The 72089-nt window shown below is 41.4% G+C and overlaps 4 protein-coding genes across 6 annotated transcripts in view; 1 reads left to right on the forward strand and 3 right to left on the reverse strand.

The window, feature by feature from the left end:
- The window catches only part of LOC117519151 (UDP-N-acetylglucosamine/UDP-glucose/GDP-mannose transporter-like), a 79279-nt gene extending 77525 nt beyond the window's left edge, over positions 1–1754 (reverse strand). For 2 of the 3 annotated variants that reach the window (XM_034180463.1, XM_034180462.1), the window contains exons 1-3: positions 1396–1754; positions 1160–1193; positions 996–1082 (exon numbers count right to left, since the gene is read on the reverse strand). In XM_034180463.1, the coding sequence (XP_034036354.1) occupies positions 996–1082; positions 1160–1193; positions 1396–1505 (231 nt within the window). In that variant the 5' untranslated portion in view covers positions 1506–1754. The remainder of the gene's footprint in view (positions 1–995; positions 1083–1159; positions 1194–1395) is intronic. The other variant, XM_034180464.1, reaches the window with a different exon arrangement.
- Positions 1755–8509: 6755 nt separating this feature from the next.
- Positions 8510–10577, forward strand: aqp12 (aquaporin 12). Its single transcript, XM_034180468.1, has 3 exons — positions 8510–9717; positions 10168–10284; positions 10360–10577. The coding sequence occupies exons 1-3, from the start codon at positions 9123–9125 to the stop codon at positions 10473–10475; spliced, it is 828 nt and encodes a 275-aa protein (XP_034036359.1). The 5' UTR covers positions 8510–9122; the 3' UTR covers positions 10476–10577.
- Positions 10578–10955: 378 nt separating this feature from the next.
- rpp21 (ribonuclease P 21 subunit) lies at positions 10956–23129 on the reverse strand. Its single transcript, XM_034180473.1, has 5 exons — positions 22964–23129; positions 22768–22868; positions 22538–22620; positions 12798–12932; positions 10956–12086 (listed from the first exon to the last, which is right to left on the reverse strand). The coding sequence occupies exons 1-5, from the start codon at positions 23018–23020 to the stop codon at positions 11950–11952; spliced, it is 513 nt and encodes a 170-aa protein (XP_034036364.1). The 5' UTR covers positions 23021–23129; the 3' UTR covers positions 10956–11949.
- Positions 23130–27163: 4034 nt separating this feature from the next.
- Positions 27164–58594, reverse strand: pak2b (p21 protein (Cdc42/Rac)-activated kinase 2b). Its single transcript, XM_034180458.1, has 15 exons — positions 58222–58594; positions 54060–54423; positions 46439–46539; positions 46126–46276; positions 41495–41526; positions 41280–41393; positions 38796–38928; positions 38608–38671; positions 35611–35659; positions 32184–32296; positions 31874–31991; positions 31683–31782; positions 30839–31035; positions 28115–28252; positions 27164–28004 (listed from the first exon to the last, which is right to left on the reverse strand). Exons 2-15 carry the CDS (start codon positions 54247–54249, stop codon positions 27918–27920), a joined length of 1587 nt encoding a protein of 528 aa, XP_034036349.1. The 5' UTR covers positions 54250–54423; positions 58222–58594; the 3' UTR covers positions 27164–27917.
- Between the last annotated feature and the right edge of the window lie 13495 nt (positions 58595–72089).

Here is a 72089-nt window from a genome sequence, read left to right on the forward strand (position 1 = left end):
GCCGAGATGAGTTTCCTCCGCAGGGTGGCTGGGCGCTCCCTTAGAGATAGGGTGAGGAGCTCGGTCACTCGGGAGGAGCTCGGAGTCGAGCCGCTGCTCCTCCACGTCGAAAGGAGTCAGTTGAGGTGGCTTGGGCATCTTTTCCGGATGCCCCCTGGACGCCTCACTGGAGAGGTGTTCCGGGCACATCCCACTGGGAGGAGGCCCCGGGGAAGACCCAGGACACGCTGGAGGGACTACATCTCTCGGCTGGCTTGGGAACACCTTAGGGTTCCCCCGGAGGAGCTGGGGGAGGTGTGTGTGGATCGGGAGGTCTGGGCGGCTTTGCTTGAGCTGCTGCCCCCGCGACCCGACTCCGGATAAAGCGGAAGAAAATGGATGGATGGACTTAATGGACACTTTAGCAGGGGTGGTGGCCAAGCGGTTAGTGAGCTTGGTTTCGGTGCAGAAGGTTCCCGCTTCAAACCCCACCCCTGCCAACATTTCTCTGCGTAATGGGGAGTTGCACCAGGAAGGGCATCTGGCATAAAACTTGTGCCAAATCAACATGCAGATACACCTCGGATCTGCTGTAGCGACCCTGAATGAACACTTGAATTGTAATCGTGTAGTGCAAATTGTATGTAATCTAAACGTTTAAGTTCTGAGAACAATTGACTTCTAAGTTTATGAACTCAAAAATTTTGTGGCAATTGATAGCCTCAAAATTTCTGAGTTCTGCTAACTTGTTTGGATTTACAATATAGCAACTCCTTGCCAAATTTCACTCAGTGCAGTAAACAGTTCCCAGTGATATGATCAAGATTGCAACAAAAAAGTGAACTTGTCCATTAAAAAGCCCTGAATGACTGACATTTTGTTGACTGACAAATCAAAATCTCAATCAAACTTGTGTCAAAGGGACTCGTCCTTCGAACTCTACTGGAAGAGCTTGAAGTAGCCAGAATGACTTTTCTTCTTCCACTCGAGAAAAAAAAAAAGACAGCTTGCATTACCTTGCGAGGAATGCTCTCCTCGAAGTCTGGGAAGCTGATCACCCTGGCAGCCTTGCCCACCCACAGCACAACCACCGTGGCCAACATCTACACACATTTACAACATTAACACGTTTTGGACAAGTGGTGCGTTTGGATACATCGCGAAAAGGTTGGTCACTTACTTGTCCAATTCCCACACATACTGAAGACGGGAACCTGCAACCAACAAGAGAGATAACTTCAACATACAGCATGCGAACAGCGCCTTTAGAGCTGAATTTATATTAAATACTGGCGGCCTTTAAGCTACATTAGTACCCTCGTATGAGGACTGTAGTCCCAAAGTTACCGCTATTCTGGCTCCAGCGAACATAACTTTGCTAGCTTAGCTATCGCGGCGTCAGCTATATCGTTATACCTGTAATTAGTGAGGACACTTTTGTTAACCACGACGATGAAAAACGAGGTGAGTCCATAAAACCCAGCAGCGAACAGCTTGACGAACACTGTCACGGGTCGGTCCGCCATCCCCGACAACTTCTCATTCCCGTGTGTGTGTCGGCTCTTCCACTGCCGCCATCATCATCATCATCATCATCATCGCCCCGCTGCTGCTCACACCCACTGCTGATGCTTCTGAACGAATCTTAAAGTGAACGAGAAGATCCGAATCTTCTGTGCCAGCGATTCCCTCTTTGGCTTCCCACTTAAACACTACTAGTCATAGAGATTAGAATGACAAGAACGTACAGAAGCTCGTTCACGCGATGTTTTCGTCCGCCATTTTCGCAGGGGTTACCTAGCAACCAAAAGTAAATGCTGTCACGTCATGTACTTTATCAGCCACAATTTTAAGTGTCTTTGGGATATTTGCCAAGACACACACAGAAAACGAAACTGCAAAAAAAAAAAAAAAAAAAAAAAATCACACAGTAATTTAAAAACAGTATGAGAGTCACAATTTGTGACTTATTTCCGTCGTGGGCCCATAGACAGTGGCAGCGCCAGGAAATTTTTGTTGGGGGGGGGCTGGGGTAAAAGTTGGAGGGGCTCCACAAAATGTCATCAAAATGAACAATATATAGTAAATTGCTTTATAAATACCAAGGTATATGTTTTAGTCACCCGTGCTGCCCTAAAATGTGGTATCAATGCACATACACATCAATTAGAATGATTGCAAGTTCAGTAAACTTGCACATAGGTATACAAACTGAATTCATTGATTCATTGGTGCTCAAAACAATGCATGGAATCAACCTTACACAAGTCGTCTATAGCAAAGATTTATTGCCAATTTAACACCGAGGTTATGGCCAAACAATGATATACAGCTTCTGTATATTCTGTGTTAGTGCGCAGCTGCGGCCAACATGCTCCATGAATTCCTGCGCAAAAAGTAATTCCCAGATAATTGTGATATATTCCTGTGAGATAATAAATATATCTCATCTAAATCAATTCTGAAATTTACCAGTAATAAAATTATAAAGATGAGTGAACTGCAGTTGAGATCCACAAATATGGCAATCGCTATTCACATTATTGCAAAATTATTGAGGGGGCTGAGGGGGAGCTTAGCTCATTATTGGGGGGCTTAAGCCCCCCCTAAGCCCTCTCTTGGTGCCGCCACTGCCCATAGAAGAAAATGCTGAGGGAGGGAAAAGAATAAATAAATAAAATTATACATAGAATAATAACAGCCTTGAAGGCGACATTCATTCAATGAAATATTACATTTCAATTCATTTTCATTTATATAGCGCCACATCGCAACAAAGTTGCCTCAAGGGACTTCACATAAGTAAGGTCTAACCTTATCAGCAAGCACACAGGTGACAATAGTAAGGAAAACTGTCTGGTGATAATGAGAAAGAAACCTCAAGCAGACCAGACTCAAAGAGGTGCCACACTGCTTAGGCCATTCTAACAGTTACAAGGTTTTTGCAAAGTTTTACAAAGCTGAAGAAAAAGAAAACAGGAACTCAAACAACACAACATAAAAGAAAAGAAAGATGCATTTGATGAGAAGTCCACTGAGGCGTTTGCACCACAGGCATTAAACAATGTAAGACCAGCATTATTTAAAAATGAGATGTAAACACTATAATACAGGAAATAAAGTTAAAAACTAAAAGTAAGTCTCCAATAAAAGTCTTTAAAAACATGTAAAAATGTGTTTTTGGTGCAGAGGAGATCGGACCCGGCGCCACTAGGGAGCGTTTGGGGGCGACGCCCCCTCACGTCATCCACCCCGCCCCCTCGGACGCATGGCGTCAGATGCGTCGCTTCGGAAGCGGCAAGGGGGCGGAGATTGCCACGTCACACTCTGGCCGTTTCCTCAACCTGTAAAAAGTTCAGCGATCGCCGTCTTGAATTTGGGTCGCCTGAACCACAAAAAAGCTTTAAAAAAAAAAAAACACAGCAGTAGAACGATTCTCCAATCACCCTGCTGGGAGAAGCTTTTTTCAGCTACTTTTCGGAGTGACGCCGACCGAGGGAGGACTGACGACTTGGTGGGATATCGATCGAACCGCGACAGCGGGCCGACCCGCACCGAGAAGCCGGCCTTCAGGCATCATCACTGCGCAGAGCGAGGCAGGCAGCCGAGGTGATGGAGCAAACCCACTCAGTCCGAAATCTCCCACTTTTTGGATATATGCGAAGTCCCAGTTTGCCCAACGGAGTTTAGTTCTGCAGCTTTATCGAGGTGAGAATAATGTAAAAATAAAACGTGACGTTTACTGAACTGCTGTGAAGGTTTAATGATCAGCTAACGTTAGCTTAGCCTTTTAGCACAGTTGATCTGAGTGAACGCTTTAATTTCTAAATGGTTCAGTCTTTTTTATTTTTACCAAATAAAGCTACAGCTTTTTTCAGACACCACAAAAGCTCAACTTTAAATAACACACTCACATTGCCTCTATTGGGAAACGGACTGTTTCAAGTTTGGTGCACATAAACAATGTCAAATGTATATGTGTTGTTCTGATGTGTGCCATTATTACGGTAAACAAGTAATAATTGTAGAGCAATTGCTGTTGTATGCGGAATGTGAGTGCGGACATCTCGTTGTTGTAATGACAATGATAATAAAAGCTATCTATTTTTTCGGGCGTTTTTTCCATCGTTTTTTTTTCCCTTTTTTTTCCTTTTTTATATATAAACTGTTTAATGTTGAAATATTTTTATTTGTCCCAATCAGGAACATTTGCTGTGCAGACAACCAAACTTCCATTGATGAGCTGAACACCACGAAGTCCAGTCGAAAGAAAACATCTCTGCTCTTCAAAATAGGACAAAAGTGTCTTCAGCAAAACCACCAGAGTTCAAAGCTGCAGAAGAGACCTTCATCTGGTTCCAAGAATCCAGCATAACATTACTTGCTTCTAAATGAAAGGCTCTTTGAACAGCAACTATTTTATTATTTTTTAAAAAGCTGTTTCATTTTATATTTTGACAACAAATGAACAGATCATTAAAAATGTCCACGAAATCAAAGTCAAAAGACATTTGCAGATAGTTCTCCACTTATTGTTCTCAAATTGATATTTTAGAAATGACTCTGTCCTGATAACAACATTAAAGGCAATTACATATTTTGGCGAAATTACAAGTTGAAATGACTAGTAAAAAAAAAAATCATCATGAGGTTTATGTCATAGAAATCCTACTTTACAGTCACACTGCAGTCATTGTTAAATTATTTCCTGTTGCATTTATAATAAACATTTGTATTTATTTAAAGTTTATTTCTGGTTGAAATGAGATATAAATAATCTACCAGACTTAAAAAAAATAAATAATTCCATGTTATTTTGTCTAAAAATAAATGTCCTTATGTTAAACAAGAAATTATCTAATCTGAAATAACAGGTGGTTCTAATTTACAGATGAAAGGGTTCTAAAGAACCATTTATTGATTTAGCTATTTTAATTACAAGTGTTCTAAACCTTTTTTAACAGTAATAAGAAATTCTGAGATAACAAACAACAAAAAAAAACATTTTGAAGGCTTTTTCTTCAGAAAACTGCTCCATAAATGAGCAGTCCTGTGACATGTATGTTTTGCACAGATCAGCACCAATCCATTTTGTAGAGATCAGTGGTTTCTACACCGATCCGTTTTGTAGAGATCAGTGGTTTCTGCCACTCGTCTTCTGTGTTTTGGCCCGACGCGTTGTTCCTATTGGACAACGCAAAGGTACATCACAGCTCAGCATCGAAAGTTGGATTGGATTGAACTTTGACCGCGTCAACATGCCGACAAGCGATAATGCGCGCTCCCGTCAGAAGCGTCGGTTTAGCTCGGCTTTTGATGCAACACATCTAAAAAGCAATGCGTCTCATTGAAAATAATGCTTTTTAGACCGATTTTTGACGCATCTGACGTATTCATTGTGAAAGGCCCTTGAGGGTTGCGCTTGTCATTGGGGTAGAGGGCAAGGATCCTGAGTCCACTGAGGTAGGCTAGCATCCAGTTTCCACACAGAATTTTATGTTAAGATATGGACTTTTTTGGTAAGATAAAAGTTATGTATTGTTGTAAATATATCTACATGAAAGGTTTATCTTTGACCCGTTGTGCGACTGTCATGCCCAATTGCGCTGTGTTTGCGCTTGTGATGGAGGGCTGTATGTGGGGTTAATCTACTGTCGTTTCTCAGATCAGTTGTTGGTTTGGTTTTGTGGTATGCAGGAGATCACTTGACCGAGGGTCTATACGTTCAAATAATAATAATAATAAAAAAAAAAATCACTCTTTACTCTTAGTCAGTCTCTTACAATGGTGTAGCCTAAATACACGAGCCTTCCAGGAGCGCACCCATTTCATTACACACCCTCAGAGGCACGTCCCCTCCGGTGCGCACTTTTTTTGGGGGGGGGGGGGGGCGACTCCGCCCCCTGTGATAAACTCATCGCCCCCTTAATATTTTTTTTTTCTGGCGCCGGGCCTGGAGGAGTTCGACATAATAGACACTTTTCATTGATTGGATGGCTGGCTGACCCCCTCTCCTGACTTTTGTGGCAAGTATGTTGTTTTGTTTACATTGTGTGATGTTATTCATTCCCTCTTGCAAGATGGCAGATCTATTGTGACTGGCTGCTTCAATGCCTTTGATGGATTCCGTATGTATAGCAGTTTTGATTGGGGCATAATAAATAAGAATACCTTTTACTGAGAATTGATGTATTTTGTGCCTTGCTTTCTGGCACAGTTTGTTCTTCACAAGTGCGGTACAGCATCTGCAGGACATCAGATCCAGCACCGATCCATCTGTGTCATGCTCCATTTAACCTCCACTTGTGAACAAGACTCCAACAAACACAAACTCCTCCACTTGGGGCAGTAAGTCTCCCCCAACCCAGAGGGGAGAATACACCCTATTTCGACAGAGGTCTAAGATTTAGAGGTCTTGATACTCATCACACTTGTCCTCAAACCTGTCCAGTGCACATCAGGTGTCACTGTCTGATGAAGCAAACAGCACCACATCATTTGCAATGTAATTCTGAGGCCACCAAACTGGACACCCTCCAATTCCTGGCTGTCCTTGAAATCCTGACCATGAAAATCATGAACCGATTTGGTGACAAGGTGCAGCCCTGGTGGAGTCCCACACTCACCACAAACAGGTCTGAAGCAATGCTGAGAAAGTGGACTCAGCTTCTACTTTGTTCATGTAGAGACTAGACTGCAACGGTCCCAGTACTCCATACTCCCACAGGACATCTGCCATCATTACAGACAGCTTAATAAATAAACAAAAAACAAAACATCACATCAGTCGCACTTATAACCCTAGTGGCAGCCAACATAAAATATTCGAAGTCCTGAGCCGCACTCACATTGTCCGCCAGCAACAGCCACGCATTCCATGTCAACCTGGCGTGTTTGCCCTCTGTCTTTCGCTTGTAGTTACACATTTCTCATGTGCTTCAAAAAGAGGAAAATAAATATTGAATACGTTGTGTATGGTAACGAAAGTCTACCTCAACATTATTATGACTTCAATATATTGAGTTTAACGGGTCACTTCAGTGTACGCTCTTTCTACCAAAGCAGTTAGTCCTGCAGGTCTTCACCGCAGCCATCAGACAGAAAGTATTATTCTTGGTGATGAGGAATAGTATCACAATGCCATTTTCTTAATTTGTTTCATCATGAACATATTGGGGCAAGGTGAGCCCTGGCTCAGCTTACTCCTGTCTGACCTTCCTGAGCATCCTACACATAACCTATGCATCCATTGTGTGAAAGGCTGTGACGAGCGTGGAGAGCCATACCTCGGCTGATGGTTATCAGATATCCATAGCATATCTATGCTGCATATGGAAGAAACATACACTTACCTGTTTCATACTTTTTTTTACTTTTATGGCTACAGTGAATCCAGAAAGTCTTCACAGCACTCCGTTTTCCACATTTTATATTACAGCCTCCAAAATGGATGAAATCCCCCCCAACAAAAACATTCTACACCTAATACCCCATGATGACAAAATTTTTTTAGATTTTTGCAAATTTGTTAAAAAAACCACTAAGAAGTCACATCTACGCAAGTATTCACAGCCTTTGCCATGAAGCTCAAAATTGAGCTCAGGTTCCTGTTTCCACTGATCATCCTTGAGATGTTTTTACAGTTTCATTGGAGCCCACCTGGGGTTGATTGGACATGATTTGGAAAGGCACACACCTGTCAAAATATAAAGTCCCACAGTTGACAGTGCACATCGGAGCACAAACCAAGCACGAAGTCAATGGAATTGTATGTAGACCTCCGAGTCAGGATTGTCTCAAGGCGCAAATCTGGGGAAGGGTACAGAAACATTTCTGCTTTGAAGGTTCCAGTGAGCACAGTGGCCCTCATCATCCATAAATGTAATAAGTGTGGATGCATCAGGACTCGTCCTAGAGCTGGCTGTCCGTCTAAACTGCACAATTGAGGGAGAAGGACCTTAGTCAGGGAGGTGACCAAGAACCCGACGGTCACTCTGTCAGAGCTCCAGCATTCCTCTGCGGAAAGAGAATATACCAAAAAGACAACCATCCCTGCAGCCATCCACCAATCAGGCCTGTATGGCAGAGTGATCAGACAGCAGCCACTCCTTAGTAAAAGATACATGGCAGCCCACCTGGAGTTTGCCCAAAGGCATCTGAAGGACTCTCGGACCATGAGAAACAAAGTTATCTGGTCTGATGAGACGAAGACTGAACTCTTTGGCGTGAATGTCAGGCATCATTGTTTGGAGGAAGCCAGGCACCATCCATGCAGTGAAGCATGGTGGTGGCAGCAGCATCATGCTGTGGGGATGTTTTTCAGTGGCAGGAACTGGGAGACTAGTCAGGATGGAGGGAAAGATGAATGCTACAACGTACAGAGACATCCTGAATGAAAACCTGCTCCAGAGCGCTCTTGACCTCAGACTGGGGCGACGGTTCATCTTTCAGCAAGACAGTGACTAAGCACACAGCCACAGCTTTGGGACAACTCTGTGAATGTCCTCGAGTGGCCCAGCCAGAGCCAGATGGAGAGATTTGAAAATGGCTGTGCACCGACACTCCCCATCCAACCTGATAGAGCTTGAGAAATGCTTATGGAGGTGGGTTTATGAACAAAGGATGTACAAATGACAGAAGATGAAATACTGCATTGTGCATGTGTGACATCTTTTAAAAACACTACTACAGCTGCTGCTGACTAAGCAGTCCAAGATGACTTCACAGTGAAATGCTAAATTTAATGCTGGTAACAGATTCACTTTTACTTAAATCAACACTGCAGTTGTTTAACAAAAGCACCTGGTTATTAAATGATTAAAAATGACTACCATCTTAACATGGTCTCCTCGCACAAATATGCCTTTATTTGAAAAATTATTCTCAATCCTTTTAGTTATCACCTTAAACACTACAGATATAACACTTTCGGCAGTGCTTTTATGTAATTTTTTGCAGTTGTTGGGTGAAAGCCCATTTTGTGACCTGACCTTGACTTGTGTGTATTCTGGCAGGTGGTGGTGGGGCAAAACTCTGACGTGTCTCTGCATCTGCCACGTTGTCCAACACTCAGCACATTTCTGGCTTGAGACATTCAAGCATTCATTTCTCATCAATAACAGCAGGAACATCTGATCGGGGCCATGTCTGGACTGAACGCCTCTCTTGGATACTTCCTGGCAGTTGTGATTTTTGCAGCCTTAGCCCAAATTTTCCTTAAAAAATGGTCACGCTTCAGCTTTGTTTTGGATTTTGCATCTGCTTTCATGCTGGTGGCATGCTGGTTGGAAGTGCAGACAATCGTAGAGGTGGGAGAGTGGGCTGGGGGACTGGGAGCAGATGTGACCGTAACCATCCTTTTTGTGGTGCTGCTGACCCAAGGGGTGATCTGTGGCAGTGGCTCAGGGAACCCAGCTGTGGCTCTTCTTAAATTTCTTCAGCTGCAGGTCTCCATCTTTAAAACGCTATTTGCTATTGCAGCTCAGCTTCTTGGGGCCCATGTGGCTATTCTTGTGGCTGAGCACTACTGGAGACTGGAGCTGACAGACATGCACATGATCAAAAACCTGATGTCGCAAGACTGCAGCACATCTTTACTGGTCTCTTTGCCTCAGGGTTTTTTTACCGAGTGTTTCTGCAGTCTTGTATTCCACCTCATCCTCCTAAGCCTTCAACATAGATCTGCTCTGATCCGGGTGCCTGTTATTGCTGTGCTTCTCACTTTCCTGTCCCATGCAGGTAAGCTCCAGCTGAGTTCTTCCTTAATAAATTTTGTATCAAGTTAAAGCTCAATTCCAAGCCAAACCCTCCCAAGTACAAGAAATTCAGCTACAAATGAAAAACTGTTGCACTGGTTTAATATTTTGCGTGCTTCTTCATTCTTGACAAAGCAAGCATTTCCCGGAGCGTGAGTCACATTTATTTTTGAATCATATACTTCACAAGAATTCAAGAAAAAATATTTTTTCAACAATCTGGAAAGACTATTCAGTCCCACACTAGCCTAAGGAATGTAAATATCTTTAATGTTGGAATTCCAGTTTAAAATATACCAAACAGTGAGTTTTGTATATTGCTACACCCCTATTTTTGACATAAACTGCTTAAAAAAAAAGTCAACAGAAAAGTTACAAAAAAAGTTAACGTTAATAAAATAAATAAAGCACAACAACTGTTTTAATTTTCCAGCTAAAGGCTACACTTCAGCATACTTGAATCCATCACTGGCTTATGGCCTCACCTTCTTCTGTTCTGGATTCACATTCACACAGTATGCAATAGTCTACTGGCTGGGGCCTCTGACAGGTATTATTAACTGTACTTCCACACACTGCGCATCAATGTATAACATTGTACTTACAATGAATTGATCTTTTCTAGGCATGACTGTGGCACTTTTCCTGTATATGGGCCACATTCCAAGGATTTTTGCCAAGAACCTGCTATATTCTTCTAAGACACGATTCAGGGTGCCCAAAGGAGACAAGAAAATGTGAAATTATGTGATGTTTTTAAAATTCATCCTTTAAAGAATTACCTGACATAAAACACAACTAATGAAAACATTCATAGAAGGTGATAAGGTAATGAATAAAAAGAAACTGAATTTGTATTGTTTTGAATAAAATCATAAGTATGACTGGAGTTTATCTTTTACTATCAAATCACTTTGGTGAAATTCTGAACCAATTCAGATTATCACATAGATGTAAAGACTAATGCAATGACTTTTAATAAAGACATTTATACAACACGTTTTGACATTTATTGTCGGTGATACAAACGAGCAGCAGTGGCCATGGTGGCCAGCAGTATGAGTCTTTGGAAATTAATAACTTTAACCGCACCTGCTCCTAATTTTCATTATCCATCCAGCTTCCACAAAATGTTCAGCAGGTGGGAGACAGCTCTAAGGGATATTACATAAGTCAAAGTTGCTTTTTGATAGATCGGGTGCATTAAAGTCACCACATTAATCAGTTTTTCTTCATTATATTGTTTTAATTGAAGACGTTCAAGATGACAGCACTGTTTTATCCATTTACTCATTCATTTAATGCATTTTACAGGGTATATCACAAAGACTAGGAAAATGTGGAAAAACAATTTTTATGTCTTTTTTACATATAGTTCAGGCAAATACAGATCCAAGTCCCACAGTTCTGTCTGTACATGTTGGAATTCTCCTGCTTTAAGCCAAGTACAAATATGAAAGAGTGGAAAACTTATGTGACATATGTTAAAGAAGTCCATATGTAAACCAGTTTATTCTGACACACCCACACAGTCTGGTATACTAAGGATTTTTTAGTTAACTGCCTACTGTGACCCCCTTACTCATAAGAAGTTTGGCCATCACAGTAATACACAGTTACGAGGAAACCTGAAAATCTTTGTGTGTGACAACTCAGACACAAGTGTCTGAGTTACTTTTGGCTACAAATTCCAGTATCAGTTTTTCAGACACCTGGAGACCTATGATCGCGTGCTGAAAGTATAATGTGCCTGCGGTTTAAAAAAAATAAAGGCGTAAGACTTGATGGTCATTTTGAAGCTGTTTGTGTGCCATCACTCATCTATCATCAGTCTTTCAGTCACTGCTGATAAAGTTCTATTCATGTCCACTGTGGATCTTTCCCCAAGAGTGATTCAATGCTTGACATCTGGACTTTCTGGGCTTTTCTTACCAGCTTCATTTTCACATATCAATAGTTGGCTGAGGCGCTGTGGGGAAAATACCTGGGAATGTGTTAGGAGATAATGCAATTAGCACAATTTGGTTTTTAACCAGCAAAGTTTTATAGCAGCCAGCTAATGTCACACAAGTCCTTTCTGATTATCTACCCATTTATTTGTCGAAATTGTCAATTAGAACAAAAAAACTCACACGGTTGTAGAAAAGTGTCCATTTTGAAACTTCAAGTAATAAATGTACAGCATTACCCATGTAAGAGAAAATGATGAAAAATGTTAAGTCTGCACATTTGCAGACACAGGAGGGGGTTGCTGCTGTTCCTGACGCTCTGCAGCAGTGTCTTTGGATTCAGAGGTCGGTGACCCGGTATGCTCTCTGTGTTTTGGCTGCTCTTTCAGAGAAGAACCTCGGTCTGTGAGTGATAAAGAATCACATTAAAGGGTACCGCCAGGTTTCAGCCTACTTCATGTAATTTGTGTTTGTTTCAGTGGGAGTGGAAAACTCAGGACTTGTTACCATTTCCAATACTGGCAGACTTGTCAGCCCAAATACATACATACCAGTATTTTAAAATATATATTTAAAATATGGGGGTGCCAGCAATCCTGACAAGGACTGTATCCTCTTAACTATAATGTTTAACAATTGGAGTTAAGAGACTGAAGTGTGGTGTGTTTGTGCAGAGCCATTTTCATAAGCAGGATAAAATAAGAAAAGGAGCTGCATGCAGGTGAAGAGATGTGTATATATTTTTATAGTGTAGGCAAGCACCAAACTGTCAGCATGTGGTGAAGCTGCGAGAGGACCTTAATGGACCACAACAGGTCAATAAATTCTGAATCTCTGTACATAAAAGCAGTATTCCTAGTGTACGCATGGGTTGCACAGACAAACTAAAATGGAAAGGTTTGTCTACACTCAAGATAATGTGAAAAATGAGAAGAATTTCAATGCAATTACAATCAACCATTAAGACACCAAATTGGCACAGTTCTAAAAAAAAATAAAGTTGCTGTAATGCAGGCATTACATTTGTAGAAATGTCATCATTCAACTTTACACCAAAAATATTTCAATGATAATGAATTTATACAAGTTGTAACTGAGTGTTGACCATTGTTACCTGGCTGGTTATTGTGCTGTAGCTGTGCCTCAGGCCGGTCCCCCCACAAACAATGATCCGGATTATTCAGGAGCATCTTGGTCTGCCCACAGCTGAGGCATCTCACCACAGTAAAGCGAGTCTTGCTGTTTTTTCCTCATTAGACAAAGACAACCAAAATAAGACTTATTCAAACAAATCTCAATAGAAACATTTTATGTCTCAACATAATCAACAAAAAGCTGACTTGCATAATGTCCTGGCAAGATGTTGGAATTCTAGAAATAATGTAGTTTTAATTTGGTACGCTGTATGTTTTTAAAAAAGTATTTTAATCACAAAATAGCCATTGAAATAAAGGTCTTTTAATATTTTTGTGAAAGAAACAATACTTTTATTTGTTGAAAGATAGACTGCACCACTCAACAAGGTGAATAAGAGTAGAATGGTAGCTTCCACTATATTTGTGTTGTAATTCAACACTAGACCGACTCTTTAAATTTCAGTGTTTTTTACATAACAGCCTGAAATATAGTGTGAAAGATGACAATTTTTGAAGAAATTAAAGAGAGCATTGGTACGGTCACTGTGCATCTCCCTTACCACGGGGATGAGGGTGCTCTGTTGTCCACGGATGAGATTGGCAAATTCGATTTTCAGAGGAAAATAAGCCAGGGTTTGGTGGCCGCAGGCCCTGGCTGGTCCAGGGCGGAGCCAAAGCATTTTTGCTGTTTTAAAACATGTAAATTGCACTAAAATGATATTAAAAACTACTATAAATGCCAGGTGTTCATATCTATAATTCAAACTGTAAACCCTTACTAAGACCATCTACTGTACATGTGTATTTTTGTGACCAAAATATTTTTTCAGAACTAGACTTACTTGATTTTCAGCATGGCACACTTGTCAACAAACATACATGTAAGGGCGGGAGAAAGGAAAGGGCGGGAGAAATGCATATATAACCTTAGCGCTGATTGGTCATAAGCTTTGTAATAACCAATGAAAACGTGCGTAAATAATAGCTTCGACTGCACTTCGATACCGTCTCGGTTTTTATGATTTGTTGGAGGGAAAACTACCGAATATTGGAAGTTGAAAGACTACACAGTTACCTCCCTTACACTACATGCTCATTGTGTACCTACTTCATACTGGTCACTGATCAGCACAGCATTACTTCCGCGTTCGGCTGACTGATGGACTGATCGAACTTGCTGCGTCGGCGATAACAAACAAAGACCACTCAGTGTTCTGAATAGACGACAATTTTATTAAACAAAAGGTACTCCTGGCATTAATGTTTTTTTGTTTTTTTTGCATTCTTACCCCGCCCCCCTAAAATTTTCTCAACGGATTTGGACATTTCACAAAATCGACCCCCGGGACTGTCAAATCCACGGATCCGCGGAAAAATCTCATCCCTGGTTGTCTTTTCCCCTCGCTGTGGGGCCCTCCATGGCCACATTGCAGTTTGGGGGCTATGTAGCACTGATGCAACTTCTCATGATCATACACATTATCAAACGTCTCCCGTTATTTCACACTCTGCACATACTGTATTTTCAGGACTATAAGTCACAGACTTTTTGCTAGTTTGACAGATCCTGCAACTTGTATATGGAGGGAGACACAAATTACAACCATAAATTCTCTTTACACTTGAAATGAGAAACACACCATTAAACAGCCTTTTCACTTAAAAAAAAAAAAAAAAAACAGAGGGGGAAACTTCCGAACAGGGTTTGATTATTTTCTGCATGCATTTAAAACAGTTGGGTCACACAAAGTGTTCTTTAAATGAGCGATCATGGTGGCGTTACTATTTTGAGCATTTCCTCATGTTGGGCTCCAGATAAAACACAATTAGCAGCAGCCATGCTCACTTCAAACTAATAAATGGGAATATCAAAACAACAAAGAGCACTGTCTAATGACACAAAAAACGGCGTCATAACAATAGAGGAAAAGACGTGCTTGGCTGTGTGTGTGTGTGTTCGCATGCACAAAGGATCAAATGTTCCTGTCTGTTCTGTGCGCTGACGTTCTTTTCCACAGCAGAGTAACAATGCGAACAGGAAACAGACAAATGTGCTGCGAGCCCATTTAAAACTGAACTTACCGTAAGTTTGCGTTGGATCGCTCTGTCACTATGGGAAATGTTCCACGTAGAAAGTAATTCACAAGAGGTAAGCACAGGACTCAAAAAGGCTGTGTGATAATCCAATATTAAATGAGGAAAGAGGAAAAGTCCCAAACAGTTGACTCCACTCTGACTGGAGAGAGACTTAAATAAAACAGTCTGTCCTCTGATCACAAAACAGGGGTTTTGTGAACGTCAAAATGGGGTCCCAGCAGGTCCGTAACAAGGAAGATACATGAAAAGATCCCCATGCCCGTCTAGAGGGAAAAACCACCCGTGAAGCCGCCTGCCAGTGTGTGCCTTCAGCCAGCGGGAGCGAGGGAAGCTGACGGGGTGACTGCTCCTACAGCCACGGATGTGGGCATAGATGTATTTTATAAATTAAAAACGGGACCAATGCTAGCGCATTAACATGTCTATGGCATTTTCAATGTTAAAGTTAGCATTAAGCTGTTCACATCTCAGCACATTTGTGTGCATTTGTTTTCTGTATAATAATTAATAGCTCAGCATTTGTTGTCATAAAAGAGTCAAAGTTATTACAAATTGTAATATTTTTGAATTTATTTTTGTTTATATATTAATAACAACAACAGTAATAACAACTAATAATGCTACAAGATAGCGAAATAGACAGCGACAAAAATAGCGAAAGAGACAAAAAGAACCTGATTAAAAACAACAGAAAATATAAAACCAACTAACAATGAACATAGATAGAGAGACAGATAGACATAGAAATAAATAACTGTTTCATGTGAACACCTAGTGACTCATACAGTGGTGGGCAAAGATAACCAAAAAATTAACTTCAATAACAGATAATCAGATAACTGAAAAGTTAGCTTCGATAAAGATAAAACGATAAACCACCCAAAAATGTATCGGAACTTACAGATAACTGATAACCGACAAATTCCAGTATCGTCTCCGGTATAGTTGCAACTACTAACAAGCTGATTTTGAGTTTTAACACTGCAATCGCTTTTGGAAGCATCAAAAGTGACAACAGACCCAAACAATGAATCAGCACTTTTGTCTTTCAGCATCCTGCCCCCTGCTGGAAGCTCCAGTTTACTACATGGCTTCCAGCAGACGCAACTGAGAGGAGACAGAAAGCTCAACTCTACTCAATCACAGTACTGCCATCAGGCTGAGGTCTTGAAAAATAAAGCAGTGATGAGTTATGGTTTGGTGTATAAATAAAATTAATACTGATAGAATAACTCCATTAATGTCAATTCTGTCATTTGTGCAAAGTTAAGCTATAACATATATCTTTTAATGTTGAATAATGCACTAATTCTGAAGTTCTGTAAAAAACACAATGTGAGGTGTGTCGCTTTTGTAAAATATGCCATTTTTTATTTGTTAAAAAAAAAGGCATTAAAAAAAGCCAAGTTGTAATTGGATAAGCGTCTGATATAACCGGTGTAAAAATAAATAGAACACTGCCAACTACTGGTGCCAGTGTGAGTTTTGACCTTTTTCAGCTGATTTTTCATTCGTGTCAGAATTTTTTGGATCGCACCGAGTTTCAGGTTAATTGCGCGTCCTGCATCATTTAGTATACATGGAGTAACGAGCTGCTTTTAACATTTCACGACCACCTCCTGATCGCCGATCGTATGGTCAGATGAAAATCAAACCTGTTTTTGTGCCTGTGCAAACACCGCAGACCTGTCTTGTAATGTTTTTGTTTCGTTTTTTTTTTTTTTAAACTTTGATGTCAAGAGTTTTTGTAAATTAAGTTTGAAAAAAAGCTTCTGTTTACATTTTGCTTCTGGAAACACGAGTCCGACGTGTGGTTTTTGAACGTACAATGTGTGTGAGAACATAAATCGGGCGCTCTGAACTTTTACACCATGTGGTTTTCTGGTACAGTGTCTGCCCAGCTTCAGTCTGAGCACTGCCATGAACACTACTGGCCAGTAGATGGCAGCAGAGACCTTGAAAACTTGCCAAAACAAAATTCCAGATAATCTGTGTTGCTACTTGCTATGTTTAAGATGCGTGGAATTTAATAAAAGCAAACACAAAAACATCTATAAACCCAGAGAATATATTCACAAGAGTTTTAGACACTAGAGTTTAACGCAGTTGTCCTGATCAGAGTGTCTCAAATGCATTCTCCTGTCGTGAACGTACTGAGATTACCCTAACACCCATAATGCACCTGGACAAAGCATGCCCACACTAAAACCTTAAAAATTGGCGCATAATTTTAAAACTAAAACATATATATGATATTTTCACATTATAAAACTTCAGAAGTTATGTTAATTTAAATAACGTTTCCGAAATAAGTTTGGTTAAAATATGAACCATAAGTTAAAAATGTATGCCTCTGGATGACTTGGGTGATATTGGCCGCGTATCAGTATGGGGTTAAAAGAAATGTTTGTTTTTTTTGTGACCAGTTCTCCTTTGCTTGCAGATGATAGAGCGGTTTCTTCTAGAAGCAGCTCTCCTTTGTTTGCAGAGGGTAGAACTACACATCTGTTCACCTTTGTTTACCACGTTAACGATCTAAAAATTATCGGACAAAAATTTATCGGAAGATAATTAGTCCGATAATGGTTTTATCCGAAAAGATAATCCAATAATGAAAACTTTATCTTTGATCGATTATCAAAAGTGTGCCCACCACTGCTCTTACACCTCCACTTCATCCCTGTTTTATTTAAGTTTAATGATAATTTGTTTTAGTCAAACCATATTTTCAATTTGTTAATTTCTGCCAAGCTAGTAAGGGCATCCTAGTAAGGGCAGAATACTACTGGAATGAATTTGAATAAGGAAAGTTGGGTTTTTTTCTCACCAAAATGGATGCTGCACTCACTGCACTTATTGTCTGGAATAGTCCCAGATTGCATTTCAGAGCTTCTAGAATTCAATTCTAGAGTTTCTGCGGGTGGTGTTGGGGGTAACTTTGGGTTTCATTGTTTTGTTTTCACCATTTTCATCCCTGAATATGTCAATCATGAGTCACTTTTGTGCAGATTAAAGTCACTAACTGGGACTCTTGTCTTGTTGCGAGAAAGAAACGAGAATAGTCCTTCGTTCTGTTCAAACAGCTCCAAACGCTGCGCGGCTCTCTGCTGAGTCAAGTTAGAATGATAGAGTCCAGTCGGAATTAATAAATTCAAAGTGAAACGCCGTTTATATCAATTGACACCTCTTTCCAAATGTTGTAATACAAACAAACTGCAATCCATCAAAATGTTTTTTTCTTCCCAAATTGAGATGTCCTGCGCTGATGTGCAGCAGCCGGCTGAGCTCAGAGGTATGGAGAGACATTCATGCCAAAATGTCTGAAAGGAAATGCTTTTGACAAAAAATACAGATTTTGTTTATTTTTATTTATGGCCAGAGATCAAGGATCCAGTGACCAATTTCATATTTATTTATTTTAAGACTCAATAAAATGTTGACATAGAAAGCCTGTAAAGCCTACTTTTAGTACACAGAAAATTAACAAGAGGTATCAATAAGGGAACCGGATCGATAAGCAGAATGGACAATGGCATCAATAGATGAAATCTTATCAATACCCATCCCTATGCAAGACTAGTCAGGATTGAAGGAAAGATAAATGCAGCAATGTACAGACACATCCTGGATGAAAATATGCTCTGCAGCACTCTTGACCTCAGACTGGGGCAACACATCATCTTTCAGCAGGACAATGACCCTAAGCACACAGCCAAGATATCAAAGGAGTGGGTTCAGGACAACTCTGTAAATGTCCTCGAGTGGCCCATCCAGAGGCCAGACCTGAATCTGACTGAACATCTCTGGAGAGATCTGAAAATGGCTGTGCACCAATGCAAGCCAACAGTGCTAACCACTAAGCCCCAATGCTGCCTTTCAAGCACATACCATAGTGTTATTGAGTTGTGTTCACGAGAATGGGTGCACAAAGACAAATACAAAGATCACAACTTAATCCCAAACTCTATACACAATGGTGAAAATAAATAAATGAACACACTAATTTAATGCAATGTGGTGCTTGGGCAGCATGATGACCAAGTGGCTGGTGCACATATTTCCATCGCTTTTAAAACAGAAGGCCTCCGGTTGAAGACCACCTGTGCCCATTCTCCACGTGGAGTTCCGTCAAGAAGGGCATCTGACGACAAAAAAAATCTGTGCTAAATCAGCATGCAGATCTGGTGTGGTGATGATTCCAAGACAGAAGCCGAAATAACTATGGTTTCTCTCTACTGACCTACAGTGAGGAAAATAAGTATTTGAACATCCTGCAATTTTGCAAATTCTCCCACTTAGAAATTATGGAGGGGTCTGAAATTTTAATCTTAGGTGCATGTCCACTGTGAGAGACAATCTAAAAAAAAAAAAAAATCCGGAAATCACAATGTATGATTTTTTTAATACTTTTTTTGTATGTTACTGCTGCAAATAAGTATTTGAACATCTGCCAATCAGCAAGAATTCTGGCTCTCACAGACCTGTTAATTTTTCTTTAAGAAGCCCTCTTATTCTGCACTCTTTACCTGTGTTAATTGCACCTGTTTGAACTTGTTACCTGTATAAAAGACACCTGTTCACATACTCAATCACACTCCAACCTGTTCACCATAGCTAAGACCAAAGAGCTGTCTAAGGACACCAGGGACAAAGCTGTAGACCTGCACAAGGCTGGGATGGACTACAGGACAACAGGCAAGCAGCTTGGTAGAAGACAACAACTGTTATGATTATTTATTAGAAAGTGGAAGAAACGCAAGATGACTGTCACTCTCCCTCAGTCTGGGATTCCATGCAAGATCTCACTTTGTGGGGTAAGGATGATTCTGAAAAAGCTCAAAACTACAAGGGGGACCTGGTCGGGGACCTGGTCAATGACCTGAAGAGAGCTGGGACCACAGTCACAAAGACATTTGATTTGATTGTTTATTTAGTCCCCATGGGGGCAATTCAGGTGCAGTCAGTAGTAAAAATTGCATTCATAAAAACACAACATACAAATTCATAAAAACACAGCAGAATAAATATACAAAACAAAAACCAAGAAATAAGGTGCAAGTCAGTGTAGAATTAAGTGCAACAGTGAGTCCTTAGGTGTTATTTAGGAGAGCAATGGCTGTGGGAATAAAAGAGTTTTTTTAGACTGTTGGTTCTGCATCTGGGCATTACCAGGCGTCTGCCCGAGGGCAGAAACTTAAATTGTGAGTGCAGAGGGGGTTTAAAACCCTGCAGGGCAGCAAGGTCCCCCTGCTCAAGCCAGCACATGTCCAGGCCCGTTTGAAGTTCACCAGTGACCATCTGGATGATCCAGAGGAGGCATGGGAGAAGGTCATGTGATCAGATGAGACCAGAATAGAGCTTTTTGGAATCAACTCCACTTACCATGTTTAGAGGATGAGAACAACCCCAAGAAAACCATCCCAACTGTGAAGCATGGGGGTGGAAACATCGTACTCTGGGGGTGCTCTTCTGCAAAGGGGACAGGACGACTGCACTGTATTGAAGGGAGGATGGAAGGGGTCTCTCACAGTGGACATGCACCTAAGATGAAAATTTCAGACCCCTCCATGATTTCTAAGTGGGAGAACTTGCAAAATCGCAGGGTGTTCAAATACTTATTTTCCTCACTGTATGTGGATGACATTTTCAATGCAAATATTACAAGATCAGTCATCAATATATTTATCTTAATTTTGCTTACATTTAGGGAACCGTTTGTCAGCAACGGACACCTGCACTTGTCTATATTATATAGTTTGTTTGTTTTGTTTTTTTACTTTTTATTTTTAACTTAGTGTTTTGTATGTTATCCGTTTCTTCTTATTTGCTACTTGTCTTTAGTGTCTTATAAACAGCACTGAATCTGAGAGTTTCAACCTCAACTTTGTTGTACTTGTGCAATGATAGAAATATTCTGATTCTGACCTGTTTCCTTTGTTCACTTGCCTTTTTGCTGACATACTCAGGGACAGGACACACTGCTGTGTGTATGCCTGATCCACTCAGACAGTAGTTCTTGATTATTAGTTGACTGGGAGACCAGTTAGGAAGACCAGGTTTGTGTGTTTCTCCATGTAGAACTGGAGTTCCTTCACAAAGGGCACTAGTGTAAAATGTATTCCCCATTAAAAAAAAAACAACAAAACAGCTTATCATCTTTGACATCAGAAAATAAAATGATGAGGGAGGGCGGATGTTTTTTTTTTTTCTTTCTTAGAAACAAGAGAACAAACAATGCAGTAAAATTTTGAGGCTGGGAAATAAAACTTCCCCTTTAAGGGAAATTAAACTTCCTCTAAAGGGGCAGTTTTATTTAGAACTATAACAAAACCAGCCTCACAGGTCTGCAATACCATTTGACTAAAATCCACAAAAAAAACAAAAAAAAAAAAAACTCATGAGCCAGACCAAGCTACAGGGTGCGAGTGCTTTTTGGCACTAATGAGTCACCACAGAAAAAGCAAGCGAGGAAAAAAAACAAAAACAAAACAAAAAAATTACCCTGCAACCATTGTACTTAGCATATAAGCTACCGCCATACCACATGCATACTGGGTGTAAATAACGCTCATGGTCACCTCGTGGGGAAACGGTCAATACGTACCATGGCTTCAGGTTCTCGGCCTTTTCTGCAATCTGTATTATTGAAAAGCGGCATCGACCTCGCGTCTGTGGTTGAGTGTGACTACTGACCCGGTGACCGGGCAGCCACAGTTGAAGTTTCTACTTTCCTGGCCAGGCATGTGGTCTCGCGAGAAAAAGGATTATCGTGCAGATGGCCGGGCTGAACGGCTGGGCTGAGCGGCTGGGTATTTCTTCATGGGACTTTCAGGAAGTGTTCATTAGGTTTACAGCTCAAGCTGATTAAATATGATTTTTGGAAAAAATTCTGACATTTAGTCAGAGTTATGGCAGCCATTTTGACAAACACGTTTGACCTGAGCCCTCCACTGGCAAGACAGTGCTGCTACCAGGTGAATGAAGTAGGAAAGATGATGAGTGCAAGATGACACGAGTTGTCAGTACTGCCCCCACCATACACTGACCACTAGTTGCTGATGAGGCACAAGTCATCACCAAAAGCAGACTCGCGGACTGCTGGCAATACGTATCATCAGCCGGGGAATACTGAGGTCAGGGCGAATATTGATCAAACTTGTTGACCCGACCAGTGGTCGGGCGAAAAGACTATTTGCGCCATATTCAACAGATGATTGGGCGAACAGACATCTTGCCACGCCTTGTGTACTCGGCCGCCAGGCGAACAGACTTGGCCTCTGTGGTTGACAATGACAACAAGCGTTAAGTTCCAGGTCCAGCTCAGTAAACTTCAGCCGTCTTCGGCCAAAGCACACTTGCCACCTAGCGGACATGTCGGTTCTTGCACCAGCTGTATCACCATCAATAAAATTTGGCAAAATAAAATAATATATATAAAAAACTGATGCGGGCTGATTTCGGCATGCAGGCGGGATGATAAATTGGTGGGTTATTTAATTGTTGTTTTTAATGGGGCCTTAGGCTTTTTACAATGTCTGGAGTGTCATTAATGAGGACAGAGGACATTCCGTCTCAGATAAATTCAAGTGGTTACAGCATTACTGTTTGGAAGTTGACTTACTCCGTTGTCTTGATGTAGCAGTTATTCCAGGGATGAGCAGACAGCAGCATTTCTTACATAATGTTCTCTTCACTGATGGGTCTCTGAAATATAATTAACCATCATCAGATAGTGACAGTTATTTTGCCCTAAAAACATGTACATTAACCTCGTGGTTTCCAGAACGTGAGGGCACAGACCCCAAACCCTGTGCAACACATAAGCACATCAATAAAACAAAGTTAACTTACTGTCTAAGTACTAAACGTCTTGCAATGGTCTTCTGGGTAAAGCAGTAGAAACGAGCAAGTTCTACATTCTGCGGGTTTTGGGATAAAACACAATGTGCAGCCTGGATAAAAGGAAAAACACATTAAATCAAAACTAGCAGCTAGCTAGCATATAGTCATATGTTTGAAGCATTTAGCCAAATGAGTTTTATGCTACCTGGTATAAGTAGTTCAGTCTTTGATATGCCTCCTTGTCTTTCAGGTTTATAGCCATTTCCCAACAAAGTCATAGAAAGCTATGGATTTATTCCGTTGTAGAAATTAACTTTCTAGACGTGGCGTTAAGGGGCTCGAAGCATTCACAGCTCGACACAAGTTTCAACCTTCTGAAGCAGAAGTACAACGATCCTTTGAAGCTCGCTTCACCCTTAAAGTTAACAGCCGCGCGGAAAAATAAACGATGATAAAAATAAATAAATAAATAAATATGTAAATAAAGCTTTTCTTATCAGAAGTACGTGTTCTTCCTACATTTTCATGTAATACTTATATTTCTCTTTTTTAAAAAAGTTTTATATCTCGCTCTTCATTAACCTGTGGGAACAATATATGGAGGAATAAAAGTGCCAAAATTAAATAGATAAACGTCATTAAATAATTACTTTTTGACCATGAAAAAATTAAATAGTGAAATAGTTATTTATGTATTTAATTCCATTTTTAAATAATTAATGGCACATTTAAGTAATTGGTGGCACATTAATTAATGGCACATTTAAGTAATTATTATTTAACGATGTATTATTTATTTAATTTAGGCACTTTTACTCCTCCAATTTAAATTAATTTATGACATTTAAGTAATTATTGTCTAATTTTAATGAATTAATGACACATTTAAGTAGTTATTTAATGAGGTATTAATTTATGTAACTTTGGCACTTTTATTCCTCCATAATAGTGTACCACTCCCATCAATGTAAAAAGGGTGGTAGGTTCCCATGGTCACATCCAGCACATTGGTTCAAATTCAATATCCAGAAATTTAGTGGGTACTTAAATGTAGTGCTAAAGAGTTTGATCATTATTCAGTGCTTGTGTTTTACCAACATACACTAAACTACAGGGCATTTTATTAATTGTGTTGCGTGCTGTTGTGTCTCTAATAGGCTTCTTTTTGCATATTTTCTGATGAGATTTTTTAAATCAAAGTAGTCTTATTTCAGATATGTTTGACCTCACTGCCGTGGATCTCTTGAGGCTATGCTCAGTGTAGGAGGAGAAGAAAACCTCTGATAGGCCTCCTATCTACCCAATTACAGCTGGGTGGACAGAGACAATGCATATGAAGAGTCAAGAAATGTGATCAGAATTCAAACTCATTGCATACGGAAGAATACATTCATTCATTCATCTTCTACTGCTTAGTCCAATTAAGGGTCGTGGGGGGGCTGGAGCCTATCCCAGCAGTCATAGAGCGCAAGGCGGGGTACCCCAGGACAGGACGCTAGATCAGCGTGAAGTTAGACAGTAGACAGTTCATTATTCAGACAGTAATTCACGATGAAGCAGTTCTGGTTGTATTATGAGCAAAAAATGTTTTTAAAATGGAAATAAACCTGCCCTGTTGAATTCTACCTTTAAAAAAAATCCAAAAATAAAGCAATGATTTGGTTTTGATGCTTAAACCAAAAATATGACGACAGAATATGGAACGTGTAAACAGACATATACTCATTTATTAGGCTTGTGCTTTGAATTCAATCTATCAACTCCTTACACCTCACTCTAGACACAACTTTAGTTAAAAAAAAAAGTGCTGCAAAAACAATTATGAAGAGAACTGACAGTTACACATCAAAAAACTAGAAATAAAAGAATGACAAAACAATTTAAAAATTAAAAAATAGTCAAGATGACAACTACTGTACAAATAATATTTCGAAAATTCTGATTTTCTGCACTGAATAACTGTCCACATTTAAGAGATCTGTCTTAACACCACGTATTTCCTGTTTAGGGGGAATTACTACAGGCAGATCCATGGTTGTGCGATGGGGTCTCCGGTATCCCCCATTGTGGCCAATCTGTACATGGAGCGAGTGGAGAAGACAGCCTTGACGTCTTTCACGGGCATCCCTCCCAGTCACTGGTTCAGATATGTCGATGACACATGGGTTAAATTAAGCAACAGGAGGTTGAGGACTTTACAGAACACATCAACTCGGTGGACTCCAATATCAAGTTCACACGTGAAGATGCCAGAAACAACCATTTAGCCTTCTTGGACTGTGATGTTACAATTGGAGAGAACAGGCAGCTCCAGACAGGGGTTTACAGAAAACCAACGCACACTGACCAATATCTGTTCTTTGACTCAAACTACCCCCTTGAACACAAGTTTGGGGTGATCAGGACTCTTCAACACAGAGCCCTACAGGTGCCCACAACTGCAGAGGGAAGGGCTAAAGAACAACTTGTCCAGAAAGCCCTCACAGTATGTGGGTACCCACCATGGTCCCTGGACAAAGTGCAGAAGTCTCAGAGAACAAAGAGACCAGATAGACAGGAGACAGAGACAAGGAGTGTCTGAAGTAGGGGAAAACTACAGAGGACCTTCAGACGGAACAAAATCCCAGTTTACTTTAAACCGGTTAACACCTTGAGACAGAAATTAGTTCACCCTAAGGACAGGATCCCTAATTACAAACAGAGCAATGTGGCGTATTCTATCAGATGTCAGGAAAACTGTAACGAACACTATATAGGTGAGACTAAGCAACCTTTACACAAAAGGCTATACCCGCACCGCAGAGAGGGCGCCAGTGGACCTCAGTCTGCAGTTCATCTCCACCTTAAAGACACTAACCACACATTTGAGGACAAGGAGGTTAAAATCTTAGCCAGAGAGAAGAAATGGTTTGAGAGAGGGGTCAAGGAGGCATTCTATGTGAAACAGTTGAAACCCAGCCTTAACCGGGGAGGGGGTCTGAGACACGTTTTGTCCCGTTTACAATGGGGTACTCAGGTCAAAGCAGTTTCAGTCTTTTGTTCATGGTTATGAGTCATTCACTTCATCAGGAGAGTCGTCAAGGGAGCCGGCAGGAGAGGCGTCCATCCCATCATTAGGAGGGACAGCTGCCCTGTCATTTGGAGGGTGCTACTAGAGCACAATAGGTGCTAATTAGAGCTATTGTTTAGTCACTGGCTTATAGCAGTCTGCCTCTCGGTAGGAGGGGTCTGGTATAGGTTCAAAACTCTAGCTTTTGTGGCTTCTGTTTATTCTTCTCTACTAGAGTCAAGACAGAAGTCAGACTACCAGAGCAAGAATTTTAGCTGAGGAAGCTTCTGCGATCTGAAGCTAAACGTCCTCGCGTCAAGCAACCCAGTCCAGTCGAAGATTCAAGCTTCTCTACTATGTCCACATTTAAGCAGTAATAGCTTTTACATGGGCAAGTGCATTTTGGCGCCACAGGTTGGTGGACATGGGGCAACTCGACAGATCTGGGCAGGTGGCGCCAAAATGGACTTGCCCATGTAAAAGCTATTACAGCTAAAGTGTGGACAGCTATTCAGATTTTGTACAGTGATTCAATTTCCAGACAGTAGTTCGTCATATCATTAAATACAGTGAAACTGAGGGGTGGGATGGGGTGAAATGGAGGTTGGTGGGCATGGGGCAAGGGCACTCGACATATCTGGGCAAGTGGCGCCAAAATTCACTTGCCCATGTAAAAGCTATTACTGCTTAAGTGTGGACAGTTATTCAGTTATTTTTAAATTGTTGTCATTTTATTTCTAGTTTTTTTGATGTGTAACCGTCAGTTCTCTTCATAATTGTTTTTGCAGCACTTTTTTTTTTTTTTAACTAAAGTTGTGACTACAGTGAGGTGTAAGGAGTTGATAGATTGAATTCAAAGCACAAGTATATGTCTGTTTACGCTTTCCATATTCTGTCATATTTTTGGTTTAAGCATCAAAACCAAATCATTGTTTTAGTTTGGATTTTTTAAAGGTAGAATTCAACAGGGCATGTTTATTTCCATTTTAAAAACATGTTTTGCTCATAATACAACCAGAACTGCTTCATCGCGAATGTCCTTTACTTTGAGACCAAGCATTCAACACCGTAAAAACTATTCCATTTATTAAATCTATTAGCTCAACCAATAATTTTCAGCTATGTAAGAACCCCACAATCATGGAACTGTGCTAAATCAAGTGGTAGTTCAGAAAAATTCAGATCAAGAGAAACTTTGACTTCAGTAACATTAATCCTGAAGAAAAGTTTTGTTAGGCAGGGGTTGGAGGTAGGGAGGCACAACTAATCTCAAATGTCTGACACGAAACCTAGATATGCCCCTCAAGATGTACATACATACACATGGAAAAACAAAAATTCCAGAACACCACGGAGGACAGTTCAACAAACAATACTCACTTTTAATAACAACAATGGAGAAGAAAGTATAAACCCTGTTGATCTAACATTTTAATTTGCCTGTAAGGTGCACCTCTGGTGTCAGCAGAAACGATAGAGGGGGGAGAAATGCCACAGTAGATCTGTCAGATGTGGCATTCAAACATAGACAAAAATCAAGAATAGTCTCATAATGACAAATGCACTGAGTTGTTTCCTATAAAATCAGTAAGAGAAATGTTCATAAAATTCAGGCATAAAAAGCATGTTCACTGAATGAGACTTACACAACAAACGGGACAGAGATGAAATTCAAGTATCAAAATAAGACACAGAAGAGCTGCAAAGGTAATTACAAAAGTAGCAAAAAAAAAAAAAAAAGACAAACAACAACAGGTAACATTTACCTTATGTTTAAGGCAGTTGATTTAAAAAAAAAAACTAAATGGAACATGGCAGCTGCCTTGTTCCGAGTTAAATATAAGCCTAGTCCTAACTGTTGTACAAAATAACTGCCTGACTGAAATCTCTGACTTGTCTTCTGCCATTTGATGGGAGTAAAAAGTTCTTAAGGACTGCGGTGGGGTTGTGCTCTATATTTTTTGGTCTTCACAGTGAGGTTTGTCAGGGCTTCAAAGGCTGGTGCGTCAAGAGTGGCAGGTCAGTCTCAGCCTATTGTCTGGCAGAAAATCTGAATGGTTGGCACATGGCTGTGCACAGCATGGGAAAGTGAAGTAGCTGGTTTCACCAGCTAACGGCTGCTCTTCATGGCCTCCTTGGCTGCCAGGATGAGAGGTGTGAGACTGGAGAGCGGCTTTGCCAGCTTTAGGAAAGGATGCTGCAAGGCAAAGTGAGAAGGTCAACATACAAAGAGAGAAAGCTGAAGAAAACAAAAACCAAGACGGCATAAAAGACCACCAATGACAGAGGACAAAACAAAATTTTCACCTGGAGGAGTTCTTTGCCCCCGCCTCTTTTCTCTACATCCATTTCCAGGCAACGGTTAAGGAAATCTCGGAAGACTGGAGACAGCTTCTCTGGGTTCTGCAGCTCAGGTGTGCCGTTTGTAGCAATCAGGTATAATGCCTGTTAAAGTGGAAGTGAGGGGGGGGGGGGGGGGGGAACAACAGCTGTGAGGTCTAAATTTAAGCCCCAGTCACATTCAGGAACTGATTTTATACGTTCGTGTTTATTTTTGTCCAACCTAAGAAATCTCCCCATCCACAAAATGCACACCTTGTCAGCTGATGCCTGCCATTTCTGTCTGGAATTTTTGGCATGTTCAAAACTTTAAGTGGATGTCAGGCGGAGAAATTTGCTGCTGCCTGCGCAATTTATTTTTTTTTTTGCCGTTCTGTCCTCTGCATGTCATTTATTTTTCTTGCTGTTTTCCGACTGTTCATTCTGGTATTGTAATTGGTCAAAAGTCCAGCAAGCAGAGAAAGGACCGACACAGTAAGAGCAGCTCCATGTCTGTAAGAAACAGACCTCTCTCTGTGTCTCTTTCTGAGGTGATACTGATCGAATCAGAAAACATAACTTCATGCTTTCAGAGCACCAAACTCTGCTCAAATGCAGCATATTTGTCTGTAAACCGGGAAAATATTTCTGTCCAGTGCAGAACTCTGTAGAAGTGTGATGTCATCTGACCATTAGCACCCTAACTCTACAGGAGACTGACCAACAGACAAAATATTTAAATATGTAACTAATCCTTTTACTCTGTCCATCATTAGTGTGACTGGGGCTTTAGAAAGTAACTCAACTGTAGGTGAAACCTGACTGACACCAATGCAAGCACCACAGACTAGTGACTCCCAACCTTTTTCATCAGAGCCCCATAGTTGAGCCTAAGAAAGGCTGAGCTGAATTTTTAACTTTTTGATAGCCTCAGAACTGACAAAACCTCATGCAACCCCCTTGCCCCTGCCCCCAAGGGGGGTTTGGACCCCAGGTTGGAAATCAGGGCCACTGACCATACCAAGGACCACTGAGGTCATGCTTCTTAGACAGTATATTTTGACTTTTGAAACATGTTTGTCTTAAAAATTCAAGGCAACCCAGCAGGACTTAAAACCAGCTCAATTCTTCAAAGTCTTACAGCCAGCTTGATGATGTTTCTTAATAATAGTGGACTTCTTTGTGCTGCCTTACCATGAACCTGTGAGGATGAGGCAATAAGCAAACACACCATACAGTTTCCCTAATCACAGCCACTAAAGCATGATGTTCCTTCAAAGACGTCTTTGGCGGCTTTCTTCACGGATTAGCATCATGGATGTTCTGCTGTAGCTGTTTCATACCGCCCAATTTATTTTTAATGACTGACTTAATGGACCAAATATATTTTTAATGACTGACTTAATGGAACAAGAACACTGACTTTAAAATATAACTTTTCAACTTTAGAAATTTTCTTGCATCAGTCTTCTGACTTGTGCTTTTCAAAATAATATTCGTGGAGTTGCCTGGAGGGTTATTTTGTCTTTGTGGTCTAAGTATTGCCACCATACTGACTCACCACAAATTGGTCCAGTTCAGTCAGACATCAGGTACTTGCACAATAACTTGATGAAGCCATTAGGTGAACACAGTGGCTCTTTGACACTCACTCTCTCTCTCCTATTTTATATACAGTGGTCCCTTGCTATAACGCGGTTCACCTTTCGCGGCCTCGCAGTTTCGCAGATTTTTTTAGTCCAGTTTTGCATGCTTTTTTTTTTTTTTAACAGCGCATTGTGTTCTGCGTCCTCATCAAGCAGGCCGCACACATAAACATAAAGCCATATTCATTGGTGAACAACCTGATAACTGATAATATCTCCTTTAAATATGGAAATGAAAAAACACCTGTAAAACTATAAAATCTCATCAATTTGCACGTACTTTGGAAAAACCAAACTTTTCTCTTTTTTTAACCTTTTTTTTTAATTAATTGAACCAGTCACTTTCAAGTTGTTCCACTTGTGTCAAACAAACAAAACAAACAAAATGGGATATGAGTGCTTGTTATCGGTTTTTCCATTTTTGATTTGAGCCAAAAATCAGAAATAGGAAAATGAGCCGTTACTCTTTTTTTTGTTGTTGTTGTTGTTGTTTGGGCTTTAGAAATGAATACTGAAATACAAAAACAAAAAAAATGACACACTGATTGCTGTACTTCAAATTTAAATGAGGTGAAAATTACACAACACTGAGTGAAAATGAACTTTTCCACACTGCTCAAGACAAACGTGAGTGCAAATAAATAAATAAAATCTGCAAGCAATATCAGACTGAAGGCCGTGGTATCTACACTTAAGTACCCTTTGATAACACACATTCATTAATTTTCTATACTCACTTGTTCCAGTTATGGGTCACAGGGTACTGAAGCCTATCCCAGGAGTCACTGGGTGTGAGGCAGGGTACACCCAGGACAGACTGCCAGTCTACGGCAGGGTTGATACATGGAGACAGAAATACATTCTAGGACCAGGTGGGAAGTGATCCCAGGACGCTGTGACGCAACAATGCTAACCACTAAGCCACTGTGCTGTCCTTTTGCACATCAGTATTCTAATTTATCATGTAAATTATTGATGCATTTTCTAACAGTTTATTGAATACCAAAGGTTTTCTCTCTATCAAGTAGCTCTACCAACAGTAAAAATGAAAATACACTTGACTCACTCGTAGTGGGTTCTCATTCAGATAGGGAGGTTCCCCTTCAACCATTTCAATGGCCATAATACCCAGTGACCAAATGTCAACTTTAGGCCCGTAGGCCTTTCTGGTCACCACCTCTGGAGCCATCCAGTAAGGCGTGCCGACCATGGTGCTGCGTTTGCTCTGCTCAGGAGTAATCTGGGCACAGAAGCCAAAATCCGCTGTCAGAGAAAAGGAGAAAAGTAATTATTGATCTGCAAAGGATAAAAATATGTTGAAGAGTGACCTCTCAATCAGGCTTCTCAGAGAACCTTCCAGTGGGTTCAAATTCAAGATAAGCCATATCATATAGTTACAGATAAACCAGTAGAAATTCTACCCAGAGTAGCAATTATATATAAACAATATAGCTGGTGACTTGTTTTCACATGCACTGCAGCTGATATTGAAGGATGGTCGAAGGATAGAGTTCAAAGTGTGCAAGAAAAAAGTAAAGCCATGCATAAAATACTTGATTCAGCCTGAAGATGCCATAACATAAACACATCTAACGTAAGGAAGAAGGGTGTTGCTTAAAGAGATAACAGCAGCATTATGTTGTGCGATCCTGTCTGCTCAACAAAACAACTTATTTGTACAATTTGATTATGGTATGCAATGTGCCAGATTCAAGAGCATCAGTTTGAAAATACTTTCACGCAGGAGGTTAGTTATTCATTAATCGACATGCAGTGAGGGAGCAGTGCTGCATCCCTAAGCTGGAAAAGTGGTTGCCCCAAATTCTGGTAACGAGGGACTTATTCTCTACCTCCTTCATTAGAGAAGTGGGGGATCTGAGAAGAACCTGATCGTGTAATGCTTTACTTACTAAGTTTGACAGACCCATCCATCCCGAGTAAAACGTTGTCGCTTTTTATGTCTCGGTGGATCACTTGGTTTGCATGCAAGAAATCCAGCGCTTGCAAACACTGCAGATTGAGAACACATATGGTGAAAAATATTTTTAATTTCTTTTCTTGAACATGTTTTGATCTTTGAAATATTGGTTTTAAAGAGTACCTCTCTACAGACAGCAGCTATCTGAGCTTCATCCATACAAGTCTCTGTGACCACATCTGTCAGCGAGCCACCGGCCAGATACTCCATCACCACAAACAGCTCCTCCCCCATCAGAAAACTAACACAAATACAACATATCAACCATTCCACTAGATCAAAATAAATTTAAAAAGTTTGTATAGTCGATCAATATAAGTTTCCATGCAGAGTAATTTAAAATAAATAATTAGAATTACATGTCAGACACCTGTATTAAAAAAAAAAAAAAAAAAAAAAAAAAAAACGTGACTGGTTTTGTATTTCTTCTTACCTGTCTAAAAAGTTAACTATGTTGGGGTTCTTTAACTCCTTCATTACTAGAATCTCATTAATAATCAGCTCCTTCTTTGGCTGCTTTTGTAAATTGATCTGCTTAATGGCAACCTGGAGAAAGACAGCATAAAAACAGACATAATGAATGATCAAAGATTGATAAAATACTTGCTCTTTGTAACTACACCAATCTGCCATAACACTGTGAGCACTGACAGGTGAAGTGAATAACACTGATTGTTCATTTTGTTACAATGGCACCTGTCAGTGGGTGAGATATATTATGGCCCAGTCACACAGCACACACTGATTCCTGAACGAAGGGAAAAAGTCACAATTCGTTGAGAAAAGGTGGACAAAAGAGCTTTATCACCGAATAGCCTGTGAAGCAAGAGCGCAAAAGGGACGAAAGAGGAACTTAACAAAACCAAAGCTAACAATCTCGACGCTTTAAATGAAAAGCGCCTGGAGCCACAGCTGGAGCAGTGTGTGTACATCTCTGAGTTCCGGACTACGCGCTGGGATGGAGCTCACACCACCTGAGTCCTGAAGAAACTGCAAACGGAAGTTGTGGAGATCTGTGTGCACGTGGGTGGACTACCACACTGTGACAACATGCTGCGTGCTCCATCTTGCTCCAATTTAAAAAAAAAAACCTCTGGTGTTCCGTGGTCACTGCTGTATCACTGTATTATGTTCTAAGCCGTATATATTGATTTATAACAGAAAACTGTCAAAACAGGGAACAAATATAAGTGTAAAGATGATTGAATATATCAGAGCAGTAAACTGATCAGTGCGTGTGAACATGCATCGACTCAAATGTGCGGTTATTTCAATCAGCTGCAGCTGATCCACAACATGAATTCTGCCTTCCAGAACAGCTCTTTATATAATCATTTGAAACATCTACCTGTTGCCACATGTACAAAAGGGCTGGATTGTCATTCCTACACTCATATTGTTATATTTAATACAAAATAATAAGGGCACGCAGCAGCTGCCACTAATGCTGCATTCAGTACGTCGGAAATAACACAACTTTTGTTGTTTCAAATTCAGCAGTTGCTTGTGGCAAAATAAACAATTGTATCCACACAAAAGATTAATTCTGGCCTATATAAGGTACCTGAGCTCACTGAAGCTGACCACCCACCCAGATAAAAAAAAAAAAAAAATCCAAGCAAACAGGCTGAGTTTGACCTGTAATTTCCAATGGTACATGAACACACAAACCAGCTTCTGTACTGTGTGAAAACACTCAGCTGGTTGAACGAAGTCAAATTGAATAATAACGTTACAAAAACTAAACAATTAAAAAAACCTCAAGAACGACGGCAAAACAAAACACGGACGAACTGAGGTTTTTGTTGCCCTTCATTCAAATTTTTCAACAGTTTAAAAATCCTGACGAAGCACCAGCTGCAGGAACGAAGGTTAAACGATGCCAACGAAAGTCAACGAAAGTCCAGATGTCTTGTTTCATTAGGGCTTCATTGCCCTTCATTAAGTACCGTTGACTGGGCCATTAGGCAGCAACTTATTATTTTGCCCTCACACTTGATGTAAGCAGGAAAAATGGGGACACAAAGATTTAAGTCAAGTGACATTATCAAGGGCCAAACGGTGATGGTTAGACAAGTGGGCGTGAATATCTATATATAATTAAAAAAAAAAAAAAAAAAAAAAAGCAGCTTCTGTAGGAAGTCTCCTATCTGTAGTGGTCAGAATCTATCAAAAGTGGCCCAAAAAATGAAAACCAGTGAAACGGCAACAGGGTCACAAGGGATGTGCCGAAAAGCAAACCCGATCAATGAAGGTCCCACATCAAAACTTCCAGGAGTTAAAGGATTTGCTGCTAACGTCTTGCTGCAAAATACCACAGCACACCTTCGGAGGTCTACTGGAGTCTATGCCTCGATGGGTTAAGGCTGTTTTAGTGGCAAAAGTGGGATCTACATAATATTCTGGATGATCAGTGTGATTGTAATCAGAGCGGAAAAGACAACTAAGGTTAAGGAGCTTTAATTCCTTTTCTTTTTAAAAGCCCATATAGTGATGACTATAGCGCTCTCAGCAGTTGTGGGCGGTCTTTAAACCATCTGGATCACTCCTTAATCTGTGTAATCCCCATAAAATCGTCCCTGAAAGCCATATTAATTTTTCGTACGGTGTCCACCTGGAGGTCTCTCACAGTTTCTGGAAAAAAAATTGATGCAGCAAAGCTCCAAATCGTTCAGACATTTATTCGCAATAAAAAAAACGATGAGAGGGGTGGACCAGTGCTCACACAAAGCCTGCTCACAGGCGAATGACGCAACCGACAGGCGTGAAAAAACTCACGCATGCGCACGAAGGTTCAAGCTTGGCTGATGCAATCACACGTGATTCAAATCCATATGGTTTTTGAAAAAAATAAAAAGGTCGGATACTTTTCTCACGGACCTCGTATAACAATACCATGTGTCAATGTTTCCAAACCATCTTTCTTTGAAGCTGCCCTAATGTCTATGTTTACAACCCCAAGTCAGAAAAAGTTGGGATGATTGGGGAAATGCAAAAATAAATTTGTCGTGATTCTGACACTTACTTTGACTACTGTTTCATTGCCGACAATATGATCCCAAGATATTTGATGTCCTTACGGATCACAGATCAACTATGAACCGTTACACCACAAACGTGTCGTTTCGCGCTTCCGTGCTTCGAAGAAACTCTGAAGCAGAGTGCGAGGGCAGATGTTTGAATCTTAGCATGTATTATGCACATTTACCCCGTGCCGGCACACAAATGCAGTTACAATTTTGTGTGCCTGCTCATTGTCGCGTGATTCACACACTGCAGTGCATCAATGGGAATGATGATCACCTCTTTGAAATACAAATATTAAATTAAATGAAGTTGAAAACAAAATGTGAAATATCTTACATTCATACCGTCTGCAGTGAAATAGAAGTCAAAGTAAATGTAAGAATCACTGTCCTTTTTTCTTTTGTATTTTCCATATTGTTCAAAGTTTTCTGATTTAAGATTGTGCAAGTTTAACCTCTGATCTGAAACTGCTGTTTGACCCAGTGTTGATTAAAAAAAAAAAAACCTCAAATAAACTTGCACATCAAATTCTTAAAACATTATTTCTTAAAGATATAAGTTGTAAAATCATTCTGACACACAATATTAATAATTCAACAAAAAATATCTAAACATGAATATTGCCTTGTCCATGATGAGTGTACATAAAAATGACCACAACTGTCTAAAAAGATTCATAACAACATCCTGATATGTGAACTTGGTGGTTTGTATTCTATAGTTATCCTATGACCTCACAACCTTTTCTGTTGGTGGTACCGTCACTGAATTTTATTTTATTTATTTATTTTTAAGTACTCACATCTCATGATTCATTAATAAATCAGTCGTACCTCCTGTCCTGTGGCGACGTCGATTGCTGTGAACACTGTTCCTGAAGCCCTGTAGTAACAGATTTTAACAGGTGAATATTTCAGTTAAAAGCACATTAAAAAGTCAAATAAACATTATGTAGTGTCACACATTTGCTCAATAATCACTCAGAAAATATGTATGCCCTCAAAGTATTCATCAGGGTCACTGTGTTAAATGTAAGTGTTACAAATTATGGAACATTAGCAAAACTATTGTATTTTCCTAAGCATAAGTTGCACCAGTTACAAACACGTCTCTTGAAGAAGAAAAACACACACAGAAGTTGCACCGGAGTACAAGTCATACTCTTTTTCTGTAGTATCAGCTCTCTAATTTGAGTTTTTGTGCATTGATGTAATTTTTTTTTATTACTGCCATTTATTATTTTATTATCAGAAATTACTTGTTTCATCATAATTATTAATAACAAAAGTGTTTTTTTTTTTATACAAGTTACACATCCAAAATTTGTAAATAAATAAATAGATCAACAAAAATAAAAGCAACATACTCCAGGAAATACAGTATGTATTTTTGGAATTGCCAAGCCATAAGGAATAGGAAAACAATGCCTTCATTTGCACAGACACCAACAGGGCCACCATACTGGGTTTTTTTAAATTACACAGAAAATTCATAAAATGCATATTTTACTATCTGCTTGCCATCATTTGTGAAACTCCATTAAATGAGTTTGTGTTTTCTGGGCCAAGTATACACTGGTAAAATGGCTAAACTGATGATCCTTACACTTTCCCAGCTGTCTCGAAATCTTTTACATCTTCCTGGATGGCATAGACTGAAAATGATTACAGACACACACACTGAACTATTCAGTTTTCAATGTGGTTTTCAAGGACGACAAAACTGGCAAGCTGTCTAGTTAGACTCCTAATTTAGGGGAGGTGATGGTCTAGTGGTTAAGGCATTGGGCTTGAGACTGGAAAATCACTAAGGGCCCTTGGGAAAGGTCTTTAATCCCCTATTGCGCCCAGTGTGTAGTGAGTGCCTTATATGGCAGCACCCTGACATCGGGGTGAATGTGACACATTATTGTAAAGCACTTTGAGCATCTGATGCAGATGGAAAAGTGCTATATAAATGCAGTCCATTTACCATTTAATTCAAACTCAGCAGTTGCTGCTCCACAAACATCCTTTTTGTTGAAATAATTCTTGTGATAGCGGTACATTTTTCGACAGATATAGAGTGTATTACATACACTCGATGCGATGTGAACATGAATGCTATGGTACTAACGGGATTTTAATATAGTCTTGGATATCTATCTCTCTATCTCTCTCTCTCTCGTTATTTTTACTTAGTTTTTTTTTTTCTGAAAACACAGGATAATAATTATCACATATAACCACTTATTATTTATTCAGTGATGCTGACAATTTAAAAATATCTTAATGTCCAAAATGTCAAGGTCTTGTAATTTTCTGTGTGCATGACTGACGACAGGTGGTAGCTTCTTTGTGCTAATAGCAAAAGAGTTTTTTTGCCAGCACTTATTGGACTGACCAACACACATTACAATGGGAAAGTCCACAGATCTCAGTGGAGATGTAAGAAACAGGCTCGTCGATGTACACAAGTCAGGCATGTCTTTTGGAATAGTTTCTAAACAAGTGAAGATTCCAAAGTAATTATTTCAAATAACTGCATCAATTTCAATTTATTTTCATTTATATAGCGCCAAACCACAATAGAGTTGCCTCAAAGCGCTTCACACAGGTAAGGTCTAACATTACCAACCCCCACAGCAACAGTGGTAAGGAAAACTCTCTGAGGAAGAAACCTCAAGCAGACTAGACTCAAAGGGGTGACCCTCTGCATGCAAACAGAAGTTAATGGAAGGTGTGGCTACTTTGCCCAGGTCTGGAAGAAGACCTAAACTGTCTCCCTCAGCTGACAGCAGATCAGTTCAGATGATCATAAAAAAGGTATGGGCCTGTAATGACATGGAAGCTGGTTGAACATTAGCATCACAGTCTACACTCGAGTAGCCTATCTGTTCATCAACAGAGAGGTTACTACCTTCAATAAAAGTAACCCTTACAGTCCCCAACCCTGCAAAAAACAAAAAAAAAAACAAAAAAAAAAACAAACAAACAAAAACTGACAGTCAAGCTGCAGGAAAGTTTGAAGCCAACGACATGGTTAGGTCAGGCTTGGGAGCACACTATAGAACTGCCATGGTTCTTGTTTGGCAACTACTCAGGTAGACAACAGGCCCATCTCCAGCACCCTGTCAGGTGACACAAAGGTGTCAACTTGGCCTTTTCCAGTTGCCGTTCATTAGCACAAAGGCCACAAAACTCACCAAGTACCAAAGCCTTCCAGTCATTGCTTTAGGTCACTTGTTAACATCTAGGTCACATAAAAATACAGTAAGACTAGAAACACCAAAACTCTAAAGCTTTGGACCTTCATTCCCTTCCAAACATAATGGCAAACATCTGTACAGCAGTCCCATAGTGTCATTCATTCACCTCCTAGGCGTCTCTTGATCTTAAAGACCTCGGTTGATGCATCTGGTAGCCACATTGGCTGTATTTGCAATATAAATAACTGCACCAATTAAATTCAGTTTGCTATTTGTACTATGAAGCAGTAGCACCACGCTTCAAAAATAAATGTGACATCCCCGCCTTCATGATGCATGTTTTGACCAGATGCAACTCATGTCTGGAAAATAAGAGGTCGTGATGAATCTCATTATGTGTGAAACACTGGGTAAAACACACACCCATAATAAAACAAAACAGCTTATAAGCCTACATCCAGATCTGCCCCTGAAGCTTGTAGCAGAAACACCTGTGCACACTTGGTCAAACACTTTGTGAATCATCTTTTCATTGTATAAGAACAAATACATTACAACATAAATAGGTGTGAATGAAAGCCTGTACATGTCACACATCTGGGATCCATGTCACACAGTCTACATAAAAATTGTTTGTACTTACCCCTGACCAATTTTTTCATATCTGGTGTATTTCTTCTTGGGATCACCAATACTGACTATGGTTCCTGTTAACCAGATGGCAATTATTTACAAATGTTACATCACAGTAATATTACCAGAGAAATTCAGTCCCTCCAGGAAGTTGTGACATCACAAATGCAATAATGAACACATGTGAATAACATTTACTTAGTTTGTCCATGATTTCTTCATCTGTCATCTTGTTTTTCTTTTTCTGTCTGTCTGCCGCCTTGGAAGCAACATCTCCATCTGGACACGTACTTGGAGCAGGGATGGGGTCAATAACAGAACGCGTGTACACCTATAAAACACATGCAGTGATCAAAGAAAGGCAGTCAATATGATATCTGCAAAGAATTTGAGTAAATGAAATTAACTGCAAACCACTTTATCATTTATTTAATCCCATGCAGTGATTAATTATTAGATATTAAATTAATCACCGTTTCTAAATCGATCATTTTAAGTAATTCAAAAAATACAAATTCTCTGAGGAGACTCAACTCACAGCAAATTGAAGCAGCAGCTACAAACAATTGGCAGACTTCACCTGCCACCGGATTGATACAGCAGGACAAATGGCCGCTATGTATCACAGCGGGACTTTTCTTCAGCCTTGATTAGGAAATAAATTATATTCAGACCTCGTTTTTAATGTGGGCATGTTTTCGTGGACTGAAGCCGATCTCACTGAAAGGTAAGACTTGATTTTTACTACGTATGTGAATGGTTTTAATATGTCAAAGATAGTCAAACAAACTATATTTTTTTTTAATCAGTTGATTATGACCAAAAAAAACCCCAAACAATTTATAATCTCCAGCCAAATGTAGAAATCACCTGCATTATTTATTTTATAATCACGATTCTGTGTTCTGAACTCTGTCAATATTGTCACTGCTGTCAGACTGAAGGTTTTACTCCAATGTTCAGTCTGTCTCATTGTCATCTAAATAAGGCTCAATACGATAAGGCTGTGTCCCCACAGCTTCTTCAGAAACACCTTCATACTGGGCTTAAAAAAATAAAAAAGCTCCACACTAGAGAAAAGAAAAGAAAAGAGAGAGAGAGAGAGAAAGAGAGAAACCACAACAACAATTGCTTGACCTCCACTGTGTTTACAATTGATTTGGGCTTGAATCAGCAGATGCCGTTCTGGTGATGATGTAGCAACAATATGGCTGTGGCCGAGGCCTGAAATAGAGCGCAGGCTTCAGACAGCTGTTTATCCTTCACCTGCGCACTTATCAACTTTTATTGTTCCAGATTTTTTAAAATATCAACATTTCATCATTTTTAGTGATCATTTGTGCACATTTTTTGGTGTCACCTACACTTTAAGTGACATTGAAAACCTGCTTGGCCCATGGACTAAATATATACAGTCTATGTGTTTTACAGAATAGCCAAAAAAAAAAAAAATGCTTTTATTAAATTGCAATATGAACACTATCAGTGAATATACACTGAACAAAAATATAAATGCAACACTTTTTTTTTTTTGCTCCCATTTTTCATGGGCTGAACTCAAAAAATAAAACATTTTCTACAGTTGTGCTCAAAAGTTTACATAACTTGGCAGAATTTTTGAGTTTTTGGATGTTTTTCAGAGAATATGAATAACACAAAAACTTTTTTTTCCCCCACTCATGGTTAGTGGTTGTGTGAAGCTATTGTCAAACAACTGTTTACTCTTTTTTAAAATCATAATGACAACCTGTTTCATTTCAGAAGACCTGAATCCCTACAGCGTTGTGGAAAACGAGTACCTTTATTCATAGATTTACTTCTGTTTACATTGCCTTTCTCGAATATAAAACTGCATAATCTGAGACACACTTTACTTTCATGGCATAATTTCCATCCATCCATCCATCCATGCATCCATTTTCTTTCGCTTTATCCGGAGTCGGGTCACGGGGGCAGTAGCTCAAGCAAAGCCGCCCAGACCTCCCGATCCACACACACCTCCCCCAGCTCGTCCAGGGGAACCCTAAGGTGTTCCCAAGCCAGCCGAGAGATGTAGTCCCTCCAGCGTGTCCTGGGTCTTCCCCGGGGCCTCCTCCCAGTGGGATGTGCCCGGAACACCTCTCCAGCGAGGCGTCCAGGGGGAATCCGGAAAAGATGCCCAAGCCACCTCAACTGACTCCTTTCGACGTGGAGGAGCAGCGGCTCGACTCCGAGCTCCTCCCGAGTGACCGAGCTCCTCACCCTATCTCTAAGGAAGCACCCAGCCACCCTGCGGAGGAAACTCATCTCGGCCGCTTGTACTTGCGATCTCGTTCTTTCGGTCATGAGCCAAATCTCATGACCATAGGTGAGACAGAAATTATGCCCATAGGTGGGCATAATTTCTATCTCCTGAAATTAGCATGTCTGTATAATGTATACGGCACTCGTGAGAGGAGGTGCTGAGTCTCAGGCTGGGCCTTAGGACTCAATTTCAATTCTTAATGTATCTTAGGACTCAGAGGCCAAAACTTCTAATGCAAACTGTACATAATATAGCATGTGGCACAAGTAGAAAGGTTTTCACTCTGAAAATAAAAATGTTAACAGTTTTTTTTTGTTTGTATCATGATTATTAAAATGGTACTCAATGAGAAAAACGTGTAAAAGAATAACAAAGGGCAAATTAAGGTCATTACTTACACTCTTTGTGTGTTCTGGTCTTGGTGCCACAATGGGAGGAGGAGTTTCATCATCATCGTCATCATCAATGTCTCTGATATTAGGAGATGAGGGTTCAGTGCGTTTTTTGACAGGCTAATTTGGAGCAAAAAAAAAAAAAAAAGCCCTCTTAAGAAAACAACAGAAAAAGCTGGAAAATAATGTGCTTATTTTTAAAGTAATTCTTAAATGCTTACGGATTGAGGCCCTGGAGTGAATGCATCTTTTTCTGTAAATAAAAGAAAAATATTTAATGTTGCCACATGTCTCAATATCCACTACATCATAAAACCCACCCACACAGACAGACATTCTGTCCATTCCCACCTTTTGAAAGCAGCTATCCATCTTCTGCACCCAGGTGGAATGATAAGTTTGTGGCCTTTTCCTCTGAATACTCAAAAATGGGGCACCCATTTGCTGAATCATGCCCAGAGCAGCATACCACATGACCAAATTGACATAACTGATGTTCCCTTAGTAGTACATCTCATCTGAGTCTCCTGAAGAAACAGTTTCTTTGGCAGTCATTCCAGCCAGACCAAAGAATTATTCAAACAGACCTAACATCAAAGACATCCAGTGATCGCTTTAGGTCACTGCTTAACATCCAAGTTTCACAACCACACAGTAAGACAGGAAGCACCAGTGCAGCACCCTAAAGAGTTGGTCCTTTGTTACTCTGCAAAGACAGCAGCTTTGCCAGAAACCTCCGTTCTTGGACCGGCTGACTCCACAGGCTCTTCTCAGGCATCTCTTGATAGTCCAGGCCCTTAGGGACTAAATTGTGCAGATTTGTCTACAAGAATGAAATTTGGCCCAGGTGTAGACCACACCATTTTCATTTTTTCGAGGGCACCAAGCCCGGTGCTCACTGGGGGCCGCCATATTTGCCAAATCCAAGATGGCTGCCAGCTGATCTGTGATTATATCATAACTTCATAACCGAAAGTCATAGAAAAAGAAATGAAGGCACTGTTATGGGTTTATGACCTCAAGGATTCCAAATCTGTTGTTTGTTTTGGCATTGAGCATCCACTGATTCTGCAAACATCTCAGTATTTTTTGTAAAATCAATACCAAAATTAATGAATCTCAACAAATCAGAAACGTTTTACTGCCATATGAGTGAACAAGTTCACAACATTAGGAAATTGCTGCGATACTTGGTGCTAACAAAAAAAAATAAAATCTGATATTGTCACCATATACAGACACACTAAAGATGGTGAAGTCCACCAGAAAGTCATTGAACACATGGATCTTCGTCTTGATCAAGGGCACTGCCAAAGTCACAGTTAAATTTGTTTATGCAGTACATTTAAAACTATCTTGACTTGAATTGTAAACCATAATTGAAGCCAGTTACAGTCAGCAGTGTGGCAACTGTCACATTTTGGCCCTGATCAGGGCTTTGATTCTATTTTTGCCTCTTTCTTTTTCTCACCTTCTGTTCCCGCTTTGATTTATTAGTTGCTTGTTTACGTTATGTGTTTATTCTATGTTCCATTTTACTTTGTCACTTTGTTTTCTTTGTTACTTTTTACTCTGGCTTTTCATTCAGTTCTGTTCTAGTTTTCTTCAGTCAGTTGTGTTTTCATTTATTGTTCATTAATTTATCACTTGTTTATCTAGTTCCTCTCATTTGTAATATCTGTTGTGCTTTAATGCCAGGTTTTGTTTTCTATTATTGTTTATTCACTGCTTTTCTTATGGTTTGTTTTACCACGCTGTTTTCTTAGTTTCTGTTTTGTTTAGTTTTTGTATTTATCTCTATTTATTCTCGTAGTTTTCATTAGGTTATCAGGTGTTTATTTTGTTGTCATTATTGTCACCAGTTATGCTTAATAAACGGGTTTTGCTTTCTGTTAATTATTTGTTCTGTCATCTGTTTTTTTTCCCCCTCGGTTCATAGTTCCCCATTTCCCCTCACACCCCTCCGATTATGTTCTCACTCCACATCACTGCACCTGCCTCATGTCTTTCTCTCCCACTTTGTTTCTGTCTGCTTTGTGTTTTCATTCACTCACACTCTCACACCATTCTGTGCTTACAGCCTACATGCATACACAGGCAAGGTGGGTTAAGTGTCTTGCCCAATGACACAATGGCAATTTTGAGTGGTTGGGAGCTGGATTCGAACCGCCGACCTTTCGGTCACAAGATGGCTCACTCTACCAACTGCCCCAAATATAGAGTGTATCCTGGTTTGTGCGCCAGTCCTGTGACACACTGGAAGAGTCAACCAGATGAATAATTAGCTGACCAGGGGCTTAGCAGGACAGCAGACAAGAATGTTATAAAAATTGGGGAATAATTAACATTTTGTCAAATGTTGGCCTGGTCAAAGAAAAAGTTAGAAAACTGACCAATGCACTTCAACTCAACCGATGCAAACTGCACTTCAAATCTGGGGAAAAAGTGTCTGTTGATAGATGTTGCCACTTAAAATGTTTCATAAAAACAGCTGCTGGGCCTCCTTGACTGTATAGTCTAAGTGTGGTGGACACCCATCAGCAGTTGGCAGGACAGTAGATGATAATGAAGTCTTCCTCCTGAATAATCTCCTTAAAAAAAATAAATAAATACCTGATCCGTATCTGGTGATCATAACCAACTGTTACAATTACACTTTGTAAGCACGCCAGAAACTGAATGAGTGCACAAACCGGTAGGCTTCTTGAATACAAACCCAGACATCCCAACTCCTCACTCAGCCTCTCAAGTACTGCAAATAAGTTATGCACTGGTTCCATAAAGAGGACATTGTTTTCAAAGTCAAGGTCACTGATAAAGGCACCCAAGTCACTGGACTATACACCTTTACCCAAGACCCAGTTCATGCAAGCACCGAATAGAGTAAGAGCTACAACACATTCCTAACAAATCCCAGAATTCACTGGGTAGAAGTCAGAGACCCTCCTTCCACTCCACCAAACACTCACAGTGCCTGCCAGACTACACTGCTCAGCAACTTATTGGGGAACCTGCCAAGTGTCAGGATGTCACATAGAGCAGCCCAACTGAATGAGATGCTTTTGGAAATTCAATAGAAGCAGCACAAATTCCCTGGAGATAATCACACTTGCATTCACAGAGCAAAGTCATGGCCCAATGGTTGACTTCTTGGGTGTAAAAACAAACTGCTCTATTTGATGAGCAGCAAGCACCTGCAACTGAATCCTGCTGAGAATGAGACCCAAAAGTACCCTGTCTAGAGTGACAAGCATCGTTACACACCTGTAGTTCAGCTGATTCCCATTCCCTCTTGAGAAAGCGACAACAACCCACCCCCCACCCCCCATCAAGTCTGTTGTGGCGATCTATCTTGTCAAATGGAAGACAAGACTGCATGAAAGGCAATGCCAGAAATCCTGCATCACTCATTTTTCCATTCAATACAGATGAAAAAGCCCGAGAGAAAAGGATTTTTTTTTTTTTTTTTTTTTTTTTTATCCCTGTAGCTTTACCCACCCACCCTCTGCTCTTTCAGTGTAATCTCACTATGATTTGGTCGTTCTGGTGTGACAGGAGGATAAGCAGCCATAAGAACACAGGCACTAGAGATGTCCAACATCCTGGCAAGAGGAATAGCCTTATAAAATCCAGTCAGCCAAGACTGTTTTTTGAGTCTTATATTCACAGAACTGTAATTCATTGATGGACTATAAATCACCACCACCAACTGAGTACCTGGCAATCATGTGTGAGGTTGTGGACTGGTAAAACGGTTTGATATAATAATTTCTGAGCGGAGGTCAGAAGGCCAATCTCTGCATGAACAGAGCTGCAGTTAACATTGGAATGTACGAAAATGTACAGAGGTTTTGTTCACAAATTATGTGGCATGACTGCAATGTGAGATTCTCTCTTGCGTGTTCTCTGCACATAAACTTATTCTGTTGACTGTGTGGAGAGAATTCCTAATCATGCTCTACACAACAACTAGTGAGAAAAAACTGATATCGTGTGGTTGTCATTGATGTATAAGAGATGGCAAACTCCATATAGTGGATATTGGCAGTCATTGAACTTCACCTACCAACAGAACCAGTGGATAGAGGATTTGGAACACTTGATGAACAGTGGTTTAGATATTTGAAACATTTTTGCAGCTCACCTCTCAGAATACAGTGAAACAATTCACATTCAAATAAAGAAGATGACACTGTTAGTAAAGATTAAATAATTGTGGCTGTCAGTTTAGAGGAAGGCATGGTGGGTTAGTGGATAGCACTGTTGCTTCACAACAAGATGGTTGTGGGGTCACATCCCGCCTTTTGCTGTGGAGTTTGCATGCTCTACCTGTGTTCCCTCTGGCTCCTCTGGCTTCCTCCCACTTCCAAAGACATGGAGGATAGGTGAATTAGAAACTTTAAATTGACCATAGGTGTGCATGAGGGTGTGGTTGTGTTTATCTGTCTCCATGTGGCCCTGCAATAGACTGGCTTCCTGTCCAGGCTGCACCCTGCCACACACCCTATGACTGGCTGGAATAGACTCCAGCACCCCCTTAACCCTTGATTATAGATAGTGGGTATAAATGAATGTTAGCTTAGACTGTTGTTTGATATCAGAAACAATACAAGTGATAAAGGCTCAAACACAAAACAAACAAACAAATAAATAAATAAAGAGTACAAATTAGCAGAGGCCTTCCATTTATGACATACTCATAGGAGAGAAAAAAGTACAACTTTCCTTATCTATATTTTGAGAGGTTTATATTTGTTGGAAAAAGGAGCATCACTGCATAAACTGAATGTATCAATCAATTCATAACATCTTGCTGGTAACCACACAGATTTAATGCTACCATTTAACTCACCAGAAGAAGAAAAGCTGAGGTACTTCTGACGACCGTTGCCTGTAGAGTCATAAAACTTGAGAACGTCAAGCACAGCCTGTGGGTTTTTCTTCTGCTCTGACTTGGTGATGTTTGAGGTCTGGAGTAGTCGAGCCCATTGCTCTGGCATGCCCTGTTCAAAGCAAGCAGATATGACAACATGAATAACAAGCAGAGTGATGCAGATATACTGAAGTTAGAACGCAAAGGTGTGGTTTGGCCAAAGGTATGTCATAAAAGCAGGTGCTGAAGCAAAATGCATGACAAAAAGTCAAGTAAGATCGACAAAACTCACAGTGAACTCCCCTGTTACAGCGTCAAATCCAACATGAATGGTGTGCTCAAAATCCGAAGGCGGTGAGATCTCTGGTCGCTCTTTATCTTTCCTTCGACCACCTTAAAATAATCAAAAAATTAAATACACTTGAGCTACAACTTCAAGTAAAATTTGTCTTCTTCAAGAAGTATTACTATTATTATTAACATTAATTAGTGTCACTATAAGATAATAAAAGCCTGAAGGAGGCTGCTATAAAATACCATAGGTAATAGAGCACTTAAGAGTAATGTGTTAACGTATTAGCTAGCATCAGAACTTGGTTCGACTCTAGAAGAGAAGAGACAGAGACTGGTTGTAGTTTATACATAAAAATGGTACCATGTATTGAGACAAACAAAATAGACAACATTAAACATTTAGAGGTGACTGGCCAATCAAGACAATCAGCTAGCTGCAATGTTTACAACAGAATCCAAAACCACTTGCAACCCCAAATATACGGTGTGCAAAAGTCCATTTGATGAATGCGAGTGGCTGTGACACCCGACCAATCGCTTACAGTCCAACAGCTCTACTGAGCAGAACAGTTCATATGACTCAAAACCCACTCCACTCGACTCAAAAAAAAAGTGTCCATGGAAGTGAGTGCGTTTGTGCTGGGGGGGTCGTAGAGTGGAGTGCGAGAGTGAACAAGTCGGCTGCAGGAGCCTCCTACCAACCCATTGAGGTAGGTGTAGAAGTTGGTTGAGATTCAGGACTAGCTCAGTTCTTAGCTCGCCATCAAGACCTGGCCAATTCCACGTATTCTAACAAGCCAATGCTCCTATCAAATGCTTGGGTCATGGTAGCTCGGCTCCTGCAGCAACAAATCCAGCGGCGTCTCCCGCATTCCCTGGTGTTTCCTGAATGACGATAATATAGCCAGCTAATTGGCTGGCTGCGGTCACATGACCGGTACGCAAAGCATGCAGGGGAACCAAAAATCATTTATGCAAAATGATGCATCGCACTATCGGAGTTTTTTTCTTTGTTTTACCCGTGTTACACCCTCCCCCCTTAAAACCATGCACCTCCGTGTGTGTCAGAAGATCCTAAACTAAGACTTGCTACAATGGGGGTATTAAATGCTTCGCCATAAGCGTCTGCCAAACTATGGAACAAAGTCTGAACGACCGAAATTAACGGATTGCCCAGAGTAGAGTAACGGAGACGATTAGGCGGCTGCCGTGACCTTAAAAGACGACAGACAGTAGGCTCAGGTTCGGCTACAGAATCAGAACTGTCAACAAACTGGGCAGTTTCATATGAATTTGGAACTGTTTCTACCTGGTCACCGAACTCCACAGCTTTGCCAGGGACATCCAGCTTGGGAAAGACCCTTTCTTCTCATCCAGGTAAAGGAACAGAATCATCATCGCATGCTGATAATTGTTCTGGATCATCTTCCACAGGTGGAGGTGACGATGTGATTTTGGTAAAGGACTCTTCAGGATCAGTTAAGTGTAACGGTGACACGGATTCAGGATCAACAGGACCAGTAAATATTTGCACAGGAGCAATAGGAACAGCATACTCAGAGCGGAAGTACTTTGGTAACTGGGTTACAAGGCTAGGCAACCCATCGTCATCTTCATGTGCTTCCAACAGATCAGAAACAGGTTAAATCTGTTGCCTACTACGGGTGATTGGTCTACGAACAGGTGAGCATTCAGGAACACTGAGCTGAGCATCAACAGGAAGGAACCCACACAGCAATAAAAGATCACGGTGGAGAGTGCGAGTTGGAGCGTGCACATCATTCTCAGGCCTCACTTTGTAGACAGGTAGGTCACCAGAAAGACTGAGGACAACATACACATCTCGTTCCCACTTATCCTCCAACTGATCAGTTTGGATTCAAAATCCAGTCCTTGGTCTGTGTGTAGCCTCTCGGGAATACCGTAGTGGACGATAAAGTTCTCCCACAAGCACTTCGCCACAGTCTTCGCCTTTTGATTCGCAGTTGGTATAGCCACAGCATACTTTGTAAAATTGTCTGTTAGAACGAGAATGTCCTTGGTGTTACTTCGGTCAGGCTATGTATAGCCTGACCGAAGTAACAGATAGTCAGATAGTCCATACAAAGCAGCTCAAGGGGACGTGTAGTCATGATATTCACCAAAGGAGCGGCTTTTTCTTGTGGGGCTTTGCAGCGAATACAGTGGGAACAGGTCTTAACTTTAATTTCCACATCTGCTGCCATTCGAGGCCAGAAAAATTGAGAGCGGACGAGGTCCAGAGTTCTCTCCACACCCATATGCCCCATGTCATTATGAACAGCAGTGAGGACACTTGGGTGGAGCTCTTCTGGAAGCACTAGTTAGAAGGTTATGTGCTCACCATCTTGCCTCCTGCGATAGAGAACGCCATCATGCAACTCAAATCAAGTAAGTTCTCGGAGTAGAAGAGCGAGATCTTTCAGCTCTTGCTTGGCTGTAGATGGCACCTTCTTCAATTGGTGAAGAATCTCTCGGATGCAAGGATCCGCTTCTTGTTTCTCCTGCACATCCTGATACGACAGGGCTGCAATGACAGGTAAACCATGGTGGTTCTAATCTGCAAAACATTCTGGCAGCGACTGATTGCCATGGGAACGTCTGGAAAGTGCATCGGCATCAAGATTTTGCTTCCCAGCACGATACTGGAGGTTGAAGTTGTATGTAGATAAGGCTGCTAGCCATCTATGACCGGCAGCATCCAGCTTCGCTGAGGTGAGTATGTACGTGAGTGGATTGTTATCGGTGATCACAGTGAAGGTTGCACCATACAAGAAGTCATGAAATTTTTCAGTCACACTCCATTTTAGAGCAAGAAATTCCAATTTATGGGCAGGATATCTTGCTTCACTGGAGGACAGACCTCTGCTGGCGTAAGCGATCACCCGTAATAGACCCCCTTGCTCTTGATATAAAGTAGCACCGAGCCTGGTGGTACTGGCATCGGTGTGTAAGATGTAAGGGAGCTTGGGATTTGCAAAGCCCAAAACAGGAGCTGTGGTGAGCCTCTCGATGAGCATGGCGAAAGCTTGTTGGCACTTGGGTGTCCAACGATCACCGAACGAGTGGCGAGAATCCGAATGCCTTGAAACAGGGGAGTGCTTGTGGATGGACTGCCGAGCAGGAGTATATCCTTTTGTGAGGTCATTGAGTGGTTTGGCAATGGCGGCATAACCACTAATAAATCGTCTGTAGTACCCCGCAAATCCTAAGAAAGAGCGAAGTTCTTTGAATGTTTGGGGAATTGGCCAGGATTTTAAAGCACTCACTTTGTCTGGATCAGTTTCGATGCCATTTTCAGACACAACATGGCCCAGGTACTACGGAAGATTGGAAAAATTTGCACTTCTCGATTGACAGTTTTAATCCATATCCTTTTAAGCGATGTAATACCCTCATTAACCGACGTTCGTGTTCTTCTAGCGAATCTGAAAAAATGATATGGTCATCCAGAAAGACCAAAACTTCCCGCAAATGGAGATCCCCCATACACTTTTCCATAAGACGTTGAAAAGTGCTGGGAGCATTTGTCACGCCTTGGGGCATTCGGTTGAACTCCCAAAAGCCCAATGGTGTAACAAAGGCGGTTTTCGCCTTGTCTTCTTCCATCTCGATTTGATAATATCCAGATTTTAGATCTAGCACACTGAACCAACGAGAACCACATAAAGCAGGAAAAGACTCCTCCAAATTTGGCAGCGCATAGGCATCCTTAACAGTCTGGAGGTTTAATTTCCTGTAGTCAATACAGAGACGCACATCTCCATTCTTCTTGCGCACCACCACTATGGGTGAGGCAAATGGGGATTCCGACTCTCGAATTACCCCCGCATCCAGCAAATCCCGAAGATGCTTTCGGACAGCTTCTATGTCGTTTGGATGGATGGGTCGAGGCCGGTGTTTGAAAGCAGTGTTGTCATGGAGATGGATTCTGTGTTTGACTTCATCAGTTCGACCAAAGTCTAAGTCATGATGGGCAAAGACTTCAGGTATGGTTCCGAGTGTGTGAGTAATTCTGTCCTTCCATTCAGGAGGGACTGGTGAATTACCAAAATCAAAGTTCAACGATGGCGGATCCATGGACAATGGAGAACCTAGTTCAGCACAATGAGACAGAATTTGTGGTGACATCACAAGCTCAGCAATTGAACTCAAAGGTGGCAGGGTAATACTTTGCTCAGACTTGTTTGTGAGAATAATGGGAATCTTGTGGCATGGTTTGCTGGGCAACGTGACCAAACAACTTTGCACAAATAGACCTCCCGGCAATGGTGTGGCAGGATGCTCAATTAGGCCCCAACTGGTAGAAGGGAAAGAGATGCAGTAAACTGACCCTTCAACCACCACAGTTTGACCTGCTGGAATAATAACATGAGCATGGTTATTAGCTAGCCTTACGATACCATCGGCGACTGCTGGGCTCTGTTGACGGTGACTACGGAGCAGACTGAGAACAGCTCGGTAGCCTAGCATAGCAGGTTGAAATTGTGCACACTCATGCCTGTTGGGCATAAAGTGGGTCCAGAGTATTCATTCCAATGAGTATTCGAGAGTGGAGTTCCGAGTGAATATCTGGGACAACAAGTGCGAGTGTAGATATTTCAGTGTCAACACCAACAAAGTCTTTGGGGAATGTGATTAACAGTTCAATATATCCCAAGTAGGGAACAGATTGACCAGCTGCACCTTCAACTCTAAGTAGATCACAAAGAGGTTTTAATTGCTGACGAGAGAGATGTTCATTATAAAAGGAAATGGAACGGTGGTAACTTGTGACCCAGTGTCTAGTAAGCAGTGGCACACTTGACCAGCGATGACAATGTCACCTGTGCACTTGGATCCAATAAGCCCTTTTGGTATTTTGTTCTTGGGATATAAGGGAGTACGTTCTTTGCAGAAAGTACGTGTTCGAATCTTGGGACATTTCAGGTCCGAAGCAGTTCCAGTTCGCCCCACAACAGGAACTTCATTTAGTTTAAAAACTGGGGTTCACATGGATTTGATCTTCGACACTTTATTTGTCTCTCAGCAAACTGTTTCTTCTTTGCAGCGACCAAGACAGAATTTGGCGGGTTGTCGCAGTAAGCTTTGATATGCCCATCTTCACCACATTTAAAACAGTAACCAGGCTTGGGTACAGAGGATGGGTTTCTAAGTGGCTTGCCCGCCCCCTGACCTTCACTGTAGCGATGGCTTGATGTGGACTTGGCTACAGTTAACTGCTTCGGTGTGGATTGCACGGCAGTTAATGTGTTTAGCTGTCTTTGCATATCAGCTAGTTGTTTCGCCAGTTGTTGAAGAGTGACGGTCTCTGGCTTAACTTCAGTTCCAGCACAAGCAAAATGAGCATGGGTGACTGCATTAGCTTTGGAAGAGCCCAGATGTTTCATGCGTTGGGTCTTCCTCTGTACGGAGCAAGAGCAGCAGCTCGGCAAAAGATGGTGGACTGCCCTTACACTGTTTGAGTTGGAGTTCGGAGATCAGAGTATTGTCCCAACTCCCTCTGCAGAACTGATTAAGCAAATGTCTATCAACTTCAGATGATGGAACTCCCCCTCTCTTCGCTGTTGCGCTCAACCCAACTTGGTGCCGCTGGAGGTAAGTTGACGGCTTCTCCCCCGCATCCTGGAATGTGTCCATGAACCTTGCATAAAGCTCATCACCGTCTTGAACTGTGCCATATGCTGAATAGAGTATTTGCATGTAAACTGCTGGGGGTGTTTCTGGTTTGAGATGCTTAATCATATCTGCTGCTGGAGGCAAAAGGCTTTCAATAATTCTTCGGGATCGCTGTGGATCCGAACCAGAGGGGTCTATTAACATCACATCAATAGCAGAACGGAATGTTTCAGAATCTGATTCATGTGGGGGTCTTGGTGAATGTCCAGAGAACACTCTCAGCCTCTGTGTAGACATGTGAAGAATTGCACTTTCATCATTTTTAACAATGTGTTCAACAACGAACCGTTGGACTTCAGGTGGGGTTAGGTCAGGCATAGACAGGAAAGAGGCTCTTGACTGGGCACCCGGTGGCATTTTATCACATAAAACTTCCCGTGGATCTGGTCCTGGTGGCAGCAGGATGGGTGACGCCACATTTGAGACTGCTGGCATAGACCCCATGGCACTCACTTGGTCTTCTGTGCCCTCTTCCACAGGACTGAGGCTAGCGATAGAGTGACCAAGTAGAGACATAACATCTTTCAAAACTTCGGTATAATCTTTCCCGGTACGCTTAGCTAAATTCTGCAACTCAACCAGGTAAATATCAGTTTTGGCTTTCTCAGCTTGAGCCGCGCAGACATTAGAAAGCTCTGAAATTTTATAATGAACAGCTTTGTCATGGCTAACGTAAGTGTACGGTAGTATATTGCGCAGCGAAGAAATTGCAACACCTGAACTAAATTCAACAATCAAAGTACCATCAAATGTACAGCCAGACTGAGTAATAAATTGTGACTTTGAAATTGAACCATGTTTACTCAAGAAGCCAATTAATTCTTCATCAATTTCAGTGTTAGTGAAACCTTCAATGACTACTGCATTGGGAATTTTTATGCCAAATTTCTCAAAAACATCCATTATCGTCTGTCCCATTTTTTGTCCAAGGTACTCAAATACAGGTTACGTTTCTGCCTTCTCGAGTCCCTGTTCGGGCGCCACAAAAGATGTAGCATATACCTTAGTATAACATTAATTAGTGTCACTATAAGATAATAAGAGCCTGAAGGAGGCTGCTATAAAATACCATAGGAAATAGAGCACTTAAAAGTAATGTGTTAACGTATTAGCTAGCATCAGAACTTGGTTCGACTCTAGAAGAGAAGAGACAGAGACTGGTTGTAGTTTATACATAAAAATGGTACCATGTATTGAGACAAACAAAATAGACAAGACAACATTAAACATTTAGAGGTGACTGGCCAATCAAGACACTCAATCAGCTGCAATGTTTACAACAGAATCCAAAACCACTTGCAACCCCAAATATACGGTGTGCAAAAGTCCATTTGATGAATGCGAGGGGCTGTGGCACCCGACCAATCGCTTACAGTCCAACAGTTCTACTGAGCAGAACAGTTCATACGACTCAAAACCAACTCCACTCGACTCAAAAAAAAAGTGTCCATGGGAGTGAGTGTGTTTGTGCTGGGGGGGTCGTAGAGTGGAGTGCGAGAGTGAACAAGTCAGCTGCAGGAGCCTCCTACCAACCCATTGAGGTAGGTGTAGAAGTTGGTTGAGATTCAGGACTAGCTCAGTTCTTAGCTCGCCATCAAGACCTGGCCAATTCCACGTATTCTAACAAGCCAATGCTCCTATCAAACGCTTGGGTCATGGTAGCTCGGCTCCTGCAGCAACATATCCAGCGGTGTCTCCCGCATTCCCGGTGTTTCCTGAATGACGATAATATAGCCAGCTAATTGGCTGGCTGCGGTCACATGACCGGTACGCAAAGCATGCAGGGGAACCAAAAATCATTTATGCAAAATGATGCATCGCACTATCTGAGTTTTTTTCTTTGTTTTACCTGTGTTACATTTAATTTTAGTATCAAGAAATAAATATATGAATTTAACAACAACAATAATAATAAAAATCACCTTTTTCAGCACTAGAGAAGATTGAGATGATCTTGTGACGAGGTTTTCTCTCCTCTGGAACAGAAGGCAGGGGTTTAGAGCTGTGGTTGGCCAAGAGTGAGTCTTTGCCAGAGCCTGTGCTCAAGATTGTACTGCTCATCCTGACCGGAGGAGCAGGGGGTTTATCCTCCGGGTCTCCGTTATCACACATTGCTGTGGACTGTTGTCACTATGTTGATGAGTGGTAGAGAAGAGTGGGTGAGGATGGAGACAAACGAAGAGCGAGTGAGGCAGCGCTCACATCAGCATGAGACACGGGTACAATCATGCACTGCAGGAAGTTGTCCAGAATATGACTGAGGAGAATGAAAGCACAAAGTAGTTTCTGGAAGAAAAACAGACATAACAACACATATATTATTAAAAGATTCTGAATACAGTGTGACGAGGTCTGGATTGATTTTCTACAAATGTAATCCTGAAAGTGGAAGCTCAATGGTATATGGTTATGTCACACAGAGAAATCCTAATTAACAGACACACTGCAGACATTGCTACATCATCTCCTGTTGTGTTCATAATAAATATTGTATTTATTTATGGTGTCTTTTTTTTCATGATTGAACTGCAAATACGAATGAATCAATCTACCAGACTTAAAAATGCCCACATTATTTTTCATGCCATTTTATTTGTCTAAAAATAAATGCCCAAGGTTTCTTATAATGCTAATCAAGAAATCATCTCATCTGAATCAACAGATAAGTTATGGTTTTAATTTACAGATGAACAAATATTTCAATTTTTTTTTTTACTAAAAACTCTTAATTATAATTTTCTAATGTAAGACTCATTTTTAAGTTCAAAATGTAATCAGAAATGAATCTTGAAGTTAAAAAAAAAAAAACTCGAAGAAAACTACTGTGTATAAATGAGCAGTTCTGATGTTCCTCTGACACATTTCTACACTCTTCTGTGTTTTGGCCAGATGCCTCATTACTTCTGGCTATAAACTAAGGCTGTAACAAAGATAAAATTGTTGGGCTTTACAAAATTTGGCCCTCAAAATTTCAAAATGCAGGAAATAGTGTTTCTGAGGGTTATAAATTACAAAATTTCACAGGAAGGGGCCCACCTACAATACTCGCACCTGCAGTACTTGCCACGCAGGTATGCCATGCCAAGTTCTCCACTATGCTGTGAAAAAAATCCTGGTGAGAACCGTGGAGCTCACTGACCACCAGGATCTAGGTTATAAAAATTATCTTAAAGCTGATGGCAAGTATATATGTATTTATATTTTTATGTTTAGATATTATAAAACATTGAACACAAGGTGTGCACCGTGCGGGAACAGACATCCATTTAAGTTGTTGGCACGTTCAGCAGGACATTTTTCTGTTTGGTAAAGACATTTATTCATATATGCTTGAAATGAGCATGACTGCTAACTGCATTTCATCACTAGAGCCCAATGACCACCACAGATATGAGGAAAAGCTCAAAGTAGTGATGCCATCACAATGAGTTGAATAATAAATGTTTTATGTGTGACCTGACTGTGTTAAACAAGTGCTGAAAGTAACTACCCTCTTTGAATGGAGTGAAAATAGGGTTGGGCAATATGTTAAAATATTTTAGCTCAATATTTTTTCCCATATTGATTTATCATGAGTTATAATTTCATTTCATAATACTGGTCATTTGAACAGTATCCTGATAATTACTGAAACCTGTTCATTAGTTAAATTTTTGCTTTTTAATGTATTTTGCTTTGGGAAGAACTTTGTATATATGGAAACACTGTGCTATACAACCAACAACTATTGCCAATATTTTTACTACGGTAACAGCAGTGCACAGTTAAATTGAACAGCTTGTAAAAGATAAGGAAGGTGTGCCTCTGTCCCATTATGGGCCGTTTGATGGCATGGCAAAATTTTATGACCTGTGTTTACACAACAGATCCTATGTGTCTTTATTTTATCCTTTTATCAGTATCAGCACAATGATAACCCCTGGTTAGATAAGTTTAGTTAAATAACCTTGATAAAGGCCATGGGCCTAAATGTCAGTTAATAAAAGCAAGATATAAGATTTGAATGTGTGGCTACTACTTTTCTACTTAGATGCACTTTCCTGTCAATTTCCTCAGCTTTTGAGGATGACCAGAGTTCACTTCCCAACTGCTGTCTTGCCCCTCACCAGTTCCATTCTATCCTCCTTAACCCTCCCATTTGCAGACCTTTCTTCCAGTAGCTTAAACAACACTTTGAAATAGGAAATTGTACAATTCAATTCAGTTTATTCATATAGGGCCAAGTCACAACAAAGTTGCCCCAAGATGCTCTGATAATGCACTTTGACACACAAGCTAAAGACACTGCTGTCACATTCATTTCTGTTGAGCTGGGATGGTACTACTCTGGGTACCACTGCAATGCAAGGTGTACTTGCCATAATTAGGCTATTACTGTTGTTATTGTATGGTATGCAAATTGCTATTAGTACAGCACCCACTGTTATTTAAACTACCCAACATCGGGGCTCATGCCAACCCTAACCCTAACTACGTTTTTAGCTTGAAATTCCTCAAGTACCTCCAGTGTGACTTTGGTGCCATGATGTCCCTCTTTATCTTGGAATAATAATGGCGGTTTGTTATTGGATACACAATCATGGCAGTTTGATATTAGTCCCTGTATGTGTATCAACAGCCACTTTGTTATATCTATCCATATCAAATCAATTTCAAATCAATTTTATTTATATAGTGCCAAATCACAACAAACAGTTGCCCCAAGGCGCCTTATATTGTAAGGCAAGGCCATACAATAATTACGGAAAAACCCCAACGGTCAAAACGACCCCCTGTGAGCAAGCACTTGGCAACAGTGGGAAGGAAAAACTCCCTTTTAACAGGAAGAAACCTCCAGCAGAACCAGGCTCAGGGAGGGGCAGTCTTCTGCTGGGACTGGTTGGGGCTGAGGGAGAGAACCAGGAAAAAGACATGCTGTGGAGGGGAGCAGAGATCAATCACTAATGATTAAATGCAGAGTGGTACATACAGAGCAAAAAGAGAAAGAAACACTCAGTGCATCATGGGAACCCCCCAGCAGTCTAAGTCTATAGCAGCATAACTAAGGGATGGTTCAGGGTCACCTGATCCAGCCCTAACTATAAGCTTTAGCAAAAAGGAACGTTTTAAGCCTAATCTTAAAAGTAGAGAGGGTGTCTGTCTCCCTGATCTGAATTGGGAGCTGGTTCCACAGGAGAGGAGCCTGAAAGCTGAAGGCTCTGCCTCCCATTCTACTCTTACAAACCCTAGGAACTACAAGTAAGCCTGCAGTCTGAGAGCGAAGTGCTCTTTTGGGGTGATATGGTACTATGAGGTCCCTAAGATAAGATGGGACCTGATTATTCAAAACCTTATAAATAAGAAGAAGAATTTTAAATTCTATTCTAGAATTAACAGGATTACCATATCAAGTAGAAATGTCCAAAGTGCATGGTTATTGCCTTCAAATTTATTGTAAACATTAGTTTTTTAAACACCCAGCCCTAAATCAAGCTGCTATGGGCACCAGCTCGTTGCCATTTAAAGCAACATGCACAGAAACAGGCGCCCCACCACACACACAGACCTTGTTTATTTTAGGATGCATTTAGATTAGTGTCTGGTATTTCAGGCTACAAAACCATTTTTTAACAATATTTATGACAACTTGTGACTGATATTAGCTTAGTGGAAATCCGTACATCTATGCAAACTTTAAGAACGACTAGAAGAAACAACTCTCAATGCACTTAATATTGAAATGGAAAGCTTGGACTTCACTCTCTCACGACTATAAAAATAATCAACATATCCCTGCCCTTTCCAAAATTAATTTGTGTGATATAAATTTCCTACTAAATACATTAATCAACGTCCTTCATTTGAGTAACCACTAGACTAACAGCAGGGGCGGCTAACAGGCTAATGTTAGCATGTCTAGTTGGCCAACAAGTGTGCTGTTAAGCTAATGTTAGCACCGCTAACTACAGGAACTCTGAGTTCAAGGTAAAACCTAAATCACTTGGCAGTCAGGCGAATCACTTACGTTGACAAACCGCTAAAACAATATATATATCAAATAGCAAAGTTAAAATTAGTTTTATTTGTAGGCTAACGAAGACTCACCGGAGACTCCACAGCAGCTAAACTTGACTCCCAAATGACCCGCAAAACTCTGGAAAACCTTTGGAAACCCCTTAAAAATCCGTTATAGACAACATGAGGCCCTGGCGGTACACAACGCTGACAAATAATGTAAACACATACAATTATAACGATTTACAGTACAACTTTTCTTCCGTCTTTTCGGCCCTAATTGTGATGAAGGGGAAGCGGAACTGTAGCGACCCAGCCCTGTACAATAAACGTTGATTTCATCAAAATATCAACACTCTTCACGCTAAGTAAATATGGTTTGGTTTGAATTTAGTAAAAATAAATAAATAATAATAGTAATACACGTAAAATACACATACCGAGGAAATTTCCGAGGACAACACAAAGTGTATATCTGTAAATAACAGAAAAACATAAAAATACAAAAATAAAATGCAAGAATAAAAAAAATAAAAAAATCATATAAAATAACATTTTCTTTGAAAAAAAATTAAAAGTTAAGATCAATTTGGAACTTACTGACCTGTAAAATTTTCAATTAAGGAAAAAAAAAAAGAAAAGAAAAAGGAACTGATTAGCACTACTTTCTGTAGCAGTGAAACCATATATATAGAGAGAGAGAGAGAGAGAGCGAGATTTTGCGGGATTTAAAACCTCAGTTTGCCTTATTGTGATGTCCCATAATGCCTTGTGTGCCAGAGAGGCAGGCAATCAGCATAGAGAAACCACATCATGTCAACTACAAATTAACATTAGACTATCAAAATGTAATTTTTTATGCCTTTCATAGCATTCAGAAGAGACTGCATGCATGCAACCCTGAAAATGTGCTCAAACAAATATTCCAAATATTTCATGTCTGCTATTGGGTGGAACTTAATAAATAGGGTGGTTGGCTACAGAGAGTGTTACTAATGGCTATGTAGTTGTAATTTCTACCCTGGTTCTTTTTGGAATTTCCTGCCCCTTCCCAAAAAAAAACAAACCATTATTTTCCTCATTTTGGGTTTATTAAAGGTCACGATAAAAAACCAAGCCTGGACCATCATGAAGGCCACGACTGTAGCTTGCACAAAACACTTTTATACTAGATGGGCAGCAAAGTGGGTGTGGTCTAGTCTATATTTTACTACTCTCACAAACAGAGGGAGCTGTATCTGAAACTTGAAAACTTGACTCTTATGTGTACACTTTAAATGAGGTTTCAAAACTCCAAACACATAACAAAAGCAAACACTTGATAACTAACATAAAATAAGGAATTAGCACAGATATTATTGAACAGAGTCTTGGCCAAAAAAAAAAACAACTAATATTTTAAGTAAAGCACCGTTTTACCCTCTCCAGGAACCATCGCCTTATCGTGTTGGAGAGGTTTGTGTGCCACTATGAACCTGAGAGCTGTGTTGTCTGGAGTCTTTGTGCTCCTGGTAGGGTCTCCCATGGCAAATTGTTCTCAGGGGAGAGGCCAGACTAAGAATGACAAGACACAATGACAAAACAAGGCAGAGGAAATGTGACCCGGCCTGGAGGAAGCCCGGGGCCCCCATCTGGAGCCAGGCCTGGATGTAGTGCCCGTCAGCAAGCACCTGGTGGCTGGGCTTGCCACAAAACCCAGTCGGGCACAGCCCAAAAAGGCAATGTGGACCTTCCATCTCCACCCTGTGGGCTCACCACCTGCAGAGTGAACCTCTGGTGTTGGGTGTGCTGGCCCATGGGTGGCAGTGAAAGTCGAGGGCCTCAGCAGACCAGACCTGGGTGGCAGGGGCTAGCTCTGGGGGTGTGGAATGGCACCTCGCTGTGGGGGAAGGAGCCGGAGCTTGTGCGGGAGGTGGAGCGATACCAGTTAGATCTGGTGGACCTCACCTCCACGCACAGCCTTGGCTCTGGAACCACTCTCCTTGATAGGGGCTGGACCTTATTCTTCTCTGGAGTTGCCCAGGATGTGAGGCACCGGGCAGGTGTGGGGATAAAGAAGCATTGTTCACAAGTGAGACTCCATTATTCTGCTGGGAGACTTCAACGCACATGTGGGCAATGACAGGGACACCTGAAGAGGCATCATTGGGAGGAACGGCCTCCCTGATCTAAACCCGAATGGCTGTTTCTTATTGGATTTCTGTGGTAGTCACGGACTGTCCATAACGAACACCATGTTCAAACATAAGGATGCTCATAAGTGTACATGGTACCAGAGCACCTTAGGCCAAAGATCGATGATTGATTTTGTGATCGTATCATCTGATCTGAGGCCACATGTTCTTGACACTCGGATGAAGAGGGGGCAGAGATGCCAACTGATCACCATCTGGTGGTGAGTTGGATCAGAGGAGGGGGGAGGACTTTGTACAGACCTGGTAAGCCCAAACCGATAGTGCGGGTAAATTGGAAACATCTGGAGGAGCCCACTGTCCGATAGATCTTCAACTCACACCTCCGGCAGAGCTTTTCTAGCATCCCTGTGGAGGTTGGGGGCATTGAACCAGAATGGGCAATGTTCAAAGGTTCCATTGCTGAAGCTGCAGCGGGGAACTGTGGCCTGAAGGTCATAGGTGCCTCAAGTGGCTGCCACCCTTGAACACTATGGTGGACACTGGTGGTCAGGGAAGCTGTCCAGCTGAAGAAGGAGTTCTTCTGGGATATGTTATCTCAGAGGACTCCAGAAGCAGTTAAGGTACCAACAGGCCTGAAGGGCAGCGACCTCTGCTGTGGGGAAGGCAAAGCAGTGGGTGTGGGAGGGGTTCGGAGAAACCATGGAGAAGGACATTCGGTCGGCACCAAGGTGCTTCTGGCGGACCGTGAGGCACCTCAGGAGGGAAAAACGGGGAACCATGCAAGCTGTCTACAGTAAGGATGGGACTCTGTTGACCTCAACTGAGGATGTAATCCGGCACTGGAAGGAACACTTTGAGGAATTCCTGCATCAGATCAGAGCACCCTCTATAGTAGGGGCAGAGCTGGAAGCTGATGGAGGATTTTCATCAATTTCCCTGGTGGAAGTCACTGAGGTAGTCAAACAACTCCACAGTGGCAAGGCCCCGAGGATTGATGAGATCTGTCCAGAAATGCTGAACGCTGTGGGTGTGGAGGGATTGTCTTGGATGAGATGTCTCTTTAACATTGCATTGAGGTCTGGGACAGTGCCTAAGGAGTGGCAAACTGGGGTGGTGGTCCCCATATTTAAAAAGGGGGACCAGAGAGTGTGTGCCAACTACAGAGGCATCACACTACTCAGCCTCCCTGGTAAAGTTTACTCCAGGGTGCATGAAAGGAGGGTTCAGCCGATTGTCGAGCCTCTGATTGAAGAGGAACAATGCGGGTTCTGTTCTGGTCGTGGAACAACCAATCAGCTCTTCAGTCTCACAAGGATCCTGGAGGGTGCCTGGGAGTATACCCATCCAGTCTATATGTGCTTTGTGGACTTGGAGAAGGCTGTGTTCGGGTGCTCGGCAGTAAGTCAGACTTGTTTCTGGTGGGGATTGGCCTTCGTCAGGGCTGTGCCTTGTCACCAATCCTGTTTGTGATATTCATGGGCAGGATATCGAGGCATAGTCGAGGGAGGAGGGTTTTGTTTGGTGGGCTCAGGGTCTCACCGCTGCTTTTTGCAGAAGATATGGTCCTGTTGGCTTCATCGGCTGGTGACCTACAACACTCACTGGATCGGTTCACAGCCGAGTGTGAAGTGGCTGGGATGAGGATCAGCATTTCTAAATCTGAGGCCATAGTTCTCAGCAGGAAACCGATGGATTGCCTACTACAGGTAGGGAATACGGTCTTGCCCCAAGTGAAGGAGTTCAAGTACCTTGGGGTCTTGTTCACAAGTGAGGGGATAATGGAGCGTGAGATTAGCCGGAGAATTGGCGCAGCAGGGGCAGTGTTGCATTCACTCTACCATACTGTTGTGAAGAAAAGGGAGCTAAACCAAAAGGCAAAGCTCTAGATCTACTGGCCAATCTTCATTCCTACTCTCACCTATGGTCATGAGAGTTGGGTCATGACCGAAAGAACTAGATCGTGGGTACAAGCAGCCAAAATGGGCTTCCTTAGGAGGGTAGCTGGTGTCTCCCTTAGAGATAGGGTGAGAACTTCGGTCATCCGTGGGGAGCTGGGAGTAGAGCCGCTGCCACTTCGCATCAAAAGGAGCCAGCTGAGGTTGTTCGGCATCTGGTAAGGATGCCCCCTGGGCGCCTCCCTAGGGAGGTGTTCCAGGCATGTCCATCTGGGGGGAGACTGAAGGAAAGACCCAGGACTAGGTGGAGAGATTATGAGGTCTGTTAGAAAACTATCCGACCTTTTTATTTTTTGCAAAAACCATATGGATTTGAATCACGTGTGATTGCATCAGCCAAGCTTGAACCTTCGTGCGCATGCGTGAGTTTTTTCACGCCTGTCGGTTGCGTCATTCGCCTGTGAGCAGGCTTTGTGTGAGCAGTGGTCCACCCCTCTCATTGGATTTTTATTGCGAATAAAATGTCTGAACGATTTGGAGCTTTGCTGCATCAAATTTTTCCAGAAACTGTGAGAGACCTCCAGGTGGACAACATTCGGAAAATTCAGATGGTTTCAGGGACGATTTTATGGGGATAACAGAGATTAAGTGTTGTGTGGGCCGCTGAAGAGGAGGTACTGCTGGCCCACCACCACCAGAGGGCACCCTGCCTGGAGTGCGGGCTCCAGGCACAAGAGGGCGCTGCCGCCTCACAAGAGCAGCCGGGGTGACAGCTGACACTCATCACCTGTGACAGCTGTCACCACTCATCTGATCTGCATCGGTATATCAGCAAGACGTCATCTCCACCTCTTTGCCGAGATATCGTTCTACCTGAAAGGTAATATCCTCAGCCTGACTGCTTGATAGAAAGCCCTTTTTTTTGTGCTTTTTGTGAGTGATAACAGACTTTTTCTCCAACGAGAGGTGGAGGTAGCTTCCCTGCCGTGCAGATTGCTGGGTGCAGACGCACCCACGTTTAATTGTGTTTTTGTTCCTCGCCAGCAGTACCAGGTCCGACACGCGGAGGCAGTGGCCACCTGGGAGTTCGGGACTTGGCGGCTCCAGTATTCCCGGGGTCTGGTGGCGGAGGAAATCGTGTGGTTCCGGTTCTGCTTTGGACAGACGTCTCCTATCTTCGAGCCTGCCCACACGACACCTTGTAATTTGACCGCTGATCTATTGTGTAATCTGTTGTGTTTGTTGTGCACGTTCGCAACAGTAAAGTGTTGTTATTTGACCTATTCCATTGTCCGTTCATTTGCGCCCCCTGTTGTGGGTCCGTGTACTTACACTTTCCCAACATTAAGGAGTGCTCCAGCCGGTTTAAAGACAGCCCACAGCGGCTGAGAGCACGGCGCACTCCAAGCACCGATTGACAGGCTGAAACCCCGCTGAAACAACCAGATCATTTCCAAAGTGAAGGCTTTGTTGATCTGGGACGTCGTCTGACTTCCACAGAAATGAAGAAGACGTGGACATCAGCACTTTTTCGGCACATTCCACTGTTACAGGAGTTTCTGTCATGGAAAGAGAAGCGGAGGGATGCACCACGGAGCCGCTCATGGTGCGGGACAAAAGCACCTCCGTGTTGGTCTCACAGGACGGCTTTCAGATGGCTTTCAGACAGCTTTCGGTGGCTTTTCAGTCATGTGACTATCCGAGAAATTGTGGATGAGCTGGACATGCCAGAACATGTCCTGTGAGGCTTCATCATGGCGTTGCTTTGCGCCACGCAGCTCCGTCCCGACGCGCGAATTTCTCCGCACATCTGTCTCAATGTGCCGAAAAAGTGCTGATGTCCACGTCTTCTTCAATTTCTGTAGTAGTCAGATGATGTCCCGGATCAACCCAGCGTTCAGTTTGGAAATGAACGGCACATTCCACTGTTACAGGAGTTTTTGTCATGGAAAGAGGAGCGGAGAAATTTGCGCGTTGGGATGGAGCCGCGTGGCGCAAAGCAACGCCTTGATGAAGCCTCACAGGACATGTTCTGGCATGTCCAGCTCATCCACAATTTCTCAGATAGTCACACGACTGAAAAGCCACCGAAAGCCATCTGAAAGCCGTCCTGTGAGACCAACACAGAGGTGCTTTTGTCCCGCACCATGAGCGGCTCCATGGCGCATCCCTCCGCTTCTCTTTCCATGACAAAAACTCCTGTAACAGTGGAATGTGCCAAAAAAGTGCTGATGTCCACGTCTTCTGCCATTTCTGTGGAAGTCAGACGACGCCCCGGATCAATCAATCAATCAATCAATCAACTTTTTTCTTATATAGCGCCAAATCACAACAAACAGTTGCCCCAAGGCGCTCCATATTGCAAGGCAAGGCCATACAATAACCATGAAAAACCCCAACGGTCAAAACGACCCCCTATGAGCAAGCACTTGGCCACAGTGGGAAGGAAAAACTCCCTTTTAACAGGAAGAAACCTCCAGCAGAACCAGGCTCAGGGAGGGGCAGTCTTCTGCTGAGACTGGTTGGGGCTGAGGGAAAGAACCAGGAAAAAGACATGCCGAGAAGGGGGGCAGAGATCGATCACTAATGATTAAATGCAGAGTGATGCATACGGAGCAAAAAAAGAAAGAAACAGTGCATCATGGGAACCCCCCCCACAGTCTACGTCTAAAGCAACATAACCAAGGGATGGTCCAGGGTCACCCGATCCAGCCCTAACTATAAGCCTTAGCGAAAAGGAAAGTTTTAAGCCTAATCTTAAAAGTAGAGAGGGTATCTGTCTCCCTGATCTGAATTGGGAGCTGGTTCCACAGGAGAGGAGCCTGAAAGCTGAAGGCTCTGCCTCCCATTCTACTCTTACAAACCCTAGGAACTACAAGTAAGCCCGCAGTCTGAGAGCGAAGCGCTCTAATGGGGTAATATGGTACTACGAGGTCCCTAAGATAAGATGGGACCTGATTATTCAAAACCTTATAAGTAAGAAGAAGAATTTTAAATTCTATTCTAGAATTAACAGGAAGCCAATGAAGAGAGGCCAACACGGGTGAGATATGCTCTCTCCTGCTAGTCCCCGTCAGTACTCTAGCTGCAGCATTCTGAACCAACTGAAGGCTTTTTAGGGAACTTTTAGGACAACCTGATAATAATGAATTACAATAGTCCAGCCTAGAGGAAATAAATGCATGAATTAGTTTTTCAGCATCACTCTGAGACAAGACCTTTCTGATTTTAGAGATATTGCGTAAATGAAAAAAGGCAGTCCTACATATTTGTTTAATATGCGCTTTGAATGACATATCCTGATCAAAAATAACTCCAAGATTTCTCACAGTATTACCAGAGATCAGGGAAATGCCATCCAGAGTAACGATCTGGTTAGACACCATGCTTCTAAGATTTGTGGGGCCAAGTACAATAACTTCAGTTTTATCTGAGTTTAAAAGCAGGAAATTAGAGGTCATCCATGTCTTTATGTCTGTAAGACAATCCTGCAGTTTAGCTAATTGGTGTGTATCCTCTGGCTTCATGGATAGATAAAGCTGGGTATCATCTGCGTAACAATGAAAATTTAAGCAATACCGTCTAATAATACTGCCAAGGGAAGCATGTATAAAGTGAATCAACAAAGCCTTCACTTTGTAAATGATCTGGTTGTTTCAGCGGGGTTTCAGCCTGTCGATCGGCGCTCGGAGTGCGCCGTGCTCTCAGCCGCTGTGGACGGTCTTTAAACCGGCTGGAGCACTCCTTAATCTCTGTTATCCCCATAAAATCGTCCCTGAAAGCCATCTGAATTTTCCGAATGGTGTCCACCTGGAGGTGTCTCACAGTTTCTGGAAAAATTTGATGCAGCAAAGCTCCAAATCGTTCGGACATTTTATTCACAATAAAAATCCGACGAGAGGGGTGGACCACTGCTCACACAAAGCCTGCTCACAGGCAAATGACGCAACCGACAGGCATGAAAAAACTCACGCATGTGCACGAAGGTTCAAGCTTGGCTGATGCAATCACACGTAATTCAAATCCATATGGTTTTTGCAAAAAATAAAAAGGTCGGATAGTTTTCTAACAGACCTCGTATATCTCCACAGTGGCCAGGGAATGCCTCGGGATCCCCCAGTCTGAGGTGGTCAATGTGGCACAGGACAGGGAAGTCTGGGGTCCCCTGCTAGAGCTGTTGCCCCTGCAACCCGAACCCGGAAAAGCGGTTGAAGATGAGATGAGCAATGTTTTACATTTCTAAGAAAGCCGATTAGGGGCATCATGTACAAAGGTTGCGTATGCACAAAAAGGTGGCATACGGCCGTCTCCACGCTAACGTACAGATGTATCAAATGTGAAATGACCATGTAAATGTGCCATCCCCTATGCCAAGATAATGGGTGGCATACCCACATTTCTACAGCTATTGTTCCTCTGGCGACACTTAGAAGTGATACTGGGAAATGATTAATAGTGTGAAAACTAGAAGACATCAGAATGATGTGCACATCAGAGACACACTTATGAACAATTAACACACCCACATTTGCAGCTGAGTTTGCTTGTGGGATTCCGGCGAGGGCAGTCACATCTCCTCCTCTCTCTTCTCTCTTCCTCTATCTCTGCTCCAATCTTCAAAGTCCCTACTTCACCGGACTGTGAATTCGTCAAACTATATTGGATTAACCATGGAATTGATCAGCTGGCCTCTGAACGCTATTGATACCATTTTTTCCAACAAGGAAATCAGGGCTGGGGGACCCTGCATGCCCAGATGGAACCTACCTTGCGGGCTATGTTCTCGACGCCTGGGAGAAATGGCGTGTTGCGTGCTTGGCACCACTCTCTGTGGAGGACGTCGAAGATTTATTTATATTTGGTTTTATCGTGAGAGGGCTGGCACTTATTGATTTATCTGCTGCCCTGATCTACTGGAGAATTGGCAAGATGGCTGCTACCAGAACCACGACCCTTCACCTGTCCATCATGATTAATGAGTTGGGCAAGGCGATACATTCTCAGACTGCGTTAACCCTTGAACTCAGATGTAAGTTGGATAACATCTCGGAGCAAATATACGCCTTGCAGAGGAAGATGTCGGAGACCAGGGAATACTCATAAATTGGATTTGGTTGGTTAGAGGAGCTGCAAATGTGCTTTCTCTGCTCAACCTCCTTATCACCCTCCAAAAGTCAAAACGCCCTGCTGTTTTCCTCCAGAAAAATTTCTACTGCCTTTTTGAATCATTCGGCTCTACTCGTATCTTCTGCCCTCTCCGACAGTCAATCTGATGTTCTCATGGCAACTCCAGACATGACGCACACACTGACAGAAACTGATACAAACTCATCTGACTGATACAAACTCATCCCCCGAGCTCATGGCTGCGTGGGACACTGCTGCGCCCCCCCCCCCCCATATTCACATTGCCTCAATTCAGATGACGGACTATCTTAAAGTTTAGCGTACATAAACAATCAAATGTATATGTATGGGTGTTCTAATTCTGATGTGTGCCATTATTATGTTCAACTTGTAATAACTGTGGATTAATTGTATTTTTGTCTGAGGCGATTGTGTAGGAAGAAATTTCGTTGCACTTGTTGTAATGACAATAAATCGATCTACCTATCTGTCTATATGGGTGGATATAAAAGCATGCACAAAGTGATGAAGAAAATGGTTTTAACAATGGCTGTGTTAGTGTTGTTAGAAGACCTTGCATATGTGCAATTCGATTTGAACGAGTATTCAGGGAACACGAGGATTTACTTGCAAATGAGAATAATTGGCTCATAAGCCAATTTTGTTTACCAAGGCCAGTGTTACTGGAGTTGTGCCCAGAACTGTAGCTGGCTACAGTGAGGAGCCAGGATTTGTCTGTGCCCATACAGATGCTTATCATGCAGGGGTTCCTGGCAATGGGTATTCTAGTGGGAGCTGGCCGATCAGTCAGGAGCGTGCCAGTCAACCTTGAGCCGAGCCATGCCAGCTGCGTGGAATGGAATTATCCAAATGTCATCCAGGTAACATCACATTCCCATACAATGCTGTTGAACAGGCCAACATTAAAGCGCAATTTGCAGCAAGAGCTGGTTTCTGTAATGTAACTGGAGCTATTGACTGCACACTTATTGTGCATAAACAATCTGAAGCCCTCAATTTTTCATATATCATTATGAAATTTTTACTGAAGATTCATATTCTCATACGCAAAAACTGATTCAATTTTCAAGGTCATAGGACAAAGTCAGGAAGAATCTTAAAAAATTGGAAAAAAAAAACCCATATCTTTAACATTGAACAAATTTTCAAAAGTTCATAACTGTCAAAAAAGATAAAATTTCTTTAATATTTGATAGCATTATGTTGGATGGTATCCTTTATCAACTGGCTAAGTTTGATCTGAATCTGATCCAGATTACAGTTTTTGTGACCATTTAAATTTAAACCCCATTTAATGTATATTTTGCATTATATCTCAATCAAACGCACCCCAATCACTCTCATATTTGAAAGTGAGGTGCAGACTGGCACTCACTCTCGCCTGACAAGGTTTGAGACGGATCTGATCCAGATTGTAGATTTTGTAGATATTTGAATATTGAAAAGCCCATTTGGTTTACATTTTGCATTATATCTCAATCAAAACTGCCTCAGTCACTCACATTTTTCTGTTATGAATTTACCTACACCATCAAAATTGGGTGGCGGTTCCAATTTTATGCCTGTTTGTCTATCTTCCAGTTATCAGTCGGAAACCAAGAGCCAAAAAGCAATGACAAATTGTCCATAGCCAAGATTACCAATGTTCTGTGAAAATTACCTGAAAAAGAATTCAGAAACCAAAAAAGTTACCTCATTTAACTCAACTCAACTCAATCAACTTTTTTTCTTATATAGCGCCAAATCACAACAAACAGTTGCCCCAAGGCGCTCCATATTGTAAGGCAAGGCCATACAATAATTATGAAAAACCCCAACGGTCAAAACGACCCCCTATGAGCAAGCACTTGGCCACAGTGGGAAGGAAAAACTCCCTTTTAACAGGAAGAAACCTCCAGCAGAACCAGGCTCAGGGAGGGGCAGTCTTCTGCTGAGACTGGTTGGGGCTGAGGGAAAGAACCAGGAAAAAGACATGCCGAGAAGGGGGGCAGAGATCGATCACTAATGATTAAATGCAGAGTGATGCATACGGAGCAAAAAGAGAAAGAAACAGTGCATCATGGGAACCCCCCCACAGTCTACGTCTAAAGCAACATAACCAAGGGATGGTCCAGGGTCACCCGATCCAGCCCTAACTATAAGCCTTAGCGAAAAGGAAAGTTTTAAGCCTAATCTTAAAAGTAGAGAGGGTATCTGTCTCCCTGATCTGAATTGGGAGCTGGTTCCACAGGAGAGGAGCCTGAAAGCTGAAGGCTCTGCCTCCCATTCTACTCTTACAAACCCTAGGAACCACAAGTAAGCCCGCAGTCTGAGAGCGAAGCGCTCTAATGGGGTAATATGGTACTATGAGGTCCCTAAGATAAGATGGGACCTGATTATTCAAAACCTTATAAGTAAGAAGAAGAATTTTAAATTCTATTCTAGAATTAACAGGAAGCCAATGAAGAGAGGCCAACACGGGTGAGATATGCTCTCTCCTGCTAGTCCCCGTCAGTACTCTAGCTGCAGCATTCTGAACCAACTGAAGGCTTTTTAGGGAACTTTTAGGACAACCTGATAATAATGAATTACAATAGTCCAGCCTAGAGGAAATAAATGCATGAATTAGTTTTTCAGCATCACTCTGAGACAAGACCTTTCTGATTTTAGAGATATTGCGTAAATGCAAAAAGGCAGTCCTACATATTTGTTTAATATGCGCTTTGAATGACATATCCTGATCAAAAATGACTCCAAGATTTCTCACAGTATTACTAGAGATCAGGGAAATGCCATCCAGAGTAACGATCTGGTTAGATACCATGCTTCTAAGATTTGTGGGGCCAAGTACAATAACTTCAGTTTTATCTGAGTTTAAAAGCAGGAAATTAGAGGTCATCCATGTCTTTATGTCTGTAAGACAATCCTGCAGTTTAGCTAATTGGTGTGTATCCTCTGGCTTCATGGATAGATAAAGCTGGGTATCATCTGCGTAACAATGAAAATTTAAGCAATACCGTCTAATAATACTGCCTAAGGGAAGCATGTATAAAGTGAATAAAATTGGTCCTAGCACAGAACCTTGTGGAACTCCATAATTAACTTTAGTCTGTGAAGAAGATTCCCCATTTACATGAACAAACTGTAATCTATTAGACAAATATGATTCAAACCACCGCAGCGCAGTGCCCTTAATACCTATGACATGCTCTAATCTCTGTAATAAAATTTTATGGTCAACAGTATCAAAAGCAGCACTGAGGTCCAACAGAACAAGCACAGAGATAAGTCCACTGTCCGAAGCCATAAGAAGATCATTTGTAACCTTCACTAATGCTGTTTCTGTACTATGATGAATTCTAAAACCTGACTGAAACTCTTCAAATAGACCATTCCTCTGCAGGTGATCAGTTAGCTGTTTTACAACTACCCTCTCAAGAATCTTTGAGAGAAAAGGAAGGTTGGAGATTGGCCTATAATTAGCTAAGATAGCTGGGTCAAGTGATGGCTTTTTAAGTAATGGTTTAATTACTGCCACCTTAAAGGCCTGTGGTACATAACCAACTAACAAAGATAGATTGATCATATTTAAGATTGAAGCATTAAATAATGGTAGGACTTCCTTGAGCAGCCTGGCAGGAATGGGGTCTAATAAACATGTTGATGGTTTGGATGAAGTAACTAATGAAAATAACTCAGACAGAACAATCGGAGAGAAAGAGTCTAACCAAATACCGGCATCACTGAAAGCAGCCAAAGATAACGATACATCTTTGGGATGGTTATGAGTAATTTTTTCTCTAATAGTCAAAATTTTGTTAGCAAAGAAAGTCATGAAGTCATTACTAGTTAAAGTTAATGGAATACTCAGCTCAATAGAGCTCTGACTCTTTGTCAGCCTGGCTACAGTGCTGAAAAGAAACCTGGGGTTGTTCTTATTTTCTTCAGTTAGTGATGAGTAGAAAGATGTCCTAGCTTTACGGAGGGCTTTTTTATAGAGCAACAAACTCTTTTTCCAGGCTAAGTGAAGATCTTCTAAATTAGTGAGACGCCATTTCCTCTCCAACTTACGGGTTATCTGCTTTAAGCTACGAGTTTGTGAGTTATACCACGGAGTCAGACACTTCTGATTTAAAGCTCTCTTTTTCAGAGGAGCTACAGCATCCAAAGTTGTCTTCAATGAGGATGTAAAACTATTGACGAGATACTCTAACTCCCTTACAGAGTTTAGGTAGCTACTCTGCTCTGTGTTGGTATATGACATTAGAGAACATAAAGAAGGAATCATACTCTTAAACCTAGTTAGTGTATGCAAAGCCACTTCTAACACGACTTTGACCTTGGAATTTTTTTCCAAGGTAAAATTTTGTGGAATTGGAATGTAGTGTTGGCGGAGGTTTGTGCTCTATGAGTGTGGCGCTCTAGTTTTTAAGAAATTTACAAAAACCTAAAAAAAAAACCAACAAAAAAAAACATTGTCATTATGGAGTATTGTGTGTATAATTTTGAGAAAAAAAGATTATTTATTTTGGAATAAGGCTGCAAAATAACAAAATATGGAATACTTTCTGGATGCACTATAACCCAATATTAAAAATTCTGATTACTTTCAGTGTTTGTAGTCACGCATTTCTGTGCATTGCTATTGGTGACCATTATCCTCTTTGGCAGGCAACCTGCTGATAGTATAATAATGTAGTTCTCCACAGAGGATGAGTCATACGTATACACATTAGAGTATACACCAGTTATTCTGATATACAAGCACAGCAGGAGGATTAGACAAAATTATTGTTTTCAA

The sequence above is a fragment of the Thalassophryne amazonica genome, chromosome 10, assembly GCF_902500255.1.
Source record: "Thalassophryne amazonica chromosome 10, fThaAma1.1, whole genome shotgun sequence".
NCBI lineage: Eukaryota > Metazoa > Chordata > Actinopteri > Batrachoidiformes > Batrachoididae > Thalassophryne > Thalassophryne amazonica.

Bases quoted from the DNA above. Each gene is read 5' to 3' on its own strand.
- aqp12 (XM_034180468.1), top strand. From the start codon at position 9,123: ATGTCTGGACTGAACGCCTCTCTTGGATACTTCCTGGCAGTTGTGATT. The intron at 9,718-10,167 runs GTAAGCTCCAGC...TTAATTTTCCAG, and splicing joins CACTTTCCTGTCCCATGCAG to CTAAAGGCTACACTTCAGCA. The intron at 10,285-10,359 runs GTATTATTAACT...GATCTTTTCTAG, and splicing joins CTGGCTGGGGCCTCTGACAG to GCATGACTGTGGCACTTTTC.
- rpp21 (XM_034180473.1), bottom strand. From the start codon at position 23,020: ATGGCTATAAACCTGAAAGACAAGGAGGCATATCAAAGACTGAACTAC. The intron at 22,621-22,767 runs GTAAGTTAACTT...ATTATATTTCAG, and splicing joins AGACGTTTAGTACTTAGACA to AGACCCATCAGTGAAGAGAA. The intron at 12,087-12,797 runs GTAACAATGGTC...TATCACTCACAG, and splicing joins ACAGCACAATAACCAGCCAG to ACCGAGGTTCTTCTCTGAAA.
- pak2b (XM_034180458.1), bottom strand. From the start codon at position 54,249: ATGTGTGATAACGGAGACCCGGAGGATAAACCCCCTGCTCCTCCGGTC. The intron at 38,672-38,795 runs GTAAATGTTATT...TCTGGTTAACAG, and splicing joins AGAAATCATGGACAAACTAA to GAACCATAGTCAGTATTGGT. The intron at 31,783-31,873 runs GTACTCTTTAAA...CTCAATCTGCAG, and splicing joins TAGCTGCTGTCTGTAGAGAG to TGTTTGCAAGCGCTGGATTT.